Raw genomic sequence first — 72,089 nt, 5'->3', positions numbered from 1 at the left:
TTTGTAGTATTTTGTTCATACAGATGATACATAGACGTATCATGATTTGAGGCAGCATTATGGATGGCAGAGGATTAAGAAGGAAATTATTAGGCATGCCTCGCTCTGTTTGATTGTCAGTTGGTCGAGATTGACTATCAGAGACCGAGTGGATTTCGAAATGTCACTATAACTGCGTGGAAGTGGGGGTGTATTGTTATAGACTTTGTGGTACGGTGGCTACAGGCCTTGAGGAAGGTTGGTGTGATTTGGGTCATAGGGGGCAAATCATTATGTATGTGCATTTCATTTTCCTGATGATTTCTTTCATTTGGAGAGTTTGATTTTGACAAGAAGGGTTTGCTTTAGCTACAAAACGAAAGTGAATGTGTGATTATCATCTTGCTATACTATACGATGTTGACTTTCAGATGTGTTGATAGATCTTTTAGTTATTCATTAATGAAATAAACTAGATTCATATGGCATGTGTACGAATGTAGACTCGGGAGGATTCAGTGATTACATAGTGTTAGTGCTCATGGCAATGTCATAGAAAGAATTAAGGCTATACAGGTGGGCTATCTCTTGTGAGAAGATTAAAGTTTATATGATTTCTTATGAGGTTCCTACGAAGAGTTCTACCTTCTATCAAATGGATTGTATGTACGGTGTGAGTCTGTATCGCTTTAGGTAGATGTCACAACTTTCATGAGGTTCATTATGCATTTGGGCTGATAACTTGGGATGCATTATAGTTAGTGCAACATAAACTTATGAGGAATTCAATTGACTAACAATGTGATGTCATGATAACTAAGGATGAACGGCCATTATGAGTTCTTGGGTTAAGCTATTATGGCATAAAGCCAAGTAGGGAAGCCTACCATCAACGATTAGATTAGACGATCATGTGTTGTTGCAGTCTTGGACTTTGCTTCACTTGCAAATTAGTTATGGCTTGAGAAGGATGACTTTGATGTTGATCCCAACAAGGAATGTGCTAGGCATGTGTTATATTATGTCTGTTTATTATATGTAGGTTATGGAATGGCTCAGGATAGATAGTCCATGGTGGATCTACTGTGTAAAGGGAAAGGATTCGCTCAATTGTTCATTTGGAGTATTCACGTGATGTCGGAGCACTACCAATTCGGCATGATTGGCTATGTATTCAGAACTTGGTCTGACTGGGTGACTCTCAAGGATTTTTCTAGTGGGTTCGAGGTTAAATATGTGATACCTAAGGATTATCATATTCGTCATGTGGCTAAGGAGTTGAGCTTGACATTTTTTTGTGGAAGAGACTTAGGGTATCTCTGTAGCATTTTAAGTTCTACAAGGCAGTGTTTAAGAGGTGGAAGGAACAGTTTAAGATTCTTAGAAGATCTATTCAGAGCAGACATTTCGGTTTGAGGTACTATTGGGTGTATCATAGGGATTAATGTAGATTACAAGTCTTAGGACAACTTATTTTATGTTGAGATTACTTGGGATGCGATTCAATTGAGATCCATAGTGTATTGCGAGAGATAAGTGTTGTTGTGAAGGTGGGTCATGGGTAATATGAATAACCTGAGTCGGTTTAGTCGTGATTTGGATCAGCATGGTAGTAGAGATAATCAGTTCCTTTGGTAAAATGGGGCTTTACAAATGTTTTGTGGAAAAACCTTTCGGGTTTGGCAGTCTGCATGACTTGGTTTATTTAGAGGGATTAATTTTCCGATGGCTTGGTTATGTACAAATGGATTACAAAGAGATTGTGATGATGTGGCAATAACTTGAGGTTGATGCCTTCTACAAGTATGTGGAGGTTTTCATGTGTTGTGATTTTCTTCTAAACTAAGTTAAGTGGAAAATTTATATTCGATGGATTGTGTATCCCATTCGTTATTCAGAGTTTATAATGAGATTCTTGTATTTTCGTGTTATGGCATGATGATGCAGTGAGCCGTGTGGGATTGAGATTGAATGGAAAAGGTTACAAATCTATTTTGAAAGGATTGTCATGAGTTCTAGATGTCATGGGGGGATTTCAGATGATTAGAAGAGTGCTAGCCCTATCTTGTATCGCCTGGGTAGAGTGTGCATTGTGAAAGGCGCATTTTGTTTTGATTTACAGATCCACGGTTAGTACTACAAAGATAGTGTGGTTGGTAACCATGGATGTTCAGGTTTTTCCTACTTTGTGCTGAAGGTTTATGGTAGTATTTCCCATGAGGCGATTGTGTATGCGTGATGTATCAGTCATTGAAGTTGGGGAGATAGGATCAAGTATGGATATTTGTATTCTCGAGGTTTAGAGATTAGATATTTGTATTCTCGAGGTTTAGAGATTAGATATTTGTGGAGGTAGACTGTGGAAGTGTATTAAGGGCTAGACGGCCTCTTGTATATGTCATTGATAGTCATTAAGTATTTTAGGTAAGTTATTTACCCATTTTAGGATGATTTGAATCAGTTTGTGGGCCTATTGGTAGGCCTAATGAGAATGAGCATTCTATACTGGATCAGATGTTCTTACTCAACGTAGCTTTTTCTATGGGTGTTTCATTCAGCCGAATTGATGTTATTACTGCCCTGATCTATTTTATGTGTTACTCTCTTATGCTATGATGGGTTATGAGAAAACTTGATTATTCACGCGCATGTTATGGCTCTTTTTAGGCTTTGTGGCGATACATGTGCGAGATGGCTCTTGAGATGTTGATTGATTATTGCACAGTAGTTGTTCTTGCCTTTTTGTATCTCTCTACGCTATCCGTCTTCCTGTGGTTATGTTTATGCACGATATGTGCTTGTTGTTGGGACACGTGTTCTTAGTGAGCATAAGGATTTTGGATCAATGACTATTCCTATGTGAAGAGGTATGATGTGGGATTGAGTTGCACGCTGCAACGTTGATATGTTTGGATATAATTTCTGGTGTGGACTCCGTGTATTTTGTTTCTGCCTTGTGGGATGGATTCACAGCATTGTTCTTTTGTGATTGTATATGTAAGGCTTGTTGGACAGTTTTCTCATTTTGTTCTCGTTCCATTGTTGGCTACATTTTAGTTGTTGCTTGTTTTGTGCATGGATTATGTCGTATGTAGTTCTAAGTGTCATTTGGTGTGGTCTGTCGGTTAGGCAATTGGTACTAGTTGAGACGAGGTTATTGGACGTAGTATTCATGTAGCCGAATTTTTATAAGCTGTGTTTTTTAAAAAAGAATGTCTTTAGTAAACTCAAATATTTTTGAAGTTGCTCTTGTCGGGGAAAAGAAAACCACGACTTTTTGATTTGACGGGTGGTTATGAGTTTCTATAGGTTTCTTTTTTATATGAGGTATATTACTGGTATTGGGTTTGATAACGAGAAGCTATTATGGTTAATAGATTTTGCTATGAGTACATGAGCTTTGGGTACGTCATGTGGTTATATTCCAGGAGTACATTTATGGTTGATACAGCCCGTTGGGATTGATATAGTGTATGTATGCAAGAATTGGATCTAAGAGGGAGCTTTCAAAGTTGAGATTTGGTTAAAAGGAGTGTAAGATAAGATGGAAGAAAGAATATTCTGTCAGATTTTGTTAATGGAAATATATGGATTGAAGTGACGTGGGATCACTCATGAGTATGTGTATGAGGAGCTTATGTAGATATTTGACCACTTTGGGATGACTCTTGGCACTTTTGAGGATGAATGTATGTTTAAGTGGGGATGAGTGTAACAATCCGACCGATCATTTTGAGATTTAGAATCCTGTCCGGTGGTTTGAAACCTTGAGTAGCTTCATAGGATGTATTATGACATGCGTAAAATGTTGGTTTTTATGCTCACAAGGTTCGGGGTTTGAATTGGTAGAATGATTCTCAATTAGGAAGCCTTTCGTTTGAAGAGTTGACCAGGTTTGACTTTTCGGTAAACGACCTCGGGAAACGAGATTTTATGGTTTGAATAGGTTCATATGGTGATTTTTAATTTGGGTGTATGTTCGGATTTTAATTTGGGTATTCCAAGAAGGTTTTGGGTCTAAAGTTGGCAATTTGAAGAATTGGAGAGTTCCTAAGTTTGACTGGAAGTTAACTTTAATGTTATCGGACTCGAATTGTGGTTTGTTCCAAACCTCCACAACACAACCAATGGTGAAAGAAACAAGTAGAAACTCTTAACCACCCACCAAATCAACAAGTCGTGGAGCTCTCACTCCTAACAAGGGACATTACTAAATTATGAGCTGACTAATGACATTATTCTTCCAAATAACCTCGTCTTATCCAGTACAAGCTGCTCGACTGACATGTCACATCAAATGCCAACTAGAACCTAGTATGACGCAATCCATGTGCCAAACACGCAACAACTCAAATATAACCAAGGATTGAAATAGAATACAAATAATAGAACTCTCCGACAAGTTCACCTGATATAACAACATAAGCGCAATGCTATGAATCCATCTAATAAGGGAGAAATAAAACACACGAGATAGTACTATTGCAGGGTGAAACCCGATCTACATCACACCATTGCAGCGTGAAACCCGATCCAATATTCCATTCCATATGGAATACCCATCGAGCCATAATGCTCATAATCAAAAACACATGTGCATCAACATCAACTACACAAAGTGAATACACATAACCATGGGGAGACATATAGCATAATGTGCTATGTAAAAGCAAGCACAAGTATAGTGCGATAACCAAATAAACATCTCATGATCCATCTCGCTCATATATCACCACAAGGCCTAAACAGGACTACAACAAGCATGTGAATAATCAAGTAATCTCACAACCCATCATAGCATAAGAGAAAAATGCTGGAAATAGATCAAGGCTTGAATAACATCCATTCTATCGATAGTACACATATAATAAATGCTATGCATGAATATAAAAATCCAATCCGGTGTAGAATACACACTCACATTAGGCCCCAACTATTTTCAGCCATTCTAAGAAAGGTAAGTAGCCTCCCGGAGGTCCACAGTGATCTACCCGTAACAGATATAATCAGTTGACTGGCCCTCAACACACTTTTACATTCCGAAACCAAAGGAATATTCTGCCTCTAAGAACATTTAGTCCCTAAACTTCAAATTTCAAAATCACCATACCTGATCTCTAACTCTCCCACTCAAATGACTTGCACATTACTCATACACAATCACCTTATGAGAAATACCTCCACAAATTTTCTGCATCATATAGCAAAAACCTAAACATCGGCAGTCAATAACCAAGCGATTAGTATAATACTAGTCAATCATCTACAAATCAACACACAATAATCCCTCCACAACAAAAAATTTTCTAAGGCGAAACAAGATAGTTCTAGCATCCTCTTAAACATCTAAATCTCTCAAGTTGTCTAAAACTCATGACCTTCCTTCAAAAACTTAACTGTAACCTTGTTCATACTATCCCAATGTCTCATGACTCACAGCATCTACCATGCTACTATACAAAAGTGCGTGAATCTCATCATTAACTTTGAATCACGAGTAGGATAAACACTACATCAACTAGAACTCTTCTATTTACCTTAATCCAGGAGAACATCATAACATGCAACAAAGCATCCATACCCGTAGAAGACATCAACCTCGAGACGGGGTCAAAACCATGATGAACCCTTTGAAAGCCATTAGCACATAGCCAAACCACTGACACCGAATCCCTCAAAATCAAGCAAGTCGTGTTGATTGCTAGACCAAAACTACCTCAACCGAAATGCTCACTCTAAAGAGATCTTCTGCAAATTCGAAGTTGTTTCTTTTATCTCTATAATACTGCAATGTAGAACCAATGATGATATAGAAATACTGCAAGTCTCGGCACCATTTAAGGCAAATCTCAAATCTGTAGCCACGCAATAAAATTCACCAAATCCTCAAGATACTACATAAGAAACTTGAACCGACTAGAACCATTTTCGAGAGTCACTCACTCTAACCTAGCCCCGAATGCATAGCCAAACATGCCGAACAACTACTTTTCACTAGCATATGCATACCACGAAAGAAGCAACCGAGAAATTCCTCAACAAAGGGATAACAAACCTGAATCATTTCAAGATTTCCATATACCCATAAGGTATAGTACATCATGCATCAAGCAAATTGTTTGCTAGTCTAGAAACTATATCAACACAGGACCATATGACCTTATCATCGATGGTAATCTCCCTCACTTGGCTCGAAGCCACAAAACACATCATCTATTAATCGACAGTACTCTTTCTTCATAACTACCATGATCCTGCACTGTCATCCAGCTGAATCTCCTCATAGGCTCATACAGCACTAGTGATCACGCTTTCCAAATCATCCGCCAAGTGCATACTCATCCTCGTGGCAGTCGTGCCAATCTCCTCAAGTGATTCAAACTCTAATCGTAGCACATACATCCCACTGGATAAAAATAAAACTCATTATAGAATCCCCATAAGGATCACACAACCTCATACCTTCTCGCAGGAGATAACCCACCTGCTTAGCCTCCAACCAACACCTTTCTATGACCCCACCATGGTCACTACCACTATGCAATCAATTAATCCTCTTGAGCCCGTACTCATCGACCTGATAGAAGAATCTGCTTCATCCCACAAATGAACAGCTTAATGATCTATCAACACATTTGCATCTAATACTAGAGAATATATCGAGACGATAATTAAGTATCCATAGCCCCTTGCAGTCCATACGTAGAATCACAAACCAACGGTGCATATCTGAATCCAAGTACTTCATATTGCACATGAATCAAAGAGAAATTAACTAGATATTTAGGCTTCAAGCTAAAACAAGGCCGCGATAAGGAAGGAAGAGAAAATAACATTTCGGAGATGCCATGTAGCCTTTCGAAGATAAGTATGGACATCATTATACCGATTCACAAGACTCTACTAGGCATTTGCTCATGACTCGTAGAACCTATAAACCTAGAGTTTTGACACCAACTTGTCACCACTCAAAATCCCACCAATTCCTGATGGCACCTAACCTGAACCGCTAGGTAAGCCAAATAGCATAAGTCACTACTTTATTGAGAAACAAACATCGATAATGAATAAAATAGCAAATAAAATCCAATTCAATTAGTCTAAGGAATGGTAGTACAAGTCATGAGTCACTATGATTTAGATTTACAAAACTGGTAAAAGAATAAATACAACATTTGTTTGATATTTACATAAATAAAGATGAAGTCGTAAACTACCATAAACAAATGGTAGCTTCAATCTAGAACGCAGCTACAACTTCAATGCCTGCCTTTATCATCCAAAGCAGCTCAGCTCCAAAATCTACACGCAAGATGTAGAAGTGTAGTATGCATACAACGGACCTCATGTACTGAGTAAGTATCTTGACTAACCTCGGTGAAGTAGTGGCTAGGTTTTTAAGTCAAAAGATACTCACTTAATATAACATATGCAGTTCATAACAAAGAGACAATAACAAGGTGGAAAAAGACAAGTAATAATGAAAGGAACGAGTAAAATGATTAATGAGCCTGTTTCACAAATGTAACAACCAAATCTTTACGATAAATCAAGTTTGTGAGGCAAAATACAATATTTACGAACAAATACAAGCCATAACTAGAAACCCGTAAAATAAAAAGAGGTATGTTCAAGCTATCATATCGAATGGCACGGCAACACCCTTTGTGTATTTATCTCATCCTCACTAAACATATGCATATATGTCAAATCAAATGATACAACAACACCCTTCATGCATTTCCACTGTTCCTCACCATTCACATGTATAATAACATCAAATAAGGTAAAAGGCATATAGCTAACAGTAACAATAAGATATGAGGCATAGATGTAGCAACAACAAGCAAGGTATAAGGCATATAGATGGTAGTAACAGACTAGAAATAAGGCATGTAGGTAGTGGTAACAAAAAAGATAGAAAAGAGATAGATGTAACGACGGAAAGCAAGGTAGGGGGCATATAGGAAACTGAGGCAGACAAGATATGATACACATAAATGACAATAACAGTAATGACATGAGGTACCTATGTAATAACGATCAACCTAAAAGATAGCATATAAATAACAACAATAATAATAAGAAGGTAAGACATACATAAGTAACATTGACGATAATGGCAGAACACACACATATATATATATATATATGAGGAAAATTTAAACACTATATAATGCATGTCTCTAAACCTCACTTGCACGAAAATACTCATTGCGTTATGAACTCAAGATAAATAGAGTACAATGCATGTCCCTTGTTCACACTTGTATGAAAATACCTGTCATGTCATGAACTCTCATACACACATGCACGGAAACACCCGTCGTGCCAGTATCATATCACTCTTCCTTACCTAGCACTGAAACATCCTTTGTGCAATAATAATACTGTCAAAAAGCACGAAAATACCCTTCGTGCATAAATAGAAATGTTAAGAAGCACGGAAACACCATTCGTACATAAATCTGGATGTCGGTGAATCCTCAATACCAGTTAAATCTGCAAAACGGAAAGGCAAAGAAGTTGCTTCCGATGATGATTTTGTCGAAGAAGAAGCTATCATGAAAGTTGCAAAAACTATTAGAGTGTCTCCTACTGTTAAACCTTCAAAAAAGAAGAAGGTTCAAAAATCTTCTAAAACTATTCCCCAACAGTCTTTGGAGAAGGTAAAAATTTAGTAGTTTCAAATTTTCTTTTAAAGCTAAAAAACTTGTTTTCATTCTTATGAATATGCATAATTTTTATTTTTGTAGTTGTAAAAATTTTGTCTACATTGTATAGATTTATTGTAGATTTATGTTTTTCTGATTGTAGATAAATTGTAGTATAAACGTAATTATTTTGTTTTTTGGTTTTGACTCTGTTTTTCTGATTGTAGATAAATTGTAATATAACTGTAGTTATTTTGTTTTCTAGTTTTGACTATGTTTTTCTGATTATAGATAAATTGTAGTATAAATGTAGTTATTTTATTTTCTGGTTTTGAAACAAGTTTTAATAACTTTCTTTTTCTTTTGCTGCAGAATGGACCATTTTTTGCACCTCCTGGTGTTGATTATGGGATCATTAGGTTCCAGACATTATCCGACCCCACTATTCCTGGCCAAATCAAGGATTTGCTGTCTGAAAATGGTTTAAAGCGATTTAAGAAGACATGTTTTGGGTATTTTCTTTCCTTGCCCAAAATATGTATGCAAAATCAAGCAATTCATCTTCTCATGAAGTACGAATTGAATGCATCTGGTTCCGACTTTTTTTTCGCAAAGATAAAAGGTAAGAGGCTAAATTTTAGTTTGAGAGAGTTTGCCCTGATTAGTGTTCTTAGATGTTTTACGGAAGTGACAGACTTTGGTTACACACCTAAGTATGACTGTAAAATAATGAGAAGCTATTTTCCAAACAAGGAAAAAGTTGGGAAGACATACTTAAAACAAATTGTAACCAGCCGTAGTTGGGTGAACGATGAGGATGCAGTCAAGCTGTATATTCTCTATCTCATAGAATTCTTCCTATGTCCTTCAAACAAAGATAATGTAGGTTTGTTAGACCATTTTAGATTCTATTTGGTGGACTCAGGGCAGTTTGCGAACTACGCATGGGATAGTGAATCTTATACACAATTGCTTCAGTCCGTTAGGCACAAGCTCAACCCTTCTGTTCATTTTTATGTCATTGGAGGCTTTGCACTAGCTATGCAAATATGGTTGAATGAGTGTTGCTCTACCGTCAACACTGATATAGCTACAAGGGTTTCTAATTCAATCCCTCACATACTTAGCTGGTCGACTAATAAGAACAAGATATGATTATCTTTAATTGAAGATAGAATGATCAAACCATCATGGATCAAAGTAAATGGTTTTCACTTCTGCGCAGACAATCTAATACAAATTATCTACATATTTTATACATGTTATGTCTAAATCACTCATATTTCTTTTTTTCACTTAGTTCACCAACATAATTGAAGCACCAGAAGAGCTTTCAAGAATGAATTTGCCAAATAAAGTTGAATACATCCTTGAAGAAGTTGAAACAAAGTCCGAGCATCCGATAGATGCTCTATCTCCATCTGGACATAAGCAGACAATTGGAATAGATGACAAGAAAGATATTGTGAAACAAATAAAAAATTAAGAAAAGATGTTGACAAGGTAACATATATACATAATCCTAGATGGTTTCTTTAATTTATGTTATGCAAATTATTTCGTTAACTCTTTCTATTTTAATATGTAGGTTGGTTCAGATCTTGGAACTTTCAAGAAAGAGGTTTTTCAAGAACTAGGTAGTATTCGACTGCTATTCAATAATTCAATCAAGGTTGTTTTACAGGCGATAAACAGTCAAAAGGATAACATTGATGCTAAGGTTTCATTTGAAATATATTCATTTTAGACAACATTTTTTACCATGTCTAAGTTTATTTTATTATTCATAAAGTATATAGCCTAAGAAATTATATGCCTGCAGTTTACTGGCAGTTCTACAAAAAATGATGAGCACTCCAAAGAAAAGAACAATCAACACTTTTCGGGCAGTAGTGTTAAACCAGTGTATGCCAGCAGCAGTAAAACAGGCATCTACATTATATCTACAATATATCTACATATCTACATTATGTCTACAATATATCTACATATCTATATTATATCCACAATATATCTATATATTGCATAAATTACCAGCAACTAATTTGTATTATATTTTCAATGGTTTTCTTAGATACAGGGCACGTGAATGATATAGAAATTAAGGAGAATGTTCCTGTAGGTGTTGATTTATCTTCCCAATTTGAAGGGGCATTTGATGAAGAGAAAGCAGGTATGATTTAGTACATGTTATCGTCACATTTCACAATACATTTTGCATATCAGCTGCAGGACAATATTTCAACAAATTTACTAAAATTAAACTACAATTTATATGCAGTGATGTTAATGTTTACTACAAATTATCTACAATTTTATTAAGTTATACATATTTATTATAACAGAGAAGAAAACTATGTATGTAGAATCTCCAAAACAGGAAGCTACAATAAGCATTCCAGGAAAACAGAAAAATGAGGAGAATGGGACAAAAATGCAATCTCCCATTCAAGAAGAGAATGTTATACAACAAGGAGATGATTGTTGTGAAGATTTCAGTGGTATTATATATTATATTATAATTGTAGGAAAATAACAGTTTAATATAAGTTTCAATTTTCAATAAAGAGCTGATGCAACATGTCTTCTTATTCTTTTGTCTTAAATTTTGAAGGTGAACCAGCCGACTACATTAATGTAGGTGATTCGGACAATGACTCCAAATCTGAAAAAAGGGAAGTAACACTTGATGATTTTGAGCTACCAGAGAACTTCTCCCAGATTGTTAAGTTCGGCGAGCTTAATGAAGATGAAACAACCCCTGTGCATCAAGGAAGAACAAGGCAGCCTGGAAAGCATGCCAGATCCCCCTTTCTCCCTTTTTATAGTTCTGGGGGAGCACTTCTGTTGGACCTCCAATATTTCTCATCAAGCATCCATTTACTGGGGTTATTGGCGAAGATGTTGATCCTGACTTGTTGGAAGAATTCAATAAGTGGTTATACTTTGGTACCAATACAGTTTCAAAGAGGTTAGTTTATACAATTTGTTCATATTTTCGAGCGCATTCATCTTTTGGATTTCCACTTGAATCTACATATTTATTGTAATTGCTATGTATTTAAATAGAAGAAAGGCGCCTTATTCTGTAAAAGATAACAAGCTTAAGCCGTGGTATGATCTTGGAGTGGAGAAAGTTGATAAAAAATAGTGGTTTTATACTTTGACACATCCCGGGCAAGTCCTCAACGGCACGGTAAACACTTACCCTGGCAGAATTTAATGACTAGCTGTAGTATTCTGTAATCTAAAGATTTTGTAGTTTTTTTGTCTAAACATTGTAGTTAAATTTTATGCAACACATTCATGTTATTTTATACTATTTGAGAAAGAGAGGAAAGTATGGTCCTCAAAACAAAATACGGTTTATAACCACTAATTGTATGTTCAAGACTAGAATTGAATAAATTTATCAAAGGTACATCAATGCTCATGCCGATAAGAAGCTTGTTGTTGTGAAACTCCAGGACGTCGTATCAGAATACATATTGGGGGTACAAGTTACTTGCAAATGTTGCATGGGATCAAGTTGATTTTGTGATTATGCCCATAAATATTGTGGAGAAATTTCATTGGTTGTTAGTTGTGTTTGACATTACCGATAGGATTCTATATGTTTATAATTCTATGGTCTCTTCACAAAATCACAAACTTGTTGAATCTGTTGTCAACAAGTTTGCTGTTATGATCCCCCTCTACTTGTCATGCACCGGCTTTTATGGCAAGCATCCAAATATCAACTACAAGAACACAAAGGTATACATTGAAAAAGGTGTTACTGACCGTCTTGACATTCAGTGGTTGGTCGGTGAGATACCCCAGCAAAAAGAGGGATCACTGTATGAAAAAGCTGTTTTTCCTTCTATCTATTTAAAAGATTATTTTTACAATGAATGCTAAATCTTTTCCCCTAATTTGTTTTTGCAGTGACTGTGGTGTATACGTGGCTGCATTTGCAGAATATGTCAGCATTAGAGAGCTAGCAATTTCAAAGGAAGAACTTTCTGATATTGATCAACATCGTAGACACTATGGAGCGCTGCTTTGGGATTATGCTAGGAAGAAGCAAGATACTGGTGCAATTAGTGAGAGCGAGGTGACTGGCAGATTAGGAAGAAGAAAAGGTACACTAGCTGTGAACGAGAGAACACAAGTCTAGAAAAAGTAGAATTAGTTGCCCTTTTCTGTAGAAAAATTGTAGTTAAATTGTTTAGTTGTAGCTGTTTTGTAGTAATGTTGTAGACAACTTGTTATCTAAGAACAAGGCAGTTGAAGTTTATTTGTAGAAAATTTGTGCTACAATTGCTTTACCCTATGTTTTGTTATTTTATCCAGGATACTACTACTTAGAATAGGAAACATTTGTTGTTTTTGTTTTTTGGTTGAAAGTTGTTAGTACTTGATATCGTTATTGTTAGCATATAATTTCTTTACAACTTAACTACAATTATGTATTATACATATAAAAAATACATAATCCAATCAAGTTATGAAAGGCTGAAACGAATACACTCAGTAATTAAACAAAACAAATACAAACCAATTGCATTAAGCGCTGAAAACATTTCATTATAGGAGACAGTCTTTATTCAATTTATCAACACAATTACACCTCAACTATAATTCTCCAGAACACCTCAACACAATTTATCAAAAAATCTTGTGACTTTATCAAATTTTATTTCCTCTTGGGATCATTCTTACAAGATCTTTTGTTATGCCCTTCTAGTCCGCAGTTGCCACATGAAACCTTGTACTTCTTTGTATTTACTTCATCATATGGTTTGTATCTTTATTTTTGAGGTCTTCCTGGCTGTCTTTTCTCAGTAGGTGGCATTACAACTTCTTCAGCTATATGTTATGGCACATTCCATTTGCTTTCATCAGGCAATGGGTCTACTGGTATTTCATAAGTATGCAAAAGGCTCTCCATCGTATAATAAGGAGAACAATAGTTTTCATAAGACTCATTCTTGTGCCTCAAAGCCGCCAAAGCATGTGCACAAGGAAATTCATCAAGCTGGAATTGTCCATAACTACATCTCTTGTTTTGAAGACAAACAATAAAGCGCTTCACACCATCTATCACTGTACGGATGTGATCTGTTGAAGCCCTCACCTATAATTTCATTACAAACACACAACAAGTTGTCAGAAACATATACAAAATAACTATAATTATACAACATTTTATCTACAATTAACAGTACATATTTAGTTTGATGGAATTAATGATCTGATGTTACTGGATATAACTTACTCTCATTTTTCGCGATAATGGCCTGTTGTCCTCCAACTCTTTGTTGTATTTTTTCCTAAGGTATGTGAATGTACCATTTGCTTTCAATAACTTTTCATTAGTCCAACGTTCAAGAATAGTCCTCATGTACTCTAATAGTTCTACTATGGGCATCTCTCTTGCATCTTTTGTTACCGCATTCAATGACTCTGCAATGTTTGATGTCATCGTCCACGTTTTGTTCACCGTAGCATGTACCCGAGACCATCTGTGATAGCCAATATCGTATAGGTATGCTTTAACATGCATATCGATCTCTTCAATCTTTGATAATCTTTCATTAAATTCATCAAGTGTGTATGATCGTGCCGTGGCAAAGTACAATTCGCTTAACTTTAGATGACCCTTCGTGAACTTTGACTTTATATATGTCACAATATGCCGCATACAAGCATAATGTGGCATGCCGGTATAAACAATAGATGTTGCCTTCAAGATACTCTCATTCCGATCCGAAACAACACACATATTTGGTTTTTCACCATACGCATGTTTGAATTTCTCAAAAAACCACTTCCATGATGCGTCATTTTCTGAATCAACAACAGTGTATGTCAATGGTAATATTCTACCTATCACAAGTAGCAAAAAGAAATTCAATTTCCATAATAATACTGGGATGAGAAAAAAATACATACTAAAAAACAAATTTACAACAATATTTCTACAATGAATCTACAATACATGCTGCATCCATTGTGCTAGCTAGGGATGGCTAGTGGGCCGGTTAGGACCGGGACCGACCCAGGACCGCAAGCCCACATGGGCGGTGGGCCTAAACGGTCCTAACCGGATAGGACCGGGACCGTGGGGTGGTGGGCCAGGTAGTGGGCCGGTCTCATAGAGGAGGCCCGCGAGACCGGGACCGTTTAGGACCGGGACCGGCTCAGAAGTTGGCCGGTTCAAGCGGTCCTAAACGGGCCCAACAGATAATTTTTTTAAAAAAAAAAAAATTTACCGTTTGGCCATTTAAAAACTAGCCGTTTGGTCTGCCAAAATAGCCGTTGGCTATTTGCAAAATAGCCATTTAACCCCTCAAATTTTGTTTTAACCCCAAACTTTTTATAATTACACTTTTTTCCTATTTTCAACTATAAATACCCCCTCATTCTTTCATTTTTCTCACAAAATCATCAATCTCTCTCTAATATTCTTCTATAATTGCTTACTTAATTGTTACAATTTGTGCAAAATTGTGAAGTTGGTGAATTGAAGTCTTCAAGTCTTCAACGATAATTATTTTTCAACAAGTTGTTCGTCAATTCGGTAAACTCGTTCCAACTCTTAAGTTTTAATATTATAGTTTTGTTTGTTTTATTTACTTTGCTTGATTAATTAAGATGGCTTATTCCCTAAAACAAATGTTTAGTAAAAATAAGGGAAAATCCAAGAGTGGTGAATCTAGTGGCCAATCTGTTCATCCTCCACTTCCCCCGGCTCCCCGACCGAAACCTGTTACCCGTCCTACACCTGCTATTCTTGATAGCGATAATAGTTTATTACAATTTACCGAGAGTCAATTTTGCCATAATATTGCACCCGGTGAACAATTAAACCTTGAATATATGAATGCTCTTTATTGTAATCCAACTATTGATGAAAATGATGATGAAGAAATAGATTTTGATGAAACGCAACCGGATGACGATACACCCACTAGTCCTGCTCCTGAAGTTAACCCAACTAATAATAATCCAAATGATCCCCCGTCTGACCCTCCTGTTACTGCCCTTACTTTTTCTAGACAACCTTCTAAACGGGCAGAAACATCTCTTGTTTGGCCATTTTTTACTCAACTAAGAGAAAAAAATAGGGCTAAGTGTAAAACTTGTGGCAAAGAGTTAGTTTTTAAATATGTTGGAAGTCGGGGGGGACGGGAAGTTTGACTAGACATATATTGCTACACCCTCAAGATAAAGCTAGATATTTTCGTATGAAAGCTTTGGCCGAGGGGACAAGTGCACCTAGTATGGCTGACCTTAGTACCGGGTCAAATCAATTTCAACCGGGAATTAATACTGTTACCGGTGGTATTTTATATTATGATCCAAAAAAAGATCGGGAAGAATTGGCAAAAATGGTTACTGTTATGTGCTTACCCTATAGTTTTCCTTCTAACCCTCACTTTGTGCATTATATTAGAAAAGTTTATAATCCTACTTATAAAGGTTTTCCTCGCACAACCGTAAAGAGTGATATTTATAAATATAAACATGAATATGAATAATATTTGCGCTATTTATTTACTCATATAAATTATCGTGTTGCTATTACAACTGATATTGGTAGAAGTGGTAATGACTGTGATTACCTCACTGTTGTCAGTCATTGGATTGATGAGGATTGGATAATGCAAAAGCGCATTATTACTTATAGAATAATTAATTCACGTCACACAGGGCAGTTTATTTCTAGCACGATTACGGATATTTGTAGATATTTTTACATTAGTGATAAAATAATGTCAGTTTCAATGGATAATGCTACTAGTAACACAAATGATGTAACCTTGCTTACCACTACGCTAAGTCCTGCATTTAGTAACATTTTTCATGTTAGATGTATTTGTCATATTTACCATTTAATTGTGGGTGATGGTATGCGAATTTTAAATGTTGAAATTGAAATGGTTAAAATGGCTCTTAATTGGCTTTTTTATTCAAACCGTAGAAGTAAACTTAGAGAATATTTTAAAAGATGCGATGAATTTGGCCTAAGAGAAAGAAAGGTTCCTAAACCTTGTCCAACTAGATGGAATTACATGTATGAAAGTTTAGTTGTTGCATATGAATATAGAAACCCCATAAACTCAACGTTTAATGCTCATATAAGTGATGATGATGAGCACCTTACAAATGCGGATTAGGCTAATGTTAAAATGCTTGTAGATTTTTTAGAAAAATTTCATATTGTTACAAATGAATTTTCTGGGCAATATTATCCTACTATTTCTAACTGTTTAGTTTATATTGCAGATTTTGCAAATTTGTTTGATCATTTTTCAGAGGGTGGAGAAATTTATCAACTTGCTATTGATTTCATGAGAAAAAAATTTAATTTTTTTTCCCTATTCCCCCTATTTATGGTGTTGCTGCATTGTTAAATCCTACTATGAAATTAGGAGGTCCTCAATTTTGGTATGAAACTGTTTATAATGGTTTAGCACTTGAAGATGAGGGGTTGTCTACACTTGCGGACGCAATAGCCTCAATTAAAATAAATATTCAAACTATTTATAATGCTTATCAAGTTGCATTAGACCATGCTAGACCAAATATTCCAACTCCTTCTTCTTCTAATTCTCAATCATCTAAAAGAACTACGGGAGTAAGAGCACTTAGTGCTTGGGCAGGATTCAGGGGTTCTCAAGGTTCTAGTACTAGTTATTTTTCACAACTAAATGAGCTTGAAGATTATTTGTCACAGGGAATTGAGGAAGTAAATCCCGACGGCTCCTTTAATATTTTGGAATGGTGGAAGGACAAAGAAAAATACTTTCCGATTCTTTCAAGGATGGCCCGAGACATTTTAACTATTCAAGCTTCAACAGTGGCATCAGAGAGTGCTTTCAGTCAAGCAAGACTTCAACTCGGTGATTATAGAGCGTCTATGAGGGAGAGCTTGGAAAAATCAGTACTTTTCAGAGATTGAATCCGTTCGGAAAGAAGAAATTTTGGACTTGCTGAATCACAACCAGAGGTAGACGAAGCTTATGAAGAAATGCTAGCTGAACTTGCGGAGGATGATGCTTCGCTTGGAAGCGGTGATGACCAAGCTTCATTTCCGCCACCACCAACGGAAATTCCTCCGCACTTTGAAGGATTTATGAAATTTGTAAGAGATACCATGTAAATTAATATGTAACTTGTATTTTGGCACATCTTGATTAGTTTCTTTTACTTCTCAATGGTGGTATTAGTACCTTGTTGTGCTCATTCCATAGGGGGGAGGAAGACTAAGAAAGATATTGCCATAATTTTTTAATGCTATAATAAAAATATAACGCATTGCTTTGAATCAATATTTTATCTTTTTATATACCTTAAGCTATACATATAGTATAATATAATATATACTATACTCTCTCTCTATACATATATATATATATACATCTTACTATATACATAGGATATAAGCCATATTCGATAGTATACATCTTACGATATACTATATATACATCTTAATATAGTAAGATGTATATATAGTATATATATATATATATATATATATATATATATATATGAGAGAGAGAGAGAGAGAGAGATATCTTAAGCCATATTCGATAGTATATAAATATATATATATATATATCTTAAGATATATATATATATATATCTTAAGTTGTATATATAGTATAGTATAGTATATATATTATAACGCATTGCTTTGAATATCTCTGTACGATATTTTTGTCTTTAAATTTGAATTAAAAAATTTAGGTGACAATTCTATAATATAATTTATTAGGAATTGCCTTAGATATTTTTATTACTATTTTTTTTCTCTAACTTGTATAAAAATAATTTAAAAAATAGAAAGTTTCCGTTGGGCCCACTTGGGCCCGCTTAGGACCGTTTGGGCCCGCTTAGGCCCGAGACCGGCCCACTTAACACGGGACCGCTAGTTCGTGGTCCCGATCCTGGACCGGTTCCAACGAGAAGCCCGCAAAACCCGGGACCGCTTAGGACCGGCCCACTTAGGACCGGACCACTTAGGACCGGGCCCGCAAAGCCCACTTAGGACCGAGCCCAGCCCACATGCCACCCCTAGTGCTAGCCGTTAACATTATTTCCCTATATGCCGACTTTAAGAAGGTCTCATCAACTACTACAACTGGTCTATAATACTCCCAACCCTTGATGGACGTACTAAGCGCAACAAATGCATACAAAAAACAGTCATCGTCAGTCTTCTGCAATTTAACTATCGACCCCGGATAAGTCTTCTCCAGAATATACAAATAACTTGGCAAGCGACTGTAGGAATCAACATGATGACCTCTCAAAAATTTCAAAGCCTTTTCCTTTACTCTCCAAGCTTGCATGTATGTTAAGTTCACACCGTTTTCCGACAACATATCAGTTTGTATGTCTTTTGGTGTGTAAATTTTTTTAGGATCCACAAATTTTGGTATAACCATACTACTAACTACCGTGGCAGTAGATTTGCGTTGTATGTATGTATTGTCTATCAAAGAGCATGTGTGCAAGCTGTTGAATTTTCGAACCTTGAACAATGTTGAATCATTTATGCTGGTGGACTTGAATTGCCATGTACAATTGTCCCCAATACATACCAGGCAGTAGCTACAGAATAAAAATAATTTAAAGAATGATATGAAAAATGTAGCTACAAAATAATAGGTTGTTTAGGCATAAAAATCTTATATTTAACAATTTATATACAAAAAAACTACAAATTATATACTCTCTGTAGACTTGGCCTACTTCAATAACATTTGGTGTATGTTCTTTATGATGGTACTTTCATATTCCACTATCGCCGGAGATGTTGGCATATCAATCAACTTCAGTATTCCAGATGAACCTGTACTCAATTAAAGCTAACTACAGTTCATACAAACATTGTAGATAGTTTGTAGTAAAAATGTAGAACACGTGAAATTCAATACTTCAATATTCATAACAGTTGAAATACACTTGTTATGTAGTATTTTTGTAGCTATACTGTAAAAAACATCATCACTGAAATAACATAGCAAACCCGCAATTGTGTTAGAATTAGAGATACTGCATTCCAAATCGAAATCACGCATTGTTATACATAGCGGATACATTCCTAAGCTTTTGTTTTCCTTTTACGTCTCCATGTATACTCGAACTCCCATATCGTTCCGAATTTTCATTGGAGGACAATGTTCGTTGACAATGTATTTGATTTCGATGATTTTTTCTGATGTATCGAACATTAGATGCTCTGCGATTGCAGAATTCAATTGACTATAATTTGAATCATCGCTGACTACAATTCCGTCAACATTAAAATCTCTGTATCTCCCAAAGCTATCCCAATTACCATTTAGCTGAAGCATAATAGCTATTTTAGACATTATGTCGCGGAATTCAATACAATTATAGATAATTGTTTGCAATTTTTGTTTCAAACCCTTGCTTATGGTTGTGAAACCAGAGGAGATAGAGAAAAACAGAGTATCGGGTATGATAAACTGAGAAAATCGGCGTAATAGCAGGCTTAATTCAATTGCGATGATTGCGTCGCAAAATTTTCGGAAGAATCCTACGCGATCCCAAAATCCCCCCTCTAAAAAAGGAAGGCTACTACAGAAAGGATTCTAGTTTAAATAAATGTATATAATTTGTAGACAAAACGTTTTTAGGCTGGGTAATTAAGTAAACATGGACATTTTATGTAATAAAGTTTCATATAGTGTATAGGAATGAAAAAATCCCTATTGTTATTTGACATACAAACACAATATATACATGAATAATAAAAAAGTAAATAAGAGAGCTTAAACTCTTATTTGGCCGACATGGATTTGGCTCCCTTAGCTGCAGGAAACCCTAAAAAGCAGCGAGGAACAACGACAAGCTCAAAGCGGTGTAGCATTAGCCCAGTCGCTAGGACTGGGTTAGAGTTCAAATGAACTCAAGCAGGCCCAAAAAGGAAGTGTTCATGCAAACAAAGAAAGATAAGGATTGGATTAACTAACCTTAACCACGTAAGATATACAATAACAACGTAAACAGGTAATGTTATGACAATGGCAAATAAAAGTAAATTGTGAGTGCTTTTCCTAGAGGATTAATAGGAATCATTTTTTTCTAAGTTTACCCAAGGTCTATGTATGTCAAAAGAGATTGTCACGAACCAACTCCCACCGGAGCCGTGAAGGCGCCCAACTCTACTCGCTAGGCAAGTCAGCAGATTCACAATAAAAATAAACTTAAGAAACATAAATTAATAATCTCATAAGCGAAAATATCATGAAAGAACTCGGGAAAACAACAATAACACGACTACAATCAGCCCATAAATCTTGCGTCAACCAGTAAAGGAGCATCACTAAATGTCAAAATACAAGGCCATATCCTCAATACAACTGTCTGAATTATAGAACAGTAATAACACGAGTAAATGAAAGAAAACTCCAAGACCTGCGAACGACATAGCAGCTACCTCGTAGTCTCCTCAAATTGTACCATTGCGAAATCTAGCAATCACCACGCCTAGAAGTACCTGGATCTGCACATGAAGTGTAGAGTATAGTATGAGTACAACCGACACCATGCACTCAATAAGTAACAACCCTATCCTTGGGCTGAAAGCAGTGACGAGCTTAGAAGAAATAGTCAGTGACCAATATCAATAATCAGTAACAGCTCAAGATATAACAGAACAGTATAAGTGAATAACTCAATGATATCATGTTCAGCTCGATCACATTTCATGAATTGAAACACGTTTTTCAAGTATAACAGTTTAAGCCCAATACGGATAAAACATGTTATTTACCATCTAGCATGAGAAAAGTACATCACTATACCTACATGTCAAATATACATGTCAAGTCAGTGTCATCACAGTGAAACAATCAAGAGTAACCACACCCAGCACGCTCAAGGTGCCTAGCACAAGGCCCCTCACCATCACACACACAACTACACTCAGCACTGTATGGGTGCTTAGCATAATTACCCCTCACCAAAGTACGTATATATCATTGTGCCTGCGCTCGTTACAATATTAGACTCTGGAGGGGCGGATCCTGGCCCAAGCGCTAATCAATAGTCAATATGACCTGTTGCGGCGTGCAACTCGATTCAAATATCACTCACAATATGGTTTTATGGCCCACATCAGTCATCAACCTATCAAGTTTCAAGGGCTCACAATCTCATAAAACTCAGCCCAATGAGAATCACATATGGAAAACAAAAACATGTGATGTAACAAATAAATAATGTATAGAGATTGAGATATGACATACACATGAAGAATTATGACTAAATATATAACTACAGTTAAGGAAAACAACTTAAAACTAAATGAATATCCCCATTATGGTTCAACCAAATAAGCATATATATATGATTTCTAATATAGATCATAGCCCAAATAATCATACGAGTAGAGAAAACAAGGATATAACAAGGCATGATAGCAAAACAAGTGCGGTAATAGTCTAAATATCCAGTCGGATCAAGAATACTCTGATGCACACATACACGCCTGTCACCTTGCATATGCGTCACCGCAACACATCTCATATATCATAGTTCCCAGGGTTAGTTACCCTCAAATCCAATTACTTGCCTCAAAATGCGGGACTCAATACTCCAAAAAGTCCTTCCAACGCGAATAGGCCTCCGAGCGACTCAAATCTAGTCATAACAACTTAATATTAACAATAGAAGCCATAGGAAACAATCTTAAACAATAAAGCTAAGGTCTTTATCCAATTACGCAAAGTCAACCCAAGGCCCGCACCCCAGAACTAAATGTAACATAAAAATTCTGAACACCTATTCCGATATGAGTCAAAATATATGTATTTCATCCAATTCCAACCACAAATCGACCCACAAATCAACAAATCTAACTCTCCAATAACATAGTCTAAAATCTCCAAATTGTACCCTAAATTAACATAAACTAGATGCAATAATCCATGGTAATCAATATATCATCAAAATTGAATAAACTCCACATAACTCTTCAATTATGGTGAAAAACCTCCCAAAATTTGCCTCCAATCGAGCTCCACAGCTCCAAATAATGAAAAATGACCAAACCCTTCAAAATATAAATCCTACGCAGTGATTACACATCTACGCTCACTTAGCCGCTTTTGCAGTACTGCATATGCGGCCACTAGCTCGCATCTGCAAGTTCCCTCCATCTGCTGATCATGTGCACCTGTGATCCCTCCTGCGCATCTGCGCATCCGCATATGCGGTCCTTAATCGCAGATGCGCTTCTGCTTCTGCGTGCAACTAAATACATCTGCGGTATTCCCTAACCTCCAGTCTCATCTGCTTCTGCGGCCCCTTGCCCGCACCTGCAGACTTGCATCGGCGACCAGTCCTCTGCAGGTGCGAAAACACCAGACTCAGCAACACTTCAGCGATGCAACACAATCCAAAACAAGCCGAAACCAATCTGAAACATGCCCAAGGCCCCCGGGACCCCGTCCAACCATTCCAACAAATCCCAAAACATAACACGAACCTACTCGAAGCCTCAAATGACATAAAATAACATCGAAACCACGAATCGCACCATGATTCAAGCCTAATGAACTTCCAACTTTCAACTTCCAAAACACACACCGAATCACATCAAACCAACCCGGAATAATCTTAAATTTTGCATATAAGTCACAAATGACATAACAATCTTATTCCAACTCCTGGGACCAATATCCGAACCCGATATCAACAAAGTCAACTCTTGATCAGACCTATAAGCCTTCAAAACCTTCAGCTTTCCAACTTTCGCCAAAAATACCAACCCAACCTACGGACCTCTAAATCCAAATCCGGACACATGTCAAAGTCAAAAATCACAGTACCAAGCTATTGGAATCATCAAAATACCATTTAGGAGTCATCTACACAAAAGTAAAACTCCGCTCAACTCTTACAACTTAAGCTTCCAACATTGGGACTAAGTGTCTCAATTCACTCCAAAACCTTCCCGAAACTAATCCAACCACATAGGAATGTAAGATGTGGATAGTGCGCTTGGACTACCTTTCTATTTTTGGATTACACGCTATACTCAGCTCGACCTCAGTTCCTAACTCTCACTACACTGCTCTCCAAAAATGCAATCTGAACCAAGTGCCTTGATCCGAGATAATAGACATGGGCACATCATGAAGGCAAACAACCTCACGATTGTAAATTCGAGCCAGCTGCTCTAAAGAGTAGGTAATTATGACTCTATTGCAGTGTGCAGACTTGGTCAGTCTATCCACAATAACCCACACTACATCCAATCTCCTCAAGGTCCGTGGAAGTCCAACTACAAAATCCATAATGATATGCTCCCACTTTCACTCCAAAAAATCAAGCCTCTGAAGCAAACCAATAGGTCTTTGATGCTCTTACTTCACCTGCTGATAGTTCAAACACCGAGCAACATACACAAAAATATCCTTCTTCATCCTCCGCCACTAATACTGCTGCCTCAAATCCTGGTACATCTTTGCGGATCCCGGATGAATGGAATATGGCGAACTATGGGCCTCCTCAAGTATAAACTCTCGCAACCCATCCATATTTGGGACACAGATCTGTCCATGCATCTTCAATACCCCATCATCACCGATAGTAACCTCCTTAGCATCACTGTGTTGCACCGTGTCCTTTAAGACAAGTAAGTAGGGATCATCATGCTGATGCGACTTGATGCGCTCAAACAAAGAAGACTGTCAAACCACGCAAGCATGAACCCGGCTAGGCTCCAAAATATCCAACCTCACAATCGCATTGTCCAATGCCTGAACATCCAGTGCTAACATTTTCTCCACAACTGGAATATAAGCAAGACTCCCCATGCTATCATCCTTCCTAATCAAAGTATCGGCCACCGCATTGGCCTTCCCGGGGTGATAAAGAATGGTGATATCATAGTCCTTTAGTATCTCTCACCACCTTCGTTGGCTCAAGTTCAGATCTTTTTTCTTGAATAAGTGTTGTAGACTTCAGTGATTTGTGAACACCTTACAAGACATGTCGTAAAGATAATGCCTCCAAATCTCGAGCGCATGAACAATGGTTGCCAACTCCAAATCATGTACAGGGTAGTTTTTTTCATTTGGCTTCAACTGACGTGCAGCATGTGTAATAACTCTACCCTCCTACATCAACACACATCCAATTCCAATTCGTGAAGCATCACAATAGACTGTATAACAACCCGATCCCGAAGGAGAAACCAGAACTGGAGATATAGTCAAGGCAGTCTTGAGATTCTAAAAGCTCTCCTCGCACTCATCAGACCACCTCAACGGGGCACTCTTCTGTATCAATCTAGTCAATAGGGCTGCTATAGATTATAATTAATCCACAAAACAATGATAATATCTGGCGAAACCAAGGAAACTCCAGATCTCGGTAGTAGAAGATGATCTGGACTAACTCTGAACAACTTCAATCTTCTTTGGATCTACCTTAATCCCCTCATTAGACATCATGTGGCCCAAGAATACCACAGAATCAAGCCAAAACTCTCACATGGAGAATTTAGCATACAGCTTCTTCTCCCTCAACATCTGGAGCACGATCCTCAAATATTGCTCATTATCCTCCTAGCTGCTTGAATACACCAATATATTATCAATGAAAACTATGACGAAGAAATAAAGATAGGGTTGAAATACATTGTTCATCAAGTGCATAAAAGCTATTGGGGGCATTGGTCATCCCAAAAGACATCACTAAAAACTCATAATAACCATGGTGGGTCCTAAAAGCCATATTTGGAATATCTCAAGTCTGAATCTTCAACTGATGGTACCCCAACTCAAATCAATCTTCGAGAATACCCTAGCACACTGAAGCTGATCAAACAAGTCATCAATAAATGGTAGTGGGTACTTGTTCCTAACTATAACCTTGCTCAACGGCTTGTAGACAATACACATCCTCATAGAGCCTCCATTCTTCTTCAAAAATAGGACTGGAGCACCCCAAGGCGAGACACTCGATCTAATAAAACCGTTATCAAGCAACTCTGGAAACTAATCCTTTAACTCTTTCAACTCTGTTGGTGCCATGAAATATGATGTAATAGAGATTGGCTGAGTGCCCGTCACCATCACCATCACCGTCACCAAGTCAATACGAAAATAAATATCCCTGTCAGGTGGCATGCCAGGCAGGTCAACTGGAAACACATCTGGAAACTCTCTCACTACCGAAACTGACACGATGGTAGAACTATCAGCACTAACATCCCTCACAAAGGCTAAATATGCCAAGCACCCCTTCTCGACCATCCGTTGTGCTTTCACAAAGGACACCACCCTACTAGGAACATGATCAAGGGAGCCTCTCCACTCCAACCTTAGCAACCCCGGCATAGTCAACGTTATGGTCTTAGTGTGACAATCAAGAATAGCGTGATATGGAGACAAATAATCCATGCCTAGGATCACGTAAAAATCTACCATGCTGAGCAATAAGAGATCAACTCTCATCTCATAACCTACAATGGTCACCACACATGACCGTTATACACGGTCCACCATAATAGAATCACCCACCAATATAGATACATGAACATGCATAACATATCTAAATAACGAGCAAAGTATGGTGACATATATGAATAAGTGGAACGAGGGTCAAAAACACTGAAGCATCCTTGTGGCACACTGCAACAATACATGTGATCATGGCATCAGAAGCAACCGCATCTGGCCTGGCTGTACATGCATAGCAACGGGCCTGACCACCGCTTGACTAACCTCCCCCTCTAGGGCGACCTTGACCCGTACGACCTCCACCACAAGCTGGCTGAGCGGGTGGTGTAGCAACTGGTGCGAGAGTCATAGTCTGACCTCCCTGCTACATCGAACCTCTGAGAAGATGGGGGAAATACCTCTTCACATGCCCCAACTCCCCACACTCATAGCAACCTCGACCTAGGGATGACTGCGGGGCCTAAACTGGACCTTGTGAACTAGAATAAACACTGGAATAATCCAGTGTACGGGCGACGAGAGTCTGGCTTCCTCCGCCAGCCTGTGAGGTAGTTGGTGTAACCAGTATCGTACCCGCCTGAGCCAAGCTAGTGTACACACTTAAGATCTGAGCCAAAGTCTCGTGAAGACCGGGCATAGCAATAGGTACCGCCGATGTCTAAGCTTCTCCCACCAGCTAATTAATATTTGGTACCTGCTCCTCTACTGGAGCAACTGCTGGCTCCACAGGTGCTGGTCTAACTGTAGTGCGAGCCCCAACTCAGCCTCTACCTCGGCCCCAATGGCCCTAATAAGTAGTATTGGTACCTGATCACCCGAACGTGTCCTCACCATTAGAGAGAGAATAAAAGAACAGAGGTTCAGACTTTAGAATTAACAAATCGGCATGACAAGAATGCAAGAAAGTGAAGTTTCTTAGTAGTTCAATAGCCTCTCCAAGATAATTACACACATCTTTGTACCGATTCCTAATACTCTACAAAACTTGATCATGACTCGTCAGACCTAGGCAACCTAGTGCTCTGATACCAACTTGTCACGATTCAACTCACACCAAAGTAGTGATGGCGCCTAACTCTACTTTCTAGGCAATCCAACAGATTCACAATAACAATAAACTTAATAAAGAGAAATTAATAAATCCATCAGCGAAAATATCATGAAATAACTAGGAAAAGAAACGATAACATGACTACAACCAGCCCACAGATCTGGTGTCAATGAGTACATGAGCACTACTAAATATCAAAATACAAGGCCATATCCACAATACAACTGTTTGGAAATAGAACAATAACAACAGAAGTAAATGAAAGAAAACTCCAACGCCTGTGAACGACATAGCAACTACCTTGTAGTCTCTTCAACTCATACCGGTGCCAGCTCTAGCAACCATCGTACCCAGAACTACATGGATCTGCACATGAAGTGCAGAGTATAGTATGAGTTCAACCGAGCACATGTACTCAATAAGTAACAAACCTATCCTTGGGCTAAAAGTAGTGACGAGCTCAGAAGAAACAGTCAGTGACAGATATCAATAGTCAGTAACAACTCATGATATAATGGAACAATATAAGTGAACAACTCAATGACATCATGTTCAACTCGATAACGTTGCATGAATGGAAACATGCTTTCCAAGTATAACAGTTTAAGCCCAAAACATATAAAACACGTTATTTACCAGCTAGCATGAGGAAAGTATATCTCTATGCTATATGTCAAGTTTGTGTCATCACACTGAAACCATCAAGAGTAACCACACTCAGCACGCTCACAGTGCCTAACACAAGGTCCCTCAAAATTAGACACACAACTACACTCAGCATTGTACGGGTGCTTGACATAATTGCCCCTCAACAAAGCACGTATTTATCACTGTTCCTGCACTCACTGTAATATCAGACTACGGAGGGGTAGATCCTGGCCCATGCACAAATCAATAGTCAATATGACTTTTTGCGACGTGCAACCAAATACAAATAACAATCCATTGCAGCATGCAACCCGATCCAGATATCACTATGTTGCAGCATGAAACCCGATCCAAATATCACTCTTTTCGGTGTGCAACCCGATCAAAATATAACTCACAACATAGCTCAATGGCCCACATCAGTCATCAACCTCTCAAGTCTCAAAGGCTAACAATCTCATAGAACGCAGCCCAAATAGTATCACATATGGAAAACAATAACAACATGCGATGTAACAAACGAATAATGTACTGAGACCGATATATGACATGCAAATTAAGATTTATGACTGAGTATATAACTACAATTAAGGCAAACATCTCAAAACATCAGGAATAGCCCCATTATGTCTCAACTAAATAAGCATATAGCCTAGACATGATTTCTAAAATTAATCATAGGTCAAATAATAAAGTCCGACAATAGTCTGACAAGCCATGATAGGAAAACAAGTCCGACAATAAAGTCCGACAAGCCATGATAGGAAAACAAGTCCGACAATAGTCTAAAGTCCATTCAGATCATGAATACTCTGGTGCACGCACACACGCCGGTCACCTAACATGTGTGGCACCCTAACACATCTCGCATAACATAGTTCCCAAGGTTAATTACCCTTAGATCCAAATTTAGATATGTTACTTTCCTCAAAACGCGGGCCTTAATACTCCAAAAAGCCATTCCCATACGAATCGGCCTTCGAGAAACTCGAATCTAGTCAAAACAACTTAATATTAATAATAGAAGCAATAGGAAGCAATCCCAGAATATAAAGCTAAGGTCTTTATCCAATTATGTGTTTCATCCAATAACATAGTCTAAAATTCCCAAAGTTTACCTTAAATTCACATAACTAGTTGTAACAATCCATGGGTAACAAATATCTATCATCAAAATTGAATAATCTTCACTTACCTCTTCAATTGCGGTGAAATACTCCCAAAACTCGCCTCCAACCGAGCTCTACAAGTCCAAATAAAAAAAATTACCAAACCCTTCAAAATATAAATCCTGCCTAGTGATTCTACATATGTTGTCTCTTACCCGCTTTTGCAGTACCGTATTTGTAGTCACAAGCTTACATCTATGATTTCCCTCTATCTGTCGTCGATGCGCACCTGCGATCCCTCCTGCCCATCTGCCCATCTACATCTGCGGTCCTTCACTGCAGATGTGCTTCCGCTTCTGCGCCCAACTAACCGCATTTGTGGTTTTCCTTGACCTCCAGCCTTGTCCGCATTTGCGGCTCCTTGCCTGCACTTGCGGACTCGCAACTCCTACCAGTCCTTCGCAGGTGCGAAAACACCAGACTCCACAACACTTCAGTAATGCAACATAATCCAAAACAAGCCGAAACCAATCTGAAACATACTTGAGGCCTGCGGGACCCCGTCCAACTATTCCAACCAATCCCAAAACATAACACAAACCTACTGCAAGCCTCAAATCACATAAAACGACATCGAAGCCATGAATTTCACCATGATTCAAGCCTAATGAACTAAAGCACTTCAAATTTCTAAAACTCATTCCGGATCACATCAAACCAACCTGGAATAACCTTAAATTTTGCATACTAGTCTCAACTGACACAACAGTCCTATTCCAACTCTCGAGACCAAAATCCGAACCCGATATAAACAAAGTCAACTCATGGTCAAACCTATCTACCTTCCAAACCTTAAACTTTTCAACTTTCGTGAAAACTACCAAACCAACTTACGGACCTCCAAATCCAAATCGAGATATAGGACAATGTCCAAAATTACAATACGAAGCTATTGAAATCATTAAAACAAAATTTCGGAGTCGTCTTTACAAAATTCAAACTCCGGTAAACTCTTACAACTTAAGCTTCCAACCTTGGGACTAAGTGTCTCAATTCACTCCAAAACCTTCCCAAAACCAATCCAACCACCTCGGCAAGTCACATAACCACAAATGAACATAGAAGAGCTAATAAATAGTGTAATAGGGCTACAATACACAAAATGATCGACCGGGTTATTAAAGAGTTCCCTTATTCCCTGACACTTTAGAGTTCACAAGGGCCTCATGGACCCCGAGTAGTGCTTGTGCCAGGGAAGGATCTCTACAATGTATAGTCGACCCAAATCTATCTTAGAAACTACAAATTTCCTTCTCTCAAAATATTAAAAATATACAAAAAGAATTAACCTCATATATCCAGTCACTATGTAACAATAAATATCTGGCTTCTAAATGAAATTCAGAGGCTATTAAGAACAATTTAGCAGCTTGGAGCAGAACATGCTTTGTCATATCTACATTTTGAAGTAAGTTATAAAGTCAAAAATCATATCCACATAAGTTGTCTAATAGACCCTAATAGGAAACATGCTAGACTTAAAAAATTCTCTGAGTTTAAGTTCATGACAACAAACAGAAGGTGAAGACTCTATCCAGCATCAACTATATGGTTATAGTTGTAATGACCTGATCGGTTATTTTGTGTATTGTGCTATGTTATCCCTTATATTGCTTCACACTTGGGTGTTTATGTCTTTATGACTTGCATGTTTTATTAGTTTCATTCCGGTAAGCTTTCGCATTGATTTGGACCCTTGAATTCTAAACTTAGAAGTTTAAATTTGAAAATATTGACCAAACTTTGACTTTTGTAAAACGACTCCGGAACTATATTTTTATGACTCCAATAGCTTTGTATCGTGATTTCGGACATGAGCGTATGCCCGAAATTTATTTTGGAAGTCCGTAAGTTGATTTGCTGAAATTTTGCAATTTTAAGTTGAAATATTTGACCGTAGGTTAACTTTTAGCTATTGAGCTTGGAATTTAATTTTGGGACTTGGAATAGGTCTGTTATGGCATTTAGAACTTGTTTTAAAAATTTGGCGTTGTCCGGAGTTGATTTGATAGGAATCAGACGCTTAGTTGTAATTTTAGAAGTTCTTGAAAATCTCTTTAAAAATCATGCGTTGTAGAGTTCAATTAGTCTTTAGACGTTAATTATGTGTTTAGATTGCGCGAGCGAGTTAGTATGATGTTTTTAGACTTGTGTGGATATTTGTTTAGAAGCCCCGAGGGCTCAGGCGAGTTTCGAACGCTTAGCGGAGTGTTGTTGGAAATCAAAGTTTGCTAGTTTTTCTGTAGGCCTCTAATCTTGCATTTGCGAGATTTTGGTTCGCATTTGCAAAGGTAGGCCAAGTCTGCTGGGTTAGCATTAGCGAACCCAGTGTTCGCATTTGCGATATCTTCTGGGATGGGCTAGGATGGCAATTGTGATGATTTTATCGTAATTGCGAGGGCAACACTGATCGCAAATGCGATCCAATCTTCACATTTGCGAAGAGTTCCCCAAGCCTTCAGTGCTGCAATTGCGAGGGTTCGAAATTGCGTACCCATGTCGCAATTGCGACATCTACAACTGATCAAATAGGTGGGAGACAGGATTTTTGAGTTCATTCTCTCATTGTTTGAACCCTAGACTGGGTAGGAGGCGATTTGGAGAGGAGATTTTTACCTACAAACCTTTGGTAAGTAATTCTAATCTATTTCTAATCATATTCCATTAACATATCTTAGATTTTAACATCAAAATCATGTGAATCAAAGTATAAATTGGTGAAACTCTGCTATGTTTTTAAAATATAAGAAATTGAGTTTTGAAAGTCGATTTGGACTCAAATTTTAAAACTAATCATATATATGAACTCGTGGGGTCATGGGTTGACGGAATCTACAATTGGACCCGGGTTTTGACCAGGCAAGCCCCAGGTTGACTTTTGTTGTTTTTTTGGGAAAAGTGTAACAATATTAACTTTTTCTATTGCAATTAATTCTCTAGCTTTATTTGATGATATTGAGGCAATTTTGGTTATATTTGAGCCGTGTGGAGGCAGATTTTAAGGGAAAAGCTTTTTCCTAGTGTTGAATTAGCCTAATTGAGTTAAGTGTCTTTCCTAACTTCGTGTGGGGGAACTACCCCTTAGAATTGGTACAGTTTTATTCAATTGTGCTAAGTGAAATCTGTGTACACAAGGTGACGAGTGGGTACACGGGTTGTACGTAGTATTTGACCGGTGTAGGCTACTTAGACTATTTCATGCTTTAACTAAAATGCCCTATTATGTTCTAAATCCTCAGAGTCAAATTATCCTTAATTGTGTTAGAATATCTTTAAATGCCTTAGTTGACGTGTTTAGCATTGTTCTACATCGTACTTGCTAAATTGATCTCATGCTTTAGTTGAACTTGTTGCCTCCTTTATTGCTACATGATATTTCTTCATTGTTAATTATCATTGTTGAAGTAATTGTTCATGTTATCCCTAAACTTATTGATTTCCATTATTTGAGACTCATTGTTGAATATTATCTCTTTTGCTGTGAAGTTAGTCTTATCTAATATAGTAGTTATACATTATTTCTCTCATTGTTGAGTTATTTAGTGTTAAAGTTGTGGAAGTCGTTAATACGTTGAGGCGATGTTGGTCATTGTTGAAATATCTACCTTGATGAGCATTTTTCATCCATTTTGTTGTCAATTTTTCTCGTACACATTGTGTTGGAGCCATGGGCTATTATTGTGGAAACATTGATGTTATTGTTGTTGGCAAGTTGCTGTTGTGATATGATATTGATGTGCATACGGCGGTATAAGGCTTGGATTGATGTGCATGCAGGCAGTATAAGGTGGGACTTATGTGCGTGATTGCTTGTAGGGGAACTACGTGAAGCCACGTGGTGTCATAAGGTGGGCTAAAGTGGGTGTAGCTATTTCGGAAAAACTGTTTTCAAAACCTATTTTCAAATGTAAGGCTCACGTGGAGGTATAAGGAAAGATTATGATTGAAATTGAGAAATGTGAATACGAGGTGGTACCTCGGTTGTGATTCTTGATTTTACGAGGCGGTACCTCGATTTGATTTCATTATACATGAGGCGGTACCTCGATGTGATTCTTGTTATTTATTTCACGTTGCAAAGTGTTTTGGTGGGAAATATATTTGTTGTTTCATTCCTTATTGTTCTTTCAGTTGTTGTCCGTACTTGATGATTGTAGTCCTTTAGTTGCTTCTTTTATGCTATTTCTACTGTTGATTTTCCGGTATTAGGTCATGCTATCATATTGTTCCATTTTATATCCATATTTCATTTTATATTGTCTATTTCATATCCTAGTAGGTGTCTTGACATGGCCTCGCCACTACTCTACTAAGGTTAGGCTTAATACTTACTGGATACCATTGTGGTATACTTATACTATGCTTCTGCACATATTTTTTGAGCAGATCCAGGTACGTCCACTCGTGCGGGTCGATAGAGATTTTCCGCATGCCTTGGAGTCTCCTTCCCTTATTCTCAGTTACTGTTGTATTTTGTCGCAAACAGTGATGTATCAGATGTTTTAGTTATTCCATAGTGCTTATGACATTTACCACAATTCTTGAGAATTGTATGGTTGAGACATTTCTTTTTAGTAGTTATATGAGTTTATCAAACTGGGTTGATTATTTTATTATTTACATTATTTACATTAGTTTAATTGCCATCGAATATCAGGCTTACCTAGTCGTAGAGACTAGGTGCCATCACGACTTTCTAAGGAGGGATAATAGGGTCGTGACAATAGAAAAGAAGAGTATGTCTACATTGATTCTTGATGGAGGTATATAAGAAAGTTCCCATTTCTTAAATTCCTACGTATTTCGCATTACCTCTTCAATACAACTAAGTATTACAAAGAACTAATTGAACTACAAAGTCTCTTATATTTTGTAAAAGAAAGCCTCAAACTGCCACTTACAAGGAGGGTTATGTTCATGCTCGACACTTAGCAGTTACAAACAAGTAAATTAAGAAAATAATGTATGTATATAGTAGCTTCTTTCTTAATCATGCTCATTATCTAAATCTCATGTTTATTATTAAAGGGCAAAGTCATAGGCATAATTTTTATTTCCTCTCTAATATTACATCAAGCTGATTTAGATCAATTTTGTAAATCAAATGAACAATTCCACAATATTTCTTGGAAGAGCTATGCTAGATTACAATTGATCCTTTCCAATACTAATGAAGTATCCCTGATATTCATAAGGAAATTCAGAATATTATGACATATGGTTTTAAGATCACAGATACCAGTCGACTAAAGTTTATGTTTCACATGCATAGATAGAAAAGCTATCCATTCTTTTCACATGTCCTAAAATATTTTATAGAGATGGTCATAACACCCGAAGCAAGTTTTAAGCTAGTCTGTCATGATGAAGGTAAACTTGAAAGCCAATAGACTTTAAATAGAATACCAGGAATTGCAAATTATTCTTGTAGAAGTACTAATAAACGAGTTACTTCATCAGGCATTTCACACAGAGTCAAAGATGATCATATTTCTAGCTATGCTTCTCAGGCCTTGAGAGAGAAAATCCTACATGGTAAATTAGGTATTGACATTCCACAGGTTCAACGGCAATGATTCTTGATTTTACTACACACAACTTCTTGCAAAGCACATGAATCAACATGTCACTCATAGGTAGATGGACATAATAATCACATAATTACTGAACATGCAGCTCTTTACTAAACCTAGAATTTATATAACTAAACTAGAAAATCAAATAACAAGATTCCAAAACACAGTACGATAAATGGAAGCATTCACATATTTTGAACAAAAACTTTAGTAGATAACCAAAGAGAAAGTTCTCACCTTGTGTTGAGAACAAACTAGGGCAATGATTTTGGATTATCAAGGGCTCTTCTCCTCAAACTCGAACTCAAATGGAATCAGAAAGAAATAGAGGAAGCAGGAGTAAGTGTGAAGTTAAAGCAGAAAATCTAATTTTGTATAAACTTAATGGCTATTCAATTTGTCTCAACTAGTGGTTGGTAGAGTATTAACTCTGGATATTTATAGGCGGGGATTGAGGGTATTTGAAATTTGAAACTTAGAATATTCAGACTTCTTATAAGGAATCGGCGAACTAAAGCAATGACAAAAGGCAAAAGAGGGGAACAGATTTAACTTCGCTGATTGTTGACGAGAGAGGAGAGATATTGGGGTTCAAAACCTCTAGTTTTGCCCATGGTTTTGAAGGATGAACTATTGGGTAGAAGCTATGACCGCTAGGTTTCGCTGAGGTCACAGAATCTTGAGATCTTCATCATTGAAGACGGATCTCTTAAGTTTTTGTCTCCATCCAGGACTACATGTAAGGTAGCAGAGATTACTTGTTTAGGATATGGTTGTGGTGATGAGGTTTGGAGTGATGGAAGTCTAGGTAGCACCTTGTGGTGCTATGGTTTTGAGGGTAGAATAGGTGAGAGGGAATGAGTGGAAGGGAAAAAGGATTTTAAAAAATCGCGGATTGGAGTATTGTCTTGAATGGGTGAAAGGATAGGAAAATTTCAGTCGGTGCAGCATCATTTGGTGCTAGGGTTTCAGGGATTTTCAGAGGTGAGAGAGACGAGAGAGATGTGATAAACAGTAATTGGGGATGGCTATTTTTGGGAGTATGATTAGGGCTTAAGTGTTTGGATATATTTAAAGGGGCTAGGTTAACACTACTAGAAATTCGGTAAAAATCGACCAAAAATACCGACCAATGTTGGTCGGTAATAGCCAAAAATCGACCAAAACGCGACCATTTACGTGTGGACGGTATTTTTGTGGTCGGAAAGGAATACTGACCAAAGTTGGTCGAAAATTACCGACCAACTTTGGTCGGTCAATTAAATTCAAAAAAAAAATATTGCAAAAATTGGTCGGTTTTTTCCGACCAAAGTTGGTCGGTATTTTAATTATGTAATAAAAAAATTCATCATCTGGGAATCGAACCGGGGTCTGTACTGTGGCAGGATACTATTCTACCACTAGACCATTGGTACATTTTGTTTTAAGATTGTCTTTTATTTGATTTATACTCTTTAATTGTATTTTCGCACGAAAATAACCGACCAAAGTTGGTCGGTTTTATTAAAAAATAAAATTACCGACCAAAGTTGGTCGGTTTTTTTAAATGACCCGCCGAATTAACCGATCAATTTTGGTCGGTTTTTTTAATATTAATTTTTATTTATTTTAATTAAAAAACCGACCAAAGTTCGTCGGTTTCTTGAAACATAAATTTTGCGGGACTTAAAAATAGTTTCCCGCATTTTTGCGCCAAAGAAAACCGACCAAAGTTGGTCGGTTTCGTAAAAAAAAAAAAATATTTTGAAAAACCGACCAACTTTGGTCTGTTTTTTGGTCAGTTTTTTTTACCGACCAAAGTTGGTCGGTCGATCTTGGTTGGTTTTTGTCGAATTTTTAGTAGTGTAATGTGAGTCGTCATATCATTTTGATCAATGGCTTAGAATGGGTTATGTTTTAAATATATTTTATAAAAATGAGGGTCGTTAGATTACAATGATTTGACGGTCGTGGCTAAAGATGAAATTAAAAGATAAAATAGGTCAATTGAAGTAAAATCGTAACCATTGAATTAGATCATGGACGGTCGAGATTAGTTGTGCTTGTTGTGTGTAAGTGTTGAGATGCTGACACGACGCTTAGTGATTGGTAGAAATGGAATGGCATAGATTGCCAAATGAGAGGGATGCTGGACTGATTGGTTTATTAGACCAATCAGGGGCTATATTTGGCTGATTTTCTTGTGCTTTTGGTGTAGAAATGAGATTAACCATACAACCACTTTAATTGAACTTTTTAGCAATTGCAAGCGTGGCCTATTGTATTTCTAACTACCTTGTATTGCAATTAATTTAAATAAACTTCCATAATCTAATATCTCATAATAAAATATATTATTAATGGACTAATGTATATGTATATATTTGTAAGTCATTTTTTTATTTTGAGAAAGTTAAAAATTTACAGATATATTAGAAATTACACAAATGGCTGATTGCTTAATTTATTTCAAAATAATGGTGTCATGACCCCAAATCACAAGTGTTGTGATGGCGCCTATCATGATACTAGGCAAGCCGACAACTCACAAATACCAGCTTCTTTAAATCAAAATATACTGAAATAAGTTTAAGCAAATAAAAAGTCACATAAAAACTGGATAAAACACCTCAACTCAATAAAATATTTCCCAAAGGATCCGGATGTCACGGAGTACATGAGCATCTATACAATAACACGGTCTGACAAATAAAATACTGTCTAGGAAGATAGAATAGTATAAACAGAACTAACAGATAAAGGAGGAGAGTGAAGGTCTGCGGACGCCAAGGCAGCTACCTCGATAATCTCCGACTGAAAAAACTCAAGAAATCAGCAACCACCGTGCCTGAAAATTCCTGGACCTGCACACGAAGTGCAGAGTGTAGCGTGAGTACAACCAACTCAATAAGTAACAAGTCTAACATTTGGGGTGAAAAAAGTGACATGCTCGAACAACACAATCCAAATACAGACTTTAACAATACGGAAATTGACAGGAATATGACAATAATATCTCAAAGAAACTCATAATCGGCAGATACAGTACAGGAATAAATATATGTTTTCAGGTTTAACAGTTAGGCCCAACACAAATAAAATATGCCAAGTCTAAATAATATGAAGAATATGACACCTCTATATCTACATGTTAGTATGCATATCGTATGTGATGCAACATAATGAAAGCCTCGCATACTCATACTCTTAGAGTACTCAACCTGACTGTCTTAATTCTCACTTGCCAAACTCAATCACTCAGCATTGTACTGTACTTGCTACGGTGTGAAGCCCGATCCCATCATGAATCAATAGCAATTATGCTCACTGTGGGTGTGCAGACTCCGGAGGGGCAGATCCAGCCCAAGCGCTAATAAATCATGCTCTGACGCGCAGCCAGATCTATTCGTGAATCAATAATACCTGTTGCGGCGTGCATCCCGATCCCATCATGAGTCAATATTACCCGCTGTGGCATGGAGCCCGATCCCATCAATATCACTCACAAAGAGGCCCTCTGCCTCACTCAGTCATCAATCTCTCTAGTCTCTCAAGCTCACACACTCATGCAAAGCAACCCAAATCAATGATACATGATGCCACAATGTATGATAACAGAGACTGAGATATGATATGCAATGATGAATGCGACTAAGTACATAAGTGCAATTAAGCAAATAACTCAACAGCAAGGAACAACCACTGTGGGTCACTATAGCACCTGCACATAGCCTAAACATAATTTCTAACATAAATAACAGCTCAAATGCTCTAACTCATAGAGTGGAGTAATAATATTCAGATAAGATAACTACACAGTTCCACGGAATCGACTGAATCACAATTACTACGGTGCACGCCCAGACACCCGTCACCTAGCATGCGCATCACCTCAACACCAATCACATAGCACGTAATTTCAGGGATTAATACCCTCAGAGCCATGTTTTGAGGTGTTACGTACCTCAAACCGTATAAATCTCTACTCCAACAAGCTCTTGCCTCACGAATCGGCCTCCGAACGCCTCGAATCTAGCCATAAACAATTCGATACAATCAACTCAAGCTATAGGAATCAATTCCATATGAAAATACTATGTTCTTAATCAAAAGTCAAAAAGTCAACTCAAAAGTCAACCCCGGGCCCATGTCTCGGAACCCAACAAAAGTCACAAAATCCGAATACCCATTCAACCACGAGTCCAACCATACCAAATTTATCAAATTCCGACACCAAATCGCCACTCAAATCCCCAATTTTAACACTCCAATCCCTAGGCCAAAACTCCCAAAATTCCACCTCAAAAATACACAAATTACATGGGAAATAAAATGGGAAATCAATATTATTGCATAAAAATGATCAAGAGTGACTTACCTCAAGAAACCTCTCAAAATCTCTCTCAAAATCGCCTCAAATCCGAGTTTGCACACACACATAATAAAAACTCTAATGTATATGTATATATTTATAAGTCATTTTTTCTATTTTGAGAGAGTTAACAATTTATAGATATATTAGATATACACAAATGGCTGATTGATTAATTTATTTAAAAATAGTGATGATATAATTCTAATTCTTAGGATTAAATTACTACTATAACTATTGTTACATGATTAATGTTAGTAACTATTATTATTATTGGTACTAACAATATATATGTGTGTGCTTGTGTCTGTGTATATATATATGTTAGAAAAATATGTAATAAGTATTTTGTATAAATCTTTTTTAATTAATTTAAAATATACTTTACTATGTATTATTGATTAGGAAGCATTGTAATTTAATTGAAAAAGGGAGGGCCAAAATTTATTGTCAACAGCTGCCCCTCTCTGACCGGAGACGATGAAAGAGACTGTGGGCAAAGAAATTAGCATAATGGCCAATTGTTTCCCGACTTTAGGCATACATGGATAAGAAGGCATATGGAGTTATGAAATAGGGAGCCATGAATTTATGGCCGAATCGCCTACATACCTCGAGCTTAACGAGCATCAGGACATATGTAGCTCTTGAAGACAAATTGTCGTTTTACCCTAGTGTGGAAGTTATGATGACACTAGGTATAACATTGTTTTCCACGAATAAATTGGGTACGACCGTGCTAAGGTCTGAGCTACCTACATCTCTTGAGTGTCACAAGTATCAGGCCGGGTGTAGTTCAAGAGTAAAGCCTATGGGAAATGCTATGTGTATGGGAAGCGAAATGGGAGCAGCCTAAAGCATAAAATGGGGTTTTTGGAGAGCAATACAAGCATCGTGCTACTAGGAGAAGCAGCCCGAATGATGCACCCTAGATGGTGAAAGTCCAATAGACAAAAGCATTACTAGTTTATGCTCTGACTCGAGTATCATGGGGCACGTGGAATCCAGTGTGAATGAGCAAGGACTACCTTACAAGGGTAAATACTTCTGGGTGACCGATAGCGAAGTAGTACCGTGAGGGAAGGGTGAAAAAACCCCCATCGGGGAGTGAAATAGAACATGAAACTGTAAACTCCCAAGCAGTGGGAGGAGCTGGGGATCTGACAGCGTGCCTGTTAAGGAATGAGCCGGCGACTCATAGTCACTGTCTTGGTTAAGGGAACCCACCAGAGCGGTAGCAAAACCGAGTCTTCAGAGGGGAATTGCCGCTGCTTATGGACCCAAACCTGGGTTATCTATCCATGACCAGGATGAAGCATCAATGAAACTAAGTGGAGGTCTGAACTGACTGATGTTGAAGAAGCAACATATGAGTTATGGTTAGGCGTGAACTTTCACTCGACCCAAATCTAGTTGGTTCTACCCAAAATGCGTTGAGGCACAGCAGTTGACTGGACATCTAGTGGTAACGCATGGTAAAGTAGTTGACTATCTCAATTCTCACTTATCACACTCAATCACTCAGCACTATACTGTACTTGTTGCGGCATGCAATCCGATCCCATCATGAATCAATAGCAATTGCGCTTACTGTGGGTGTGCAAACTCCGGAGGGGCGGATCCAGGCCAAGCGATAATAAATCCTGTTGTGACGCACAACCCGATCCCATCGTGAATCAATAATACATGTTGCGGCGTGCAACCCGATCCCATCATGGGTCAATAGTACCTTCTGCGACGTGCAGCGCGATCCCATCAATATCACTCACAAACAGGCCCTCGGCTCAGCCATCAATCTCTCCAGTCTCTCGGGCTCACAACACTCATGCCAAACAGCCCAAATCAATGATACATGATGCGGCTGTCACGACCCAACTGGAGGGTCATGACTAGCACCCGGACCATACTTGCCGAGCACCAACGTACATTTTATCTAACCTTCCTTATTATCTTTAAGGGTCAACAAGATCAATATAAATAGTAGACATGGATCATGAACATCCAACAATGAAAGATAATGTCATGAACATACATAACATGGGACGACAAGACTGTCAAGAAACTATATATAAGGTACGAGCTATCATGATGCCATGAAAGACTATACAACAAAAATCAGCTGAAAAGGCATTCTAAACCATACATAAGTCGACACCTGATCTATGAGCCTCTAAAAGAACATAAGTGCTACAACATTGCCGGAACAGGGCCCCGACATACCCATAAGGTCTATAACAAAAATGCATACCAAGACCACGGCAAGTCCGGAGAAGGGATCTCGCCAATAACCGCTGAACTGGACAGCCTATTGTGGTGGGGGAGCTACGTCTACCTGTCTATCAGGACCTGCAGCACGACATGCAGCGTCCACAAATAAAAAGGACGTCAGTACGAATAAAGTACTGAGTATGTGAGGCAAGAAAGCATAAGTAAGAACAATAATGTAAACATGGATAGAGAATATACAACCTGTGACATCTGGGTACCTCTGAGGGCTACTGACATGAAATACATGATACATATATATATATACATAAACTTTTAAAACATACGCCTTTGTGGGCATCACCATCATCATATCGTACCCGGCCATAATAGGCTCGGTAAAACGTACCCGGCCATCATAGGGCTCGGTAGAATCGTACCCGGCCACGTGGAGCTCGGTAAAACCCAACTGATCAGTGGTTGCACAATAGGTGCCATACCCGGCCAACTATAGCGTGGCTCGGTAGAGTAAAATAGATACATATATATGATGCATGCTGGACTCATTGGAATCACATTTTGAACCTTTCGAAGTGACGTAAGGTCGGTATCCTTCGTACACGTTATTAGGATTAACTCTTCATCAAGAAACTTATAAGAATCAGGAACTACCAACAACATTGATAATATAAGAATAAGAGAAGTAACATCAATACCAATCGTTTCATAAGAAGGGCAGCAATGTAAGTACTGCTAGCTTCTAAGAGTAGAGTATCTTTGGGAGCTCGTTCATTATATTATGTACAATCGGAGTCGTGCAAAAGAATGAAGGGGATAGCCTCACATACCTTGTATATACTTCCCAACCTCAAGCTATGCAAATATCACGACTCCTTAGTCTACAATAAGACAAATGACACTATCATTATCGTTTAAGCGTCGTAACTATTATGTATCGACCACAACCTATTTTACGATGAAACGGACAACACCTCCCCTATTTATATGACTTCCCACAAGTCAATACAATCACCAAACAGCCCAAACAACATCATTAATAATCATATTGAGCCTCCAAAACAGTCCACCAACCAACAACATTACTACCAAGCTTTTCGATATATATTTCACAAGTTCTAGCTTCAACGACTTAGCTGCAACTTGGATAATCTTAAATATATATAGAGTAAGAGGTTCCTTACCTTTAAACAGAAAGAACAACTCCAATTTGACCTTAATTTTCCACGAAATATCCCTTCAATTCTACCACAAGAACAAGGAAGCGAAACTAGCAATTAATTCGGGTTTTTCGGCACTAGAATTACTTTAGAAGACTTGAAATCACCTAGGGTTGATATTAAAAACTTTAAGGTGTATTTACAGGACATAAAACACTTAAAACAACCTCCCACACGAGCTGGAACAACACAAAAATCAGCAACAACAAGAAGAACAAGAAACTTACTAGCGCCACGGGATTTCCGATATTTGATTTGTGTTGTTTGCCCTTTGTTTGGGTCTTGGATCATGAGAGAACCTTGAGAGACTGTTTTTAGGGTTATAAGGTCTGAATATACTGAAAAATAATGACTTAAAACGGGGTTGAGGTATCTTATATATGTCCATATGTCTTAAACCGCCTTTGTGGGCCCCATAGAGAGCAGCTTGGCGCACTCTCGCGAAAACGCGAATATCTCTCTATTCTGAGATCATATCAATGAACGGTTTAATGCGTTGGAAACTAGACTCATAGATCTTCAATTTGATAGGTAGATCACCCCATAATTCCAAGCACATTGGGAGAAAAATACAGTAACATTTGACCTAAAGTTTAAGTAAAATTATAAACCTAAGTTGCGACAACTTTTATCGACTTTTATTTCATAACTCGCTTGACTTCAAGACTTATGATGCGGATATTATATGATTCAAATACATTAAAACAAGACCTCTTGGGACAGTTAATCACCTCTAGTGTTATCCGAAAATACGGGTTACAACATCCTTGATTCGTTTAACTTCTAATATTTGTTAACCACTCTTATACACCCTTGTATCGTTTAAGACCAATAGGATTAACTTCTTATCATCTCAAAGATAATCTCTTCTTGGATTTACATCGACTAACTTACGACGTGATCTATGGTATGCGAATTTGGGTTGTAACACCCTCTCCCCCTTAGGAACATTCGTCCTCGAATGTAAGGGTTTATGGGGTGTCTAACTCATCGTGGTTTCCGACGGAGATTTCCGGCTGAGTTTCCCCCATAAAATGGACACTAGCCAAACTTGCAAGCAGTTAAATCCAACCTATGGCCTTACAAGACTATACAAAGCATTATGGATATGTACATTATCTGCATATCACCATTTTGTATTAAAAAAAGAGTATTCACAAGCTATTGCTTACCTCATAGAGCCGTTTCACCTTATAATGCGTCCTTCTTTCCCCCGGCATCCTCGTTATCTTCACTCTGGAATAGGTAAGGGTATTTAGACTTCATCTCCTCTTCTGCTTCCCATGTCATTTCTTCTATATTCTTGTTCCTCCATAATACTTTCACGGAAGCTACATCCTTTGTTCTCAGCTTGCGGACTTGTCGATCTAATATAGCCACTGGCACTTCATCATATGATAGATCCTTTGTAACTTGTACATCTTTGATAGGGACGACCCGAGAAGGGTCTCCAATACATTTCCTCAACATAGATACATGGAATACCGGGTGGACAAATTCCAATTCAGATGGCAATTCTAACTCGTAAGCAACCTGTCCAATTCGTCGAAGAATTTTGTACGGCCCAATATACCACGGACTCAACTTACCCTTCTTCCCAAAACGCATAACACCCTTCATCGGCGAGATCTTCAGGAAAACCCAATCACCAACCTCAAATTCCAGATCACGACGTCGGACATCGGAATAAGACTTTTGCCTGCTTTGTGCCGTCCTCAGTCGCTCTTGTATCACTTTCACCTTCTCAATGGCTTGGTGAATCAAATCTGGCCCATATAATTCTGTCTCACCGACTTCGAACCATCCAACTGGTGATCTACATCTCCTCCCGTACAGTGCCTCATACGGGGCCATTTTAATACTGGAATGGTAGCTATTATTGTAGGCAAATTCTATAAGTGCCAGATGGTCATCCCAATTCCCCTTGAAATCTAGAACACATGCTCGTAGCATATCTTCAAGCGTCTGGATGGTACGTTCAGCCTGTCCGTCAGTCTGCGGATGGAATGCAGTGCTGAGATTTACTTGTGTGCCTAAACCCTTCTGAAAAGACCTCCAAAAGTTAGCCGTAAATTGAGCTCCTCGGTCTGATATAATAGATACCGGCACACCATGAAGCCTAACAATCTCCTTGATATACAACTTCGCATAATCTTCAGCCGTGTAAGTTGTCTTAACTGGCAGAAAATGGGCAGATTTTGTAAGTCGATCAACTATCACCCAGATGGAGTCAAACTTATGATAAGAGCGAGGTAATCCAATAATGAAGTCCATATTAATCACCTCCCATTTCCAGGTCGGAATCTCTATATTCTGAATCAATCCACTAGGTTTCTGATGCTCGATCTTTACTTGTTGACAATTAGGACACTGGGCTACAAATTCTGCAATAGACTTCTTCATGTTATCCCACCAATACTGCTCCTTAACGTCATGATACATCTTTGTCGAGCCAGGATGGATAGAATATCGGGACTGGTGAATCTCAATCATAATCTTCTCTCGCAACCCTGCCACACTAGGTACACATAATCGGCCCTGGTATCTCAGTGTCCCATCTCCTCCGATCTTGAAAGCTGTAATCTTACACTGCTGAATTCCCTCTCTCAATCTTACTAAGGTAGGATCTTCATATTGCCGTGCTTTTACCTCGGCTACCAAAGATGATTCTGCTTTATTCTGTACAGTAACACCTCCGTCATCAGAATCCAACAATCTGATTCTCATATTGGCCAGCTGGTGAAGCTCTTTGGTCAACCCTTGTCTACCTGCCTCAATATGTATTAAGCTTCCCATTGACTTACGGCTGAGAGCGTCTGCCACAACATTAGCTTTACCGGGATGGTACAATATCTTGACATCGTAGTCTTTCAGTAATTCAAGCCACCTACGCTGCCTCAAATTCAACTCCTTCTGCTTGAAGATGTATTGTAAACTCTTGTGATCTGTGTAGATGTCAACATGGACGCCGTATAAGTAGTGCCGCCATATCTTCAAAGCATAAATTACTGCAGCCAATTCCAAATCATGAGTCGGGTAATTCTTTTCATGCTTCTTCAATTGTCTTGATGCATAAGCAATCACCTTCCCACATTGCATCAATACGCACCCCAAACCTATACCTGAGGCATCACAATATACCACATAACCTTCTGTTCCTTCTGGGAGAGTGAGCACTGGCGCGGATGTCAATCGATTCTTTAGCTCCTGAAAACTATGTTCACAAGCATCAGACCACTGGAACTTGGTAGCTTTCTGTGTTAACTTAGTCAATGGTGCTGATATAGAGGAAAACCCTTCTACAAACCGCCTATAATATCCTGCTAGCCCCAGGAAGCTGCGGACTTCTGATGGTGTTGTAGGTCTCGGCCAATTCTTCACTGCATCGATCTTCTGAGTGTCGACACTAATACCCTCATCAGATATCACATGGCCAAGGAATGCTACTGAGTTCAGCCAGAATTCACATTTAGAGAGCTTAGCATATAACTTATGATCCTGAAGGGTCTGTAATACTATCCGCAAGTGGCCCGCATGTTCCGCCTCCGAACGAGAATACACCAGAATGTCATCAATGAATACGATCACGAACACATCAAGATAGGGCCTGAATACACTATTCATGAGATCCATAAAAGCTGCTGGGGCATTTGTTAGCCCGAACGACATCACCAAGAACTCAAAATGCCCATATCTTGTCCGGAAGGCCGTCTTTGGAATATCCTTCTCCTTAACCCTCACCTGATGATACCCTAAACGCAAGTCAATCTTGGAGAAATACTTGGCACCCTGGAGTTGGTCAAACAGGTCATCAATTCTTGGAAGTGGATACTTGTTCTTTATTGTAAACTTATTCAACTGTCGATAATCGATACACATCCTTAACGACCCATCTTTCTTCCACACGAACAAGACTGGCGCACCCCAAGGTGAAGTGCTAGGCCTAATGAAACCCTTATCCAGCAAGTCCTTCAACTGTGCCTTCAACTCTCGCAACTCTGCCGGGGCCATCCTGTATGGAGGGATAGAGATCGGTTGAGTGTCAGGCAATGCATCAATGCTAAACTCAATCTCCCTTTCAGGAGGAAGGCCTGGGAGTTCATCTGGGAAAACATCTGGAAATTCATTGACCACGGGGATTAATTGTAGAGTAGGCAGCTTCGCCTCCGCATCCCTAACGCGAACAAGATGATAAATGTAACCTTTTGAGATCATCTTCCTTGCCTTAAGATAGGAAATAAACCTACCTTTCGGCGTAGCAATGTTCCCCTTCCATTCAATGGCGGGTTCACAAGGAAACTGAAACCTAACCATCTTCGTACGACAGTCAACATTTGCATAGCATGAGGCCAACCAGTCCATTCCCATTATCACATCAAAATCAACCATTTCTAACTCAAATAAATTTGCCGAGGTTTGACGACTACAAATCATCACAGTGCAACCTTTATAAACCCTTCTAGCAATCACAGAATCTCCTATCGGAGTGGATACCGCAAGTGGTTTACTTATCAATTCAGGTTCAATGCCAAACTTATTAGCCACAAAGGGTGTAACATATGATAAGGTAGATCCTGGATCAATTAGCGCATATACATCATAAGAAAACACAGACAATATACCTGTAACAACATCCGGAGATGACTCGAGATCTTGTCGACCTATTAGAGCATAGGTTCGATTTTGAGCACCACTCGAACTCGGCACTGAACCTCTACATCTACCACGACCTGTCGACTGTTGAAAACCTTGTGCTGGAGGTTGAACTGATGAGGAAGAACCAGACACAGATCCAGTCGATTGAGCCATACCACCACCTCCTCTGTTAGGACAATCCCGCATCATATGGCCACGCTGTCCGCAAGAATAGCACGCATCGGAACCTCGACGGCACAGTCCAAAGTGGGCCTTGCCGCACTGATCACAACGAGGTGTTGGGGGTCTCGTCTGACTAGTATCTCTATGAAATTGTGAGCCTGATGCCCTCGAACTCTGACCTGAACCAGAATAGGTAAATCGATCATACCGAGGCCTCTGAAACTGTGGAGGAGCACTAGCTACAGGTGGCGCCGAACTCCTCGAAGATTGGGGCCTGATACTGCCTCTGAACTCATCAGAATACCCTGCAAATCTTGCCCTCTTATGCTGGCCCCTATCCTGCTCCCTATCTGCCCTTTGCTGGCGCTTACGATCCTCTAGGGTCTGGGCATAAGCCTGAATACGGGAAATATCCATGCCCTCTACCAAGGAGGCTGTTGTGCACTCATTTATCAGATGTGGTCCCAACCCGTTCACGAACAGATGCACCCTATCACTCATCTCTGACACCATATGGGGAGCATACCTTGCTAAAGAATCAAACTGTATACTATACTCTCGTACACTCATATTACCCTGTCGAAGGTTCAAGAACTTATCAGCTCTAGCTCGTCGTATCTCAACTGGCAAGTAGTGACGAAGAAAGGCCTCAGAAAATTCCTTCCACACGGCTGGAGGAGCGTTCGGACCCCTAGATCTCTCCCAACTATCATACCAGAAAACCGCTAAATCCCGTAACCGATAAGAAGCCAACTCTACTGCCTCCGTATCACTAGCATGCATAACCCGCAATGTACGATGAATCTGATCAATAAATATTTGTGGGTCCTCCTTGGGGTCTGATCCGGTAAACACTGGAGGGTCTAGATTAATAAAATCACGAACTCTCGCACTAACCGGTTTATCAGCAGCACCGGTATTCTGCCTCTGAGCCTGAGCAGCTACCAAGCTAGTCAACAATTGCACCGCACTGCGCATATCATGGTCTGTAGTGCCAGACGGAGGAACTGGATGTACTGGGTGCCTCCTAATATCCTCGGGAGGAGACAGAGAGGTATGAGACGGCATCTCACTCTGAGCCTCACTTTGGCCTGCTCTGGCTGGAGGCACCTGAATGTTACCCTCTCCCACAGCTGTATCAAGCCATTTACTAATCGCTTGCTTCCTAGTCGAAGGCATCGCTGAAAGAAAACAAGGTGAATATTAGATATGAACACTTACTACTCAACTCTACGCACGATCTAGATTCAGGAAGAAGGTAACAACCCTAGATATCACGTAGCCTCCTGATTATAAATGTGGCGCGCTACACATCCATAATCAAAACTCTACTAGACATGGCTCATAGACAACCCCTAGGACAGACTTGCTCTGATACCAAGTTTGTCACGACCCAACTGGAGGGTCATGGACTAGCACCCGGACCATACTTGCCGAGCACCAACGTACATTTTATCTAACCTTCCTTATTATCTTTAAGGGTCGACAAGATCAATATAAATAGTAGACATGGATCATGAACATCCAACAATGAAAGATAATGTCATGAACATACATAACATGGGACGACAAGACTGTCAAGAAACTATATATAAGGTACGAGCTATCATGATGCCATGAAAGACTATACAACAAAAATCAGCTGAAAAGGCATTCTAAACCATACATAAGTCGACACCTGTCTATGAGCCTCTAAAAGAACATAAGTGCTACAACATTGCCGGAACAGAGCCCCGACATATAACAAAAATGCATACCAAGACCACGGCAAGTCCGGAGAAGGGATCTCGCCAATAACCACTGAACTGGACAGCCTATTGTGGTGGGGGAGCTACGTCTACCTGTCTATCAGGACCTGCAGCACGACATGCAGCGTCCACAAATAAAAAGGACGTCAGTACGAATAAAGTACTGAGTATGTGAGGCAAGAAAGCATAAGTAAGAACAATAATGTAAACATGGATAGAGAATATACAACCTGTGACATCTGGGTACCTCTGAGGGCTACTGACATGAAATACATGATACATATATATATATACATAAACTTTTAAAACATACGCCTTTGTGGGCATCACCATCATCATATCGTACCCGGCCATAATAGGCTCGGTAAAACGTACCCGGCCATCATAGGGCTCGGTAGAATCGTACCCGGCCACGTGGAGCTCGGTAAAACCCAACTGATCAGTGGTTGCACAATAGGTGCCATACCCGGCCAACTATAGCGTGGCTCGGTAGAGTAAAATAGATACATATATATGATGCATGCTGGACTCATTGGAATCACATTTTGAACCTTTCGAAGTGACGTAAGGTCGGTATCCTTCGTACACGTTATTAGGATTAACTCTTCATCAAGAAACTTATAAGAATCAGGAACTACCAACAACATTGATAATATAAGAATAAGAGAAGTAACATCAATACCAATCGTTTCATAAGAAGGGCAGCAATGTAAGTACTGCTAGCTTCTAAGAGTAGAGTATCTTTGGGAGCTCGTTCATTATATTATGTACAATCGGAGTCGTGCAAAAGAATGAAGGGGATAGCCTCACATACCTTGTATATACTGCCCAACCTCAAGCTATGCAAATATCACGACTCCTTAGTCTACAATAAGACAAATGACACTATCATTATCGTTTAAGCGTCGTAACTATTATGTATCGACCACAACCTATTTTACGATGAAACGGACAGCACCTCCCCTATTTATATGACTTCCCACAAGTCAATACAATCACCAAACAGCCCAAACAACATCATTAATAATCATATTGAGCCTCCAAAACAGTCCACCAACCAACAACATTACTACCAAGCTTTTCGATATATATTTCACAAGTTCTAGCTTCAACGACTTAGCTGCAACTTGGATAATCTTAAATATATATAGAGTAAGAGGTTCCTTACCTTTAAACAGAAAGAACAACTCCAATTTGACCTTAATTTTCCACGAAATATCCCTTCAATTCTACCACAAGAACAAGGAAGCGAAACTAGCAATTAATTCGGGTTTTTCGGCACTAGAATTACTTTAGAAGACTTGAAATCACCTAGGGTTGATATTAAAAACTTTAAGGTGTATTTACAGGACATAAAACACTTAAAACAACCTCCCACACGAGCTGGAACAACACAAAAATCAGCAACAACAAGAAGAACAAGAAACTTACTAGCGCCACGGGATTTCCGATATTTGATTTGTGTTGTTTGCCCTTTGTTTGGGTCTTGGATCATGAGAGAACCTTGAGAGACTGTTTTTAGGGTTATAAGGTCTGAATATACTGAAAAATAATGACTTTAAACGGGGTTGAGGTATCTTATATATGTCCATATGTCTTAAACCGCCTTTGTGGGCCCCATAGAGAGCAGCTTGGCGCACTCTCGCGAAAACGCGAATATCTCTCTATTCTGAGATCGTATCAACGAACGGTTTAATGCGTTGGAAACTAGACTCATAGATCTTCAATTTGATAGGTAGATCACCCCATAATTCCAAGCACATTGGGAGAAAAATACAGTAACATTTGACCTAAAGTTTAAGTAAAATTATAAACCTAAGTTGCGACAACTTTTATCGACTTTTATTTCATAACTCGCTTGACTTCAAGACTTATGATGCGGATATTATATGATTCAAATACATTAAAACAAGACCTCTTGGGACAGTTAATCACCTCTAGTGTTATCCGAAAATACGGGTTACAACATCCTTGATTCGTTTAACTTCTAATATTTGTTAACCACTCTTATACACCCTTGTATCGTTTAAGACCAATAGGATTAACTTCTTATCATCTAAAAGATAATCTCTTCTTGGATTTACATCGACTAACTTACGACGTGATCTATGGTATGCGAATTTGGTTTGTAACAGCGACAATGTATGATAACAGAGACTGAGATATAATATGCAATGATGAATGCGACTGAGTAATAACTGCAATAAAGCAAATAACTCAACACCAAGGAACGACCACTGTGGGTCCCTATAGCACCAGCATATAGCCTAAACATGATTTCTAACATAAATCAAAGCTCAAATGCCCTAACACATAGAGTGCAGTAATAATATTCAGATAAGATAACTACACAGTTCCACATAATCGACTAAATCAAAATTACTATGGTGCACGCCCACATGCCCATCCCCTAGCATGCGAGTCACCTCAACACAAATCACATAGCACATAGTTTCAGGGATTCATGCCCTCAGAGCCAAGTTTAGAAGTATTACTTACCTCAAACCGTGCAAATATCTACTCCAACAAGCCTTTGCCTCACGAATCAGTCTCGGAAAGCCTCGAATCTTGCCACAAACAATTCGATACAATCAACTCAAGCTATAGGAATCAATCCCATATGAAATTGCAAAGCTCTTAATCAAAAGTCAAAAAGTCAACTAAAAGCCAACCCCGACCCACGTCTCGGGACCCAACAAAATCCGAACACCCATTCACCCATGAGTCCAATCATACCAAAATTTAGCAAATTCCGACACTCCCAAAATTCCACCTCACAAACACACAAATTAGGTAGGAAATTCAATGGGAAATCAATATTATTGCATAAAAATGATCAAGAGTGACTTACCTCAAGAAACCCCTCGAAATCTCTCTCAAAATCGCCTCAAATCTGCGATCCACCTGTTCTAGCCCACTTCTGCATCTGTGGTCAAACTTGCGCAGATGCAAGTCCGCATCTGCAGAACACGCTCCACACCAACGCTCCCAGGCTCACTCCCCGACCTCGCACCTGCAACCCTTTCTCCGCATTTGTGACTTCGCAGGTGCGGACAAAACCATCACACCTGCGAATACTACCCACTTCCTTCCAGTCCGCTTCTGCAATGCCATCCACGCACCTGCGACCATGACCTTCGCAGGTGCGATCACACCAGTCCAGGTCTGCCCAGCTATTCCTTAAGTTCCAAATTCGATCTGTTAACCATACGAAATTCACTCGAGGCCACCGAGACATCAACAAATATACCAAAAAGTCCCAAAACACGATACGAACTTAGTTGAGGCCTCATGTAACCTCAAACAAAATAAAAAAACACGAATCACACATCAGTTCAAGCCTAAGGAAAACTATGAAATTCCAACTTCTACAACCGATGTTGAAACCTATCAAATCAACTCCGATTAACCTCAAAATTTGTACACAATTCATAAATGACACAACGGACCTATTCCAACTCTTGGAACCAAATATCCGAGCACGGTAACAACAAAGTCATCTCTCGATCAAACATCTCAATTTCAAAGACTTCTAATTTTCCAACTTTCTCCATTTATTGCCAAAATCAATTACGGACCTACACATCACTATCCGGACACTCTCCTAAGTCCGAAATCACCATACGGAGCTATCGGAACCATCAAAATGCCATTCTGGAGCCATTTACACATAAGTCAACATCCAGTCAACCTTTACAAGCTAAGCTTTCAACCTTGAGACTAAGTGTCTCAACTCACTCTGAAACATCCTCAGAACCAAACTAACTACCTTGGCAAGTCACATATCATCAATGGGGTATAGAGTAAGCAGTAAGTGGGGGAACGGGGCTACAACACTCAAAACGACCGACAGGGTCATTACAAGTGGTGATATAATTCTAATTCTTAGGATTAAATTACTACTATAACTATTTTTACGTGATTAATGTTAGTAACTGTTATTTATTATTTTTATCAATTGGTCGTCTATCCTTTCAAAAACTGTAGGAAACTCCATTTCGGATTCAGTTGGATCAAGATCTAGAATAGCATTAGCAATATTATCTCTGCTAATCCTAATAGTTTCGATCCTGTTATTATCCCTAATTTGTGATGTAGATACTCTAGATGGAATATCTACAATACAATCAATTGGCTATATATATATATATATATATATATATATATATATATATATATATATGTTAGAAAAATATGTAATAAGTATTTTGTATAAAAAAATTTAATTAATTTAAAATATACTTTATTATGTATTATTGATTAGGAAGAATTGTAATTTAATTGAAAAAGGGAGGGCCAAAATTTGTCGTCAACAGCTGCCCCTCTCTGACCGGAGAAGATGAAAGAGACTGTGGGCAATGAAATTGGCATAATGGCCAATTTTGTCCCGACATTAGGCAACACTACAAAGAAGGCATATGGAGTTATGAAATAGGGAGCCGTGAAATTATGGCTGAATCACCTACATACCTCGAGCTTAACGAGCATCAGGACATATGTAGCTCTTGAAGACAAATTGTCGTTTTACCCCAGTGCGGAATTTATGATAACGCTAGGTATAACATTATTTTGCACGAATAAATTGGGTACGACCGTGCTAAGGTCTGTGCTACCTAACTCTCTTGAGCTCACAAGAACCAGGCCGGGTGTAATTCAAGAGTAAAGCCTATGGGAAACGCTATGCGTACGGGAAGCAAAATGGGAGCAGCCTAAACCGTAAAACGGGATTTTGGGAGTGCAATACAAGTGTCGTGCTATTAGGGGAAGCAGCCTGAATGATGCACCCTAGATGGGAAAAGTCTAATATCCAAAAGCATTACTAGTTTATGCTCTGGCCCGAGTAGCACGGGGCACATAGAATCCCATGTGAATGAGCAAGGACTACCTTGCAAGGCTAAATACTCCTGGGTGACCGATAGTGAAGTAGTACCATAAGGGAAGGGTGAAAAAACCCCCATCGGAGAGTGAAGTAGAACATGAAACTGTAAACTCCCAAGCAGTGGGAGGACCCGAGGATCTAACAGCGTGCCTGTTGCAGAAGGAGCTGGTGACTCATAGGCACTGTCTTGGTTAAGAGAACCCACTAGAGCAGTAGCGAAACTGAGTCTTCAGAAAGGAATTGTTGCTTCTTATGGATCCAAACCTGGGTGATCTATCCATGACTAGGATGAAGCATGGGTTAAACTAAGTGGAGGTCCGAACTGACTGATGTTGAAGAATCAACAGATGAGTTGTGGTTAGGGGTCAACTGCCACTCGAACCAGAGCTAGTAGGTTCTCCCCGAAATACGTTGAGGCGCAACAGTTGATTGGACATCTAGTGGTAGAGCATGATACATTATATGCTATTCTATATGTCCATGAATCGAGGAACTTTGGCTTTAATTGTATTATTTGGGCTACACACCGGAACTGATAACATTTGAGATTATGCAGCATTATACACAAAAGATCCTTTTTTGGCTCTCTATTTAGCCATATATCTCTTATCCCAAGGAGATCTTCCTCCACTACTAGGTATTTTCGGAAAACTCTATTTATTTTGGAATAGAATAGGATCGTCATAAAGTTGATCATTATGAGTCTTACGACGAATTTGATTGGCAAGTTATATGGCAACGAGAAGGGGATTCATTAGCTCATTATTTAGTACGAATTGGTGAAATGACAGTATCCATAAAGATTATTCAATAGGTACTGAAAAAAGCAGGGATTGCCTAGTGTCATGTTATGGCGACACTGTGAGACGAAGAGATTTTGAGATTTACGGAATGATCATAGAGGCGGGGTTAGTTTAATACTTTGAGAGATTTTGATGATTAAACTTTTTGCTGGCCGAGCTTAGTTGGAGAACGAACCCTTGATTTTCTTATGAGGTTGATTTCCCTCATTAGCAATGTGCCCTAGTTTTATGCTTAGAGATAGTTCCACGTCATAATGTTTGACCTGTAGAAGAAAGATGCAAACATACCTATATATTGTGAAATAAATATGTTAGAGCATAATGTATAATTGAAGCACATGGAGCCGTGTGGAGGCAAGTTTTAGGAGAAAAACTATTTATGAGGGTTGAGTTAGGCTAGTTGAGGTAAGTATCTTGTCTAACCTTATGTAGTGAAACTACCCTTTATGATTTGGGATTGATTGTGCTATTTGTGTTATGTGAGAGCCGTGTACGCAAGGTGATGAGTGGGTATACGGGTTATATGAGGTATTTGACCGATTTTGGTTATTTAGACTTTTTCCATGACTTTAATTGAATTGTCATATCATGTTATAATTCTCATTGTTAGTCTGCCTTTACATGCTTTATTTGACTTTGTTAACATTTTATCTACCTCTTACTTGATACTTTGCTCTTAAATGCCTTAGTTGAAATTATTGACTTCCTTATTGCCTTGTTACATCTTGAATTATTGTATTTCGTTTACTTGAAGTTGTTATTTTGTGAAATATCATCTTGTTGAGTTATTGGTGTTGAAGTTGTAAAGACGTTATCAACCGAGTCATCCCATGAGCGATTGTAATTTCTGACAGTTTCCTTTTTCCTTTCGACTGGTAGGAAATTATTCTCGAATCAGGGTGGCTGCGGCAGGCCACGATTGGTACGTTCGGACCATTACTTGTGAAATCAGTTGTACTGTGATCAAAGGAGCCACTCAAGGAGTTGTTCTTACTGCTTTAGAGTTACCAATGGTGATGATTGTTCCTGTGAAATCATAGTCTTCTTCCTAGGTGGTCATGTTTACTCCTTGGTTCTTCTGGTTTATTAGTGGTTGTGGTTCACATTTGATGGAGCTGGGGTGCACTAGATTGCTCCAATTCCTTGTGGTTTAGTATAAGGCCACAATTTCAGCAATTAGGGTGTGATTTCTGGGGCTTCGAGTTTTAAGGTTAGGGCGCGGTCTTGGTGGTTAAATTAGTATGTTCAGATGAGTTGTGGTTTGGATAGGGGAATATGGTCGTGGTGGGTTATGATGCGTATTGGCTCGGGGCAGATTGTAATTTTGTTGGGTATTGTAAACGGGGGTATAAAGAGGGTGCGATGGAATGTGAGGATTTGTGGGTTATTGGTTGGCTCGAGGAGGCAGAACTAATTAGTAAAAGGGGAAAATGTGGCCATGGATTGTATTTTCCGAGACTTAATACCTTCTTATAAGAAATCACCATCTTGACCAAATCAGGGAACTTCTGACCCATCATTCCCATTATTTGTTTCGAAGCAAATGCCTTCCTTGACATGGATGAAATATTTTGTCAATTCATTGTCATCTAACGGAGGTTGTGCTCTGGCTACTTCAATCTCCAACGTCGGGCGGATTCCTGGAATGACTCTAAAGGTTTCTTCTTTATATTCACTAAGGCAAATCTGCCAGGTGTGATCTCGGTGTTGAACATAAAGCGGTTCATGAAGTATTTGACCATATCCTGCTATTCCCTCAAGTTTTGGGATCCTGCCTAGTGTATCAAGTGAGTGCCTCTCCGGTCAGACTCCTGATAAACAATTTCATCCTTAATTTTTCATTTCTCCCTACACCAACCAGCTTGTCGCAATAGGCCCTCAAGTGGGCATGGGGATCGCCTGTCCTATTGAAAATGTCAAATTTTTTATGCTTGTATCCTACCGGCATGTCAACATCTAGTTGTATGCATAGGTCCTAGTAGTCAAGGCTCTCGCTCTCTAGAGCGACCTGTAAGTTCTTCATTTTCTTTTTCAAGGTGCGTAGTTGATCAGACAATGACTCATCCTCTTTAGATCTTGCTTCTCTCTCCATCTAGGCATACTAGTCAATCTCATAAGACACCTTGATCGTGACACCCGCGGCGAGTGGAACATACCACTCATGAGTGGCGATGTGTGCCGCAAGTATATATTGTGTATGGGTATTAGCATGGGTGACAGCATAGCGAGGGGAGTTTGGACAAAAGTGATTGTGGTTGGAGGAATTTGTGGGGTTTAGATATAGTCCAGGACGTAAGGTGTATGTATAGGAGGGTTTGGTGGATTAGCAGGGATAAGCGGGGGTATAGCCTTCATGGTAGTGGGAAATATGGTGCTGGTAGTGGCAGTTAGGGTATTGGCAGGTTGCCTGGTAGATGAAGGAAAATGATCAGGAATAGAATCTAACTATGGGAAGATGGGTGGTTGGGGGAGCATTGTCACGGCCAGGTGTGCCAGATCTCGAATTTGTTGTACTCCCCTCTCAACAGTTCTACTTCATGTTCCAATCGGGTGACATACTCATCATTTTGTGTTTCATATCTTTATTTTGAAGCCACCAAGGCATCAGTTACTGTTAGAGCATTTCCGACCGGTTAATCTTCGACAGTCATCTTTCCTTTCGATCTTAAATTTATAATGTGGCTTGGCCAGTTTGATTGTCAACACAAATCAACATCTGTCTGGGGGAGAACAAAATAAAAGTAGACAAGAAAGAAAGCAAAGCAAAAAAAAATGGGAGTTAGTTCGAGAGAATAATTAATACATGTCACTGCATAGAATCACATAAAGCAGTTAGTTCACATATTGTTCAAAAATGTATCCTAAATGTATTGAAGGAACCTCTCTTTGACGAATGTAGGCCTACATCGTAAGTGTCAACAACTTATCCGAATTACCCAATACGTTCGAATTCGGAGCAAAATTGGAAATTGGATTTCATTGATAATAAATTTTGTTGGGTACAAAGAAGTGGCATGGAAAGGAGACTACAAAGTCTTCACCAAATGATACAAGAGATAGAAGAAGAATTGTCAAATCCTACGATATGGCCCCTGAGGGCTTCACAAAGACTACACGAAAATGGAATTATATGATCGCTGTTAGGGAATCTAGAAAATACAAAATGGAAACCAATAGGGACTCATTTGTCTTCTCCTAAATCCACCCCAAGCTTTCTTCTTCCGGATCTTCCTCAGGATCTTCTTCCAACTCTCTTTTATGTTCTCCCCATGGTACTCAGGCTCTTCCTCTGGATCCTCTCCAACTCCTCATAATACTTTATCTGCACATACTCCAATACATCATCGTCCCTTTCAGGTGGTGGTAGCATGTAGTCGACTCATCTCGGCACCACTTGATGGTACATGGCGGGACTGACGAGGTAATGAGATAGTATCTTATGTTACACCTGCAGAGCCGCCTTTGAATCTTCAAAATCTAAATGCCCCTCCGGACTTGGTATAGACAACTGGTCCTCTTCGAATATCCGTGCAAAGTATTCTAGAGTGCATCATGCGCTTTCTCCCATGCTCATTGTAACCAAATCGCTCCATTCCTCCTGAACTGGCCTTACTCTCGGGATCGGGATTTGGCCATTGTAATCATACTCAAACAGGGCCATCCAAGACCATAAGGATACATCTTGGACCAAACCAAATTGCCTCAAAACTCGCCATGGTGCGTAAGACTGATCCCTTCTAATCTCATCCGCTCACGATGTATTTTTCGGGTCCCCTAACTATAGATCTCCCACTCATCCAGGAAAGCTTCCATTGGATGAATTCTCCATTAATATGGGTCAAAAATACATGCCACTCTTCCTATCCATGGGGTGCTTCCTAGTTCCTCTTCCATTCTTCATGGCTCCGGATCATGTTGCCGATGCCGACAAAGTAGTCTACGGTAAATTCCCTCTGGAAGAAGTTCTTTGTCGCCTATATGTGTAGTAGCAAGTTGCAATCCTTGAAGAAGTTATAGCCTCTGGAACATGCTGCCAGAGCCTAGACATTTTCGCTAGAAGTATTGAGACGAAGGCGACTCTCAAATTTCATCGAAATTTGGCTAAAACTGGGGGTAGCACATTGACAATGATCAGTCCCCTTCGTTGTGGAATGACCAAGAGTACCAATAGTGCAAGAGAGAAGGTTAGGGATCGGATGCTTTCCCATGTCTCTTTGTTGCATAGCATCGCCTCCTGGTACCTATCGTAACTCTCCAGCTGCGTGAACCTCTCAAACAGTTTATTCAAACTTATCTATCAATTCTCAACATTCCTCAATTGTCGGCTTCTTTTCAATTCCAAAGCACACAGGAATCTGTGACCCAGCATGATGACTGGTAGTATTGGCCTCCGTCCGGCAAATTGCAGTTCCGTAAAGCTGGTAACCTCCTCGAGCGTGGGTGTTATTTCACAATCAATGAATTTGAAGACTGCCTTAGAAGGGTCTCAAAATTCGACCAGTAGCTTTGTAAGTGCCCTGTTGGCCCAGACATTCATTAGTACTGTCAGTGCTCCCAAGTGTATTCTACTACCATCTCCGTGTGCCCTCCGAATATTCCTCCGCCGCTGCTTCAATTTTGTGGGGGTCTCCCATGACAATGCCAATGTCTAGGATGTTGCATTGATTTTAATCTAAAGGAATGTAGATGAAAAAATCTTAGTAAATGTTATTCCGAATCCTTGGCATCTTAAATTTGGATTAATTTATTATTTTCATATAAATACATGTCATTAGGTGCAAAACCTGTTGATATTAGGGAGGTCTTCCTATTTGTGGGTCAATGCCAAGGATCGACCCACCTAAGGTATATGCAACATCACCTATATTTCTAAGGGTAGAGTATTTCCTAAACTTTCAGCATCAGACTGAATAACTACGAGATGACATTTTAGTTGACCTCGCATGACATTCTTGGAAACTAAAGAGTTTTTGAAAGAAGGTTCGGAGGGGTGAAAAGACAACCATTGCGTGATTTGTGTGTGATTGTGCACGACCAAGACTCGATAGAAAAGTGCAATGACAGTCTATTAAAAGCAGTGACAAGTAATTGTGATAGACATGTGATAGTATTGGTGATAAAGCAATAAGCATGTAATAGCAAGTTGTGAAAGTATATAAACTAGACATGTAACGAAAGTTAAACGAATGATTTACAGAATATAAACAAACATCCCCAAGTGTTAGAACTTTAGACTAAGTCCGCTAAGGTTAGAACCTAAGTATCCAAGCGGAGTCGCCATGCTGTTGCGCCCTATTTTACACTAGTTAAGACATGACTCAACATAATGGTAATTCTGAGGTTCATAAAGGTAAGGAGTCACCACCTAATATTTAAGGTATATCAGTGTATCTATAAGTCGGATAAAGATCAACAACTTAATAATCTGCTAAACCAGTGAGATTTTAGGTAACGGTTCAAGCTATTCTATGGGGAAGGGTGAGACATCCCTTATAATATACAAAAGTAGTTCGTTAAACTTAGTCTAAAAATGGAAAAAAGAATTGCCTATGTTCCGATTATTTGTTCATCAACTAAAAGAAAGTTAACTCTAAATTAACGAAGGATGTCTGTGTGTTAAAGTATAGAAGCAAATTTATTTGATGGTTATAGGTAAAGATAAGTAGTAATAGGATTTATCAAAAAAGTAGAATTAGGAGAAAAGTTGATGAGGTTCGATAAATAATATAAATGCGGGTATAGTTTAAGTTATATGGGCGCATAAAATAATCTAAGTTGTCTAAACTTACGGAAAAATATAAGTGGAAGGAAGAAAAAATACCATTTTTTGAAATAAAGGAAATAACTGATTTTGGAGCAAAGGAATTGAGCCTTTAAATAGCTTCTTAAACTTCTAAAATGTATCAGGCCAATCTGTTTTAGAAGGAAATCAACTAGGCTAAGTAGCCACAAATGGTCGAAATTCTTCTTCTTGCAAATCATATTTGTTTTCAAATATAAGCAGGACTTATGAAGCCCAGTTCGTGGTCCTTGTTTTGTTGCATTTTTTCATAAAAACTAATTTTATGTCTAAAGTGCCGCTTGTTGTTTCGGAGAATGATTAGCCTGTTTCCAAACTCTTTTTAAGCTGATTCACCTCTAAACATTTGCCTCATAGTTAATGGAAATTTGTTTCTGCAAAACATTTGGTAAATTAAAGAGTACTAGAAAGCAATGACTTGTATATAAAAAATGAGGAAGATTATGAATAACTCATATTTAAATTTCCTTTACCTACGAGTAGTAATTAGCTAGGTTAGCTACTATATATTTGCACTAAATAAAAGAAAATAGGGCATCCAAATATTTTGTTAGTTGACGTACAAACACAACATATACAGGAATAATAATAAAGTAAGTAAGACAGTTTAAACTCTTATGGGGCCGACATGGATCTTTAGCTCTAGGAACCCTTAAGAAATAGCAACGAGGAACAATAGCAGGCCCAAAGCGGTGTAGCATTAGTAGCCTAGTCGCTAGGACAGGGCCAGAGTGAAAATGAACTAAAAAAGGCCCAAAAAGGAAAGAAATATAAGGATTAGATTAACTTACCTTAACCAAATAAAAGATATATAATAACAACGTAAATAGGTAAATGCTATGATAGCAGCAAATCAAAGTTATTTGTAAGTGATTTTCCTAGAGGGTTAATAGGAATCAATTTGTTTTCAGCTTACCCGAGGTCTATGGATGTCAAAGGAGTTCCCTTATTTTCCTGATACTTCAAAGTTCACAAGGGCCTCATGGACCCCGAGCAATGCTTGTGCCTGGGAGGGATCTTTACAAGGTATAGTCGACCCAAGGCTATCTTAGAAACTACCGATTTCCTACTCTTCCAATAAAAAAATTATACACAAAGAATTAACCTCTTATATCCAGTCACAATGTAACAAATAATATTTATCTAGCTTCTAATTGCAAATTCAGAGGCTATTAAGAACAATTTATCAGCTTGGAGCAGAACATATTTTTCCATTTCTACATCTTGAAGTAAGTTATAAAATCGAAATTCATCTTAACATAATTTGTCGTACAGACCCTAATAGGAAACATTCTAGACTTAATAAGCAGTATGTGTTTTAGTTCATGACAACACACAGAAGGTGAAGACTCTATCAGCAATTGTATGGTTATAGCGTAGAAGATTATATCTACATTGATTATTGATAGAGGTCCATAAGCGAATTTCCATTTCTTATATATTCCTACTGATTTCCCACTACCTCTTCAATAAAGCTAAGCATTACGCTTCAGACTACCACTTATAAGGAGGGTAATGTTCATGCTCGACACTTAGCAGTTACAACAAGTAAAGGAAGAAAATAATGATTGTTTATAGTAGCTTCTTTCTTAATCATGTTCATTATCTAAATCTCAGTTTTGATGATAAAGGGCAAAGTTCTATAGGCATATTTTTTATTTCCTCACTAGTATTACATCAAGCTGATAGAGACCAATTGAGTTGATGAAATGAACAATGCCACAGTATTTCTAGGAAGAGCTATGCATGCTTATAATTTATCTTTTCCTATACTAATGAAGTATCCCTGGCATTCATAATAGAAATTCAGAATATTATTACATATGGTTTCAAGATCACAGATATCAGTCGACTAAAGTTCATGTTTCAGATGCATAGATAGAAAAGCCATCCATTCTTTACACTTGTCCTAGTATGTTTCACAAAGATGATCATAACACTTGAAGCGAGTTTTAAGCTAGTCTGTAATGATGAAGGTAAACTTGAAAGCCAATAGACTCTAAACAGAATATCAGGAACTGCAAGCTATTAATTCTTGTTGAAATACTGACAAATGAGTTACTTCATCAAGCATTTCACACAGAGTCGAAGATGATCATATTTCTGGCTATACTTCTCAGTTCTTGAGAGGGGAAATCCTACTTGGTAAATTAGGCATTGACATTGCACAGGTTAAACGATTATGATTCGTTATTTTACTACACATAACTTCTTCCAAAGCATTCGAATAAACATGTCACGCAGAATTAGATGGACAAATTAATCACACAATCGCTGAACATGCACCTCTTTATTAAACCTATAATTTATATAACTAAACCAAAAAATCAAATAACAAGATTAAAAAACACAGAACTATAAATGAAAGAAGTCAAGTGTTTTGAACAACAAATTCAGTGGATACTCAAAGGGATATATCACGACCCAAACTCTCACCGATGAGATCATGATGGAACCTAGTCTCTAAGACTAGGTAAGCCTACAACATAGTGATGTCAATCCAAATATCACAAAATCAAATTAACAAAACTGCCAACTGTGGGTACAATAATTAACTTCCCAAATTCCGGTAGTACTGAGCCATAAGCTCTAAATAGAATACATATCACGTCTCAAAGTGTACAATACCGTTTGAAATACATAAATAATAGAAAAAAGTAAAGAGGGTGACTCGAAGGCCTACGAACAGAACAACGGGGATACCTTGAAGTCTCCAATAAGCACAAGCACTCCACCCTATTAATCCGCCAGATCAGAAGTATCTGGATCTGCACAAAAATAGGCAGAAGCGTAGTATGAGTACACCACAGTCAGTACTCAGTAAATATCAAGACTAAACTCGGTGAAGTAGTGACGAGGTTCAAGTAATGTGATACTCACTAATCAATTAACATGTGCAATATATCAAAGAAAAACTAACCATAGAATATATAACAGAGAAAATATCAGCAACCTCTAGAGCATGTGATAAAAAGTCAATGTAAAAAAACCTATCTTTGTCAACCAAACATCAAATAGGAGTAGGACATATGATAGCATGTCAAATTCAACTAACAACTCATAAAAATTACAAGATGGAAACTTATAAGAAACAAGTATATTAAAAATATCAACCACGTTTAAACACATAAACAACATCAAGTGAGACACCCCGAAATATTACATAATATCATCAACAGTGTCACCCTTATTTCTCAGCATGCACATAACAATGAAATGTCTCCCTTATTCTGCCGCATGCGCATATCTCCACTCTTATTTCGCCGCATGCATATAAAAGTGAAATGCCTCCCTTATTTTGCCGCATGTGCATATCGCCACCCTTATACTCCTCACAACAACAATCAACCCATGAAACATGTCCACATGTGCCACAATATCCCAAAACAACTTGTTTCCAAACTATAAAGACCCAATCCCAAAACACATCTGAAACTCACCCGATCCTCCAGGGCTCCACACCAACCATCTCAACAAGTCTAGAAACCTTGTACGAACTCGCTCGCGAGCTCAAAATACTAAAATAACGTTTGAAACCACGAATCGAACGTTAAAATGCATCAAAATCATAATGAAACTCAAGAACTTCTAAATTCACAACCAAGCATCTGATTCCAATCAAACCAACTCGCAATAAGATTAAACTTTGCATACAATTTCCAAATGAAAAAACGGACCTATTCCAAGTCCCGAAACCACAATCCGAACTCTATAGCCACAAACTCAACCCAAGGTCAAACTTAAGAAATTTCTAAATCTTCAAATTGTAAACTTTCAGCAAAAAGAGCTAATTCATCATAGGAACCTTCGAATTCGATTCCGGGTATACGCCTAAATCCAAAATCATCATACGAACCTATTGGAAGCATCAAAATACCATTCCGAAATTAATTTTCACAAAAGTCAAACTTGGTCAACTCTTCCAAACTAGGAACTAGGTGTTCCAATTAAACCCAAAACCTTACCGAAATAAAACCATCAATCCCCGCAAGTCAATTAATAACAAATACACACACGGAAAGCTTCAAAGGAGAAACGGGGCTCAAATACACAAAATGACCAGCCGGGTAGATAAATTCTCCCCCTTTAAACAAACGTTCGTCCTCGAACGAGTTTAGAATCATACCTGGGGTATCAAAAATATGAGGATATCAGCTCCACATATAATGCTCGGTCTCCCAAGATTCCTTATCGGACGGTTGACCTATCCATTGATCCTTTACCGATGCAATGTTCTTCAACCTCAGTTTTCAGATTTGCCTCTCCAACATAGCTACTGGCTCCTCGACATAAGTCAAATTATTGTCCAACTACAGCAAGCTAAAATCTAACATATGTGACAGATCCTCATAGTACTTCTGAAGCATGGCAACATGGAACACCGGATGAACTCTCGATAAGGTGGGTAGTAATTAAGTCTGTAGGCCACCTCACCAAGTCTCTCTAGAACCTCAAAATGACCAATATAATAAGGGCTCAACTTGCCCTTCTTCCCGAACCTCATCACACCCTTCATGGGCAAAACTCTAAGTAGAACCCTCTCATTAACCATGAATGCCACATCATGAGCCTACTCATCTGTTTTACCTGGACCGCGCTGTGCAAAGCCGCTCCTGAATAAATTCACCTTTTTCAAAGCATCATGAACCAAATTAGTGCCCAACAATCTAGCCTCCCTAAGCTTAAACCAATCAACCGGAGAATGACATCGCCTCCCATATAAATCCTCATAAGGAGCCATTTGGATACTTGATTGATAGTTGTTGTTATAGGCAAACTCTATTAATAGTAGAAGCTGATCCCACTGACCCACGAAATCAATGACACAGGCGTGCAACATGTCCTCCAAGATCTAAATACTACGTTCGTTCTGCTCGTTTGTCTGGGGATGAAATGTTGTACTCAGCTCGACCTATGTGCCCAACTCATGCTACACGACTCTAAAAAAATATGACGTAAACTGAGTGCCTCGATCCGAGTTATTAGATATAGACACACCATGTAGGTAAACAATCTCTCTAATTAATTCTAGACAGATTTTCTAAAGTACTTTCTGAATGGGGCAAAAGAACTTGGGATCGTCGATCTCTTCCTTAAAGATTAGGATGAGTCGATGTCGGTCGATGGTGTGAAAACACTTCCTGATGTCGAATTCCAAAGCTCTCCTTCAAATATCCCATAAATAAAGGTAGGTCGGAATTGGTGAAAATTGGAAGGACTTTAGACTTTCGGAATAAGGGAAATTAAATTGGAATTCAAACTTAGTGGTAGTCATGACTTGAATGAAGTGTGCAGACTTGGTTCCCTCTAGATAGGATCTGAACTTGTCAAATGCCCACACCACTGCAAGCAACTCTTTTTTAGTAACAGTGTAGTTCATCTGGGCTGGATTTGGAGTTTTGCTCGCATAATAAATAGAGTGAAAAATTTTCTCCCTTGTTTGCCCCAGAACAACTCTGATTTCTATTTCACTCGCATCGCACATCAACCCAAATGGATGCGCCCAATCTGGGGCAATGATAATTGGTGCAGTCACCAATCTTCCCTTTAGCTCCTCAAATGCTTTCAGACAGGCATCATCAAACATGAAGGGGATATCTTTCTCAAGAAACCTGCACAAAGGCGAAGAAATTTTTGAAAATGTTTTAATGAAACGACGATAAAAACCTGCATGGCCCAAGAAACTACGAATTCCCTTGACGGAAGTTGGTGGGGGCAATTTTTCAATCGCCTCAACCTTTGCTTTGTCTGCCCGCAAACCATTTTTAGACACCTTGTGCCCCAAGACTATAACTTCACGTACCGTGAAATGACACTTTTTCCAGTTTAGCACCAAGTTTGTCTCTTCACACCAAGCAAGCACTTTATCAAGGTTCAATAAAAAATTATCAAAAGAACACCCAAACACAGAAAAATCATCCATGAACACTTCTACAAATCTTTCCACCATGTCAGTAAAAATAGCCATCATACACCTTTGAAAAGTCGCAGGTGCATTACAGAGACTAAAGGGCATTCTCTTAAACGCATAAGTGCCATAGGGACACATAAATGTAGTTTTCTCTTGGTCTTATGGGGCTATAGAAATCTGATTATACCCCGAATAGCCATCTAGGAAACAGTAGTATTCCTGTCCAGCTAACCTATCAAGCATTTGATCAATAAACGGGAGGGGAAAGTGGTCCTTTCGAGTGGCATTATTTAATTTTCTATAATATATGCAAATTCTCCATCCAGTCACAATTCTTGTGGGAATCAGGTCATTATTTTTATTAACCACTACAGTCACCCCCTTTCTTAGGCACACATTGGACGGGGCTTACCCTTTTGCTATCGGAGATTGGAAATATAATACCTGCATCAAGCCACTTAATCACTTCTTTTCTTACCACCTCTTTCATGATTGGATTTAGGTGGAGTTGTTGATCTACACTCGGGTTGTGTCCTTCCTCCATGAGGATTTTATGCATGCAGAAGGATGGACTAATGCCTCCAATGTCAGACATCGTCCACCCAATTGCTCGCTTGTGCTCACGTAGCACTCCTAACAGCTTTTCTTCCTGCAATTTAGACAAGTCAGAAGAAACAATAACAGAGAGAGTGTCAAAACCACCCAAATAAGCAAATTGAAGGTGGGAGGGGGGAGGGAGGGTTTAAGTTCCAATTTTGGATCTTCTTCAATCGACAGCTTTGGAGGAGGCTCACTTGGCCTGTTTAGGATATCAAAGGGGTTTAATCACTGCATGTAAGCACAAGATGCATCTAGTATATACATCATCTTCTCAACCGCTTCATCAATCTCCAAGCTATCGAACAACATGAGTGCTCTCTCTAGAGAATCATCTAGATATATACTCATGTCGATAAGTTGCTCATCCACCTCCACAACACATATCATAGAGAGCTCCTCATAATGGCGGGGAAGTTGGATTCCCTAGTAGACATTAAAAACTGCTTCCTCGTTGTCCACCCTCATAATCATTTTTTCCTCTCTCACTTTAATAATTGCATCACCTGTAGCCAAGAGAGGTCATCCCAATATGATTGGAACTTGTTCATCAGCCTCATAATCTAAGATAAAGAAGTCCGCTGGGAAGATGAATTTCCCAATTTGTAACAACACATCTTCAATCACTCCTTCAGGTTAGGCTATGGATCTGTCCGCTAGTTGCAACATCACAATGGTTGGTCTTGGAGCTTCCAGACCCAATTTCTTGAACAAGGACAAGGGCATTAGATTTATGCTCGCCCCCAAAATCATAAAGAGCATGACCCGCATCGATATTACTAATCCGTACAGAGATGGTGAAGCCGCCAGGATCCTTAAGCTTTTGAGTAAGCTTGTTTTGGACCCTCGAAGTGCACTCCTCAGTAATTGCGACTGTCTCGAATTCAGTCAATCTCCTCTTGTAAGCCACTAGATCTTTTATGTACTTAGCATACTTTGGAATTTCGCAAAGTAGATCTACCAATGGAATATTCAATTGAACCCGGCTCAACATAGAGAGAAATTTGTTGAACATGCAGCCATCATTCTTCTTCTCCAATCTTTGGGGGAAAGGTGGTGGTGGCCTTGCAACATTCACTGGCTCTGAACTTGTATCATCTTTCTTTGACTCATGTGTTGCCTTAGGGATCAACTCCCCCTCAAGTATAGGCTTGTCCTTTATTTTCTTTGGCACTTATTCTAATTCTCTCCCGTTTCTGAGTGTAACTGCATTAACTTGAGGGTTATTCTCTGTATCACTAGGAAGAGCACCTGCAGGCCTAGTATTTTTATTTGACACTAACTGCCCCATTTGTCTCTCAAGATTTCTGAAATCAGTCCTGAGTTGTTGATTATCAAGCAACAACTTCTTCAACAAATCATTTGTACTCTCTTCTATTTGCTGGGGTGGCTTTTGAGGTTGATTAAATTTTTCTTGGGTCCTATAATGATTATGAGTCGTTTGATTTCCAGCCCAGGAAAATTTAGGATGATTCTTCTAATTTAGATTGTAAGTGTTCCCATATTGTGCATGCTGATTTATCAGACCTCTGCTCTGTTACCCCACATAGTAGATAGATTCAGGATTTGTAAGGCACATGTGACTCTTGTGACTGCTACCACATAATTTACAACAAGTAGACATATGTTGTACATGTTGCATCTGTTGTGTCTGGTGCATTGTCATTCTATTCAACTGATTTGCCAATTTTGCTATGTTTGCTCTCATGGTTGAGAAGTCATCAAGCTCAATTACACCGGCTGCTTTCTGTTTAATTGCTCTTCGTGATTCCCCATCTCCTTGCCAATTATGATCATTAGTAGTGAAGTTGTTTAGCAGGAGCTGGATTTCACTATACAGCCTCGCCATGCAACTACCTCCATAAGCTGAATCAAGATTCATCTTTGATGTCTCGTCTAACCTATCTACAAAAGTGTGCCCCAACACCTCATCAGTTTGACAGTGATGTGGGCAGTCTTTGAGCAGCTTCTTGTATCTTTCCCAAGCTTGATGAAGTGTCTTGCCATCCCGTTGTTGGAACATAAGAATCTGGCTTCTTAGCGACTTTATCTTCTTAGTGGGAAAAACTTGATTAAGAATTTCCTTGCTAGATCATCCCAACTGTGGATCGAGTTCGCGGGCTACATTTGCAACCATTCTTTGGCTTCCCCCAGCAGTGAAAAGGCGAACAATGTCAGCCTGACATAATCCTTGGAAACATTCGGATAATTGTAAGTGTCCGTAATTTCCAGGAAGATCTGAATTTGCCTCTGCGGGTCTTCATGAGATAGACCCACATATTGCCCTGTGGACTGCATCAGCTGTACCATGTACTGTTTGAGTTCAAAGTGACCCGTGAAATCAGGCTTCACAATAGCCTGAGTTATATTAGTAAGATTGGGCCTTGCATCTTCTATCACCGGACGCTCTTCGTTACCTGCCATCTCTATTGGTTGTGGTTGAGCTACGATGTCCAACTATCTTTCTATTCTAGTTCTACCTTCGACTTCCCTCCTCACTATGTGAAGTGTTCGTTCAAGTCAGGATCAAGAGAAAGGAGGTTGTTTGCACTTCTACTCCTCCGCATTCAATAGAAGAGCCTACGTTAACACAAACAAGGCAAACTGAAAATTAAAACTTGAACAAATAACTAATAAAAGCTTAACTCAAACAAGTAGCTAATTTCTAAGTCCCCGGCAATGGCGCCAAAAACTTGTTGTGGTCAAACGCACAGGCAAGTAGACGCGGTCGTCAAGTAATAAAGTAGTGACTAGAGTATCATTCTTACGGAGACTTATGATTAACTTTTGACTGATTCAAACTCAAATTACTTATTGATTCAAGAGATTTCTCACAAAATGTGTAAGTGACTTATATTCTACATAGGAGACTATCAAGCAATGAAATAACTAGAAATCAACCACAACACTTAAGCAATTTCGAATAAAAATCAGTAGGAGAGAGTATTCCACGGTCATAGGCTAGCTAACAATCTTGTTGCGTTCTTGGATTAAAATGACTAATTGATTTATCTGGATTGTTGATTGACAGGGTTGATATTACTCGTAAGAATTTGCTTAGTTCTTACTCGCTTATTCAAGCTAATTTAATGCCTATACGCCTATGGAATTAAGACTAACAAGAAAGCATTTATATTTCATGTAATTCAACCAAGCAAGGCAATTAAGTATATTTCTATCCTAATTGCAAAACTGTTCCCCGATGCCTGAGTTCAAGAACTTTCTCTATTTAATTCTATATGAAATCTAGAATTCGCACTTTCGAGTTCAACTCTAGATTCGAACGTCAACATTCATGTAGCACCCAAGACCCCAGAACAATGGGGTTCTTAGCCACTCATGTTCACACAATCATCAAAAATAATGTTTTCAAACATAAAATCAGTGAATACTAGAAGAAGAATGGAAGAATTAATCAAATTCGTTCTCCCAAGTATTTCGTACTTTAGTTTCTCTCTCAAAGTCACGTCCTTCCCCTCAAAATAGGTTTAGGTTGGCTTTTATATGAGGTGGAGGCATCTTGGGGTCGAAATAACCGAGTCCCAATCGAAATAGGCCACTTCTGCGTCACCAGCACCCAGGGCAGTTTGGGGCGCTGGCCCTGCCGCTCAACCTCTTCATCACACTATTTTGTGCGCCACAGGTAGCGCCCCACGCTGCCTGTGGCGCTCAACTGGCCACTTTTGCATTCTCTTCCCATTTTTGCTCCAATTCACGCACTTTCATCCCAAATCGCATATGAATGATTCCTACATATAGAAATACCACAAATTAGCACAAATCATTATATTACACATCCGGAATTACCAGACATGAGCATAATGCGAGGCAATATACATTAAAATATGCATATATTAAGCCGAATATCACTTGTCACGACAAAAAATCCTACCGCAGAGGTCGTGATGGCGCCTAGTCTCTAAGACGAGGTAAGCCTACCACATAGTAATGTTAATCAAAATATAACAACTTCAAATTTACAAAAACTACGAAATATGATAATACTACCAACCGTGGGTACAATAATAAACTTCTCAAAACCTGGTAGTACTGAGTCATAAGCTCTAAATAGAATACATATGAAGTCTAGAAGAGTATGGTATTCTATGAAATACATAAACATTAGAAATAAAGTAAATATGGTGAATCTGAGGCCAGCAAGCAGCACAATAAGGATACCTTGAAGTCTCCAATAAATGCAAGCACGCCTCCCTAGTGAAAAGCCTGATTAGAAGTACCTGGATGTGCACAAAAATATGCAGAAGCGTAGTACGAGTATACCACAGTGGGTACATAGTAAGTATCAAAACTAACCTCGGTGAAGTAATGACGAGGTTCATGTAATGTGATACTCACTAGTCAATTAACCTGTGCAATATATCAAAGAAAAATTGAAAACAAAATATATAACAGATACAATATCAACAACCTCTTAGAGCGTGTGATAACAAGTCAATGTGGAAAAATTCATCTTTGTCTACCAAACATCAAATTGAACTGGGGCATGTGAAAGCATGCCAATTCAACTAAAAACACATAAGAATTACAGGATGTAAACTTTAAAGAAACTAGTATGTGATAAAAATATCAACCCCATTTCAACACATAAACAACATCAAGTAAGTCACACCGAAATATTATATAACATCATCAGTAATGTCAACCTTATTTTGTCGCACGCACATAACAATGAAATGCCTCCCTTATTTCGTTGCATGCGCATATCGCCACCCTTATTTCGCCGCATGCACATATCAATGAAATGTCTCACTTATTTCGCCACATGCGCATACCACCACCCTTATACTCCTCACAACAAAATCAACTTGTACAACATGTCCACATATGCCACAATATCCTAAAAAAATAATATAAAAATTTCATCAAAATGTGAGCTCACAACTCAACAACAAAGTCCACGAGGACATCACAGTAACATAAAAGTGTGGAGTGGTGTTCAACAAATAAGTCATAACTATGGCTAAGTCGAATGTAGCGATCATGATCGTGTAGTCAAAAAATGATTAAGCATGTTTCATATATAAAAAAAACAACACCAAATTAAAGCATATTAATAGCCTAAGGCCTAATACGGTCATAAACCACACATACGCCCATGTACACGCTCGTCACCTCATGTACACATCGTCATTCATATAACACAAAT

General features: G+C 38.7%; 3 protein-coding genes and 1 long non-coding RNA gene across 4 annotated transcripts; all 4 read right to left on the bottom strand.

Annotated features, from left to right (window-relative positions):
- Nucleotides 1-13,491: 13,491 nt before the first annotated feature.
- LOC104105097 (uncharacterized) lies at nucleotides 13,492-14,629 on the bottom strand. The gene is made up of 3 exons (XM_009613337.1): nucleotides 14,617-14,629; nucleotides 13,894-14,504; nucleotides 13,492-13,752 (listed from the first exon to the last, which is right to left on the bottom strand). Exons 1-3 carry the CDS (start codon nucleotides 14,627-14,629, stop codon nucleotides 13,492-13,494), a joined length of 885 nt encoding a protein of 294 aa, XP_009611632.1.
- Nucleotides 14,630-25,663: 11,034 nt separating this feature from the next.
- On the bottom strand, nucleotides 25,664-26,477 carry LOC138909695 (uncharacterized). The gene is made up of 2 exons (XM_070200905.1): nucleotides 26,393-26,477; nucleotides 25,664-26,130 (listed from the first exon to the last, which is right to left on the bottom strand). The coding sequence occupies exons 1-2, from the start codon at nucleotides 26,475-26,477 to the stop codon at nucleotides 25,664-25,666; spliced, it is 552 nt and encodes a 183-aa protein (XP_070057006.1).
- A 790-nt stretch (nucleotides 26,478-27,267) lies between these two features.
- LOC104085059 (uncharacterized) lies at nucleotides 27,268-35,599 on the bottom strand. Its single transcript, XR_683757.3, has 2 exons — nucleotides 34,810-35,599; nucleotides 27,268-27,545 (listed from the first exon to the last, which is right to left on the bottom strand). It is a non-coding gene; the product is annotated as an uncharacterized lncRNA (long non-coding RNA).
- A 31,954-nt stretch (nucleotides 35,600-67,553) lies between these two features.
- On the bottom strand, nucleotides 67,554-68,945 carry LOC138909693 (uncharacterized). The gene is made up of 3 exons (XM_070200904.1): nucleotides 68,464-68,945; nucleotides 68,139-68,343; nucleotides 67,554-68,042 (listed from the first exon to the last, which is right to left on the bottom strand). The coding sequence occupies exons 1-3, from the start codon at nucleotides 68,943-68,945 to the stop codon at nucleotides 67,554-67,556; spliced, it is 1,176 nt and encodes a 391-aa protein (XP_070057005.1).
- Nucleotides 68,946-72,089: the final 3,144 nt, after the last annotated feature.

This window comes from Nicotiana tomentosiformis, chromosome 4, assembly GCF_000390325.3.
Source record: "Nicotiana tomentosiformis chromosome 4, ASM39032v3, whole genome shotgun sequence".
Taxonomy (NCBI): domain Eukaryota; kingdom Viridiplantae; phylum Streptophyta; class Magnoliopsida; order Solanales; family Solanaceae; genus Nicotiana; species Nicotiana tomentosiformis.
The sequence above is the reverse complement of the archived record's forward strand: the minus strand, read 5'-3'. Positions and strand labels throughout refer to the sequence as shown.

Excerpts from the sequence above, each read along its gene's own strand:
- LOC104105097 (XM_009613337.1), bottom strand. Across the intron at positions 13,753-13,893 it reads CATTATCGCGAAAAATGAGA|GTGAGGGCTTCAACAGATCA; the intron begins GTAAGTTATATC and ends ATGAAATTATAG.
- LOC138909695 (XM_070200905.1), bottom strand. The coding sequence starts at position 26,477 with ATGACTCTCGCACCAGTTGCTACACCACCCGCTCAGCCAGCTTGTGGT. Across the intron at positions 26,131-26,392 it reads AGGTCGCCCTAGAGGGGGAG|GTTATGAGATGAGAGTTGAT; the intron begins GTTAGTCAAGCG and ends TGACCATTGTAG.
- LOC138909693 (XM_070200904.1), bottom strand. The coding sequence starts at position 68,945 with ATGTTCCAACAACGGGATGGCAAGACACTTCATCAAGCTTGGGAAAGA. Across the intron at positions 68,344-68,463 it reads GAATCTATCTACTATGTGGG|GACCCAAGAAAAATTTAATC; the intron begins GTAACAGAGCAG and ends TAATCATTATAG. Across the intron at positions 68,043-68,138 it reads ATACAGAGAATAACCCTCAA|GCAACACATGAGTCAAAGAA; the intron begins GTTAATGCAGTT and ends TTGATCCCTAAG.